Source organism: Vanessa cardui, chromosome 15 (genome assembly GCF_905220365.1).
Source record: "Vanessa cardui chromosome 15, ilVanCard2.1, whole genome shotgun sequence".
Classification (NCBI taxonomy): domain Eukaryota; kingdom Metazoa; phylum Arthropoda; class Insecta; order Lepidoptera; family Nymphalidae; genus Vanessa; species Vanessa cardui.
The window spans coordinates 11416953-11489041 of record NC_061137.1 but is presented as its reverse complement, the minus strand read 5'-3'; the positions used below and the strand labels follow the sequence as shown (position 1 = coordinate 11489041).

Below are 72089 nucleotides of genomic sequence, written 5' to 3'. Positions count from 1 at the left end.
TTTAAATGATTAACGATTTTGAATTCTACTCAATTATCGGTTTGTACGAAATTAGTATTTGTCAAATATTTTTTTTAAATGTGCTGGCTGAATACAAAAGCTGTCATCAGAATTGTCTCTAAAATCTTGTTTATCTAATTTTCATTCTCAACCAATGTGTGAACCAAGAATTAACTATGTATGTGTGCGTTATCAAGCACACACATTGCTAGATAAACGTGTAGTTAATTGTTTGTTAAACGTCATTTTGTATAAAGATTTACATTAATGATTAGGTTATCATTAGGCAGCATTCAAATCCGTCTTCACGTTGATTATTGCGTCTGCGCCGTGATTTACGAATTCGAAGTTTGTACCTCTTTGCAGTTTTAACACTTCACTTCTTACGAGGATCACAATATACATTTGGATAACTGAAACAAATAAAACAACTAATAAAAAGTTTGAATAAAAATAAGGTTTGAGATCCAATTAGATGTGGCAATGTTTTTGTGATGGGCTTATTGATAAATTAAAAATCATCAAATCTTGTTCAATTTTATTGAGTCCTTGAAACAATAAACATACCTACAAACATGCGACACCATATTTTAACAAGTTATCAACAAATCTTGTATATAAATTTTAAGATTCTACACATTTGATTGACCTGAAACGATGCCTCATGTTTTTGGTGCTGGTGACATAAATATTGTAAAAATATTCATTTTAATGAACTCTTGTCATTTTTATGAGGTTGTAGGGTTTGAAGGCTAAGGAGTCCTCTCTTCTGGAGAGTAATATTCCATGTTGGAATAGGATTATTTTCTATATAAACGTGCATTGGCTGCCAATATAAAGTAAGTAAGTTAACCCCCTTATTTTTATAAGCAAGCACATTTATATCTGCTATCAAGCAAATATGATTCTTACAATGCGCTACCGACCATGAGATTTAAAACGCAATTTTATCTGTAATAACACAACTATTATTATTTTTAATAATGGAAATTATGTAAACAATAAATGTCCGCCTTAAAATGGAAGTATTTCAATTGTTCTAACGATCGGCTGAACGGTATAGGATTTAATGTAGCGCCAACTCGTTTTGAAACTTTTTTGAATGAATGCAAATTTGTGATAATAGTTTCATGGTGATCGGTTAATCTTTGTGTGAAAATATTTATTTACGGAGTGTTTTCTTGTTTATAGAGTGTCAAAAATCTTCTACCCTTTCAGAAATAAATACCTCGGACCCAGTAAAAGAAACTTAGCGAAATTTTATTAAAATGTGAAATAGCCTCTAAGGGATCTTTAATTTTATAATATTCTTTAGCGCATAGACGTTTTCTAACATTTTTTTTTTAGTTTTACAATAAAATCTTTATGAACGTTTTCTGGGATCCTGTAATACAATTAGTTGGAACGGTAGTCAGTCATTACGAAGTTCAATTATAAGTAAATGACTTCTTACCGATACAGGAGAAGCATATCGTCGCGAGGGTGAATCCGATGTAAAACGAGATGAAATGACTCTCGAACGTCGCGTATACAACGGAGAGTATGAAACCGAGAACGTACAACGCCAACATGTACAAGCAGAACTTGGCAAACACGCCCATTATCTTGTAGTTTTTCTGAAACAAAAGAAAGGTAAACTTAATTAATATATTTAAAGTGCAAAAAAAAAATAATGTCATCCAAATTAAAAATAAAATATAAACAATAGTTAAGAACGATAGAGACCAGTCGACGAATACAAGCTCTAATATTGATGGAAGAGGTGTTTCAAAGTTATTCATTTAAGTCATTAGTCTTCATTTTCATTTATCGTCGTGTTAGAGTCCTTTATAGTTATTATAATATCAGTTAATACAATAAAGATATATTTTATTAATGAATAAAAAAATTAAAACAAAAAATCATCTGTAGTCATCATCCTCCTGCCCTTATGCCAATTTTATTTGGGGTCGGCGCAGCATGTCTTTTCCCATACTTCTCTGTCAGATGTCATCTCACAAGTACCAACTCATCTGTAGTATACCATATATTTAATTTATAATTTTAAACACATATTTAGATTAGGCAAAATACTGCATTTAAACCTACGATGACGTCATTCCAACCATACTTGACCATCCCACATATTTTAATATTGACGTTGTTGGTAAACATACCAACCAACCAAAACCCAGAAGAGCGAAACCGTTGTCGAGGAGGCATTAGGCAGGCACTGTACGCAAAGTTTAACTAATTCTTACAGTGTACACTTTAGACGCGTCGTAAACGTAAGGGCGACTAATCAGTAAGCAACTCGTGGCCTTTGGCCGTAACTGGGAATTGTAATATAAGAGTTTATTTACAACGTGACATGTAATGTCAGATATATTACTAGATGTGCCTGCGACATCGCGCGCGTTTAAATTCAACAATAAAGTTATTGATGTAGTCTGATTCACTTATTCATTATATTCATTCACCGTCCGTGTGTGGTCATCATTGCCCATTAACAGTAGGACTTTAAGCAATTTCAATCATACCTTACATTGCCAACGTTCAACAAAGTAATATGTTACGCTTCACTACGTAAATACGTTGACTGTACCTAATATTGATATTTCTAGGAAATAAACTAAACATATTAATTATTTAGTTCATTAGACAACATACATTTAATAATATTTATATTAACAATAGTGTGATATCACTGTTGTCTATGTAGTGTATTTTTTTATTTAATGCATATCTATATTTATATTATTTTGTTAATTTAATTTTGATAGATCACTCTCGATATTAATTAAACGTTATTTTTTATTAGTAACGTGAGGCAAAGAATGTAAAAAATACTGTAATGAAAGATAAAGTTGAAACAGTGTTCCCGGTTCTAATTTATTCAGCAAAGAGTCGTAAATTTCCCACCAATGTTTTCTTCTTTATTAATGTTGCCCGCTTCAAAAATCAAAGCGACAACAAATAATATAATTTGATTAGCATAGTATGTTAATTATATTATCATAGTCATCATTTATATTGTCGTATTCAAATCGATAATTACTCTACATAATTAACGGCAAATTATAAAAATCTCAAATTTTACTTCCTGTACGACCAAGCTTATTTCTATCTTTTATTGTGTGTGTCATTAATGTTGTGTGTTTGTGTTTAATTTGAACTAACCTTGTGTGCGCTAACAGCGAATAATATGAGGAATACGACATCCGCTGCCACTGATCCTATGAACGTTAAGTAAACAATCGCGAAGACCACATCAACTGTGCTCCAGAAGCGGTACCAATCGCTTATTAGATTAAACAGCATCAAAGTCAGCAGTACTACACTCGCTATCTGTAAATAAAAAAATACATTGTGATACCGAAACGGCCCAGTGGTTAGAAGCTAAACCAAAGATTGCGGTTCGAACCCGGAATAAAATCATTGAATTTTCATTTGTCAATGTGTGTTTATTATATACAGAGCAACATTGATCACTTTGATAAAATCTATGATCATTATTCTATGTACACAAGAAGTAAGGATAAACTTATAACGCCAAGTTTCCGACTTCGCAAAGTCAAAATAGTTGTTAAATGACGATTCAAAAGTGCTTGTAAAAGCCTACTAAATTGTAAAAGCCTGATGAAGTATATTTTTATTTTGAATTAATTTCATGCTCCATCCATAAATTTGATGGGTGAACATTTTCGCCAACCCGAAGCAGCGTGATAAGCTCATGGGCTTCTTCTCAAGAGGAGGCCTTTTCTCAAGCGTTGGGCGTTTACACATACACATAAAAGTAAAGTAACGACTTTCCTTTTAGTGGCAATTTTTACCAATAATGCCTTATGATTAGATATCAAGATCATATGGTCAATTATGTAGTTCCTGTATTAGTTTGTTCAATTTGTTATCAATTCGTCTTAGAAAACACTTAATAATTTGTTTTTAAAAAAGAGCTGAGATGGCTCAGACAAGCACCGCTAAATACATGTGCTTAATTTGTGTTTATAATACACCTCATGCTCAGCGATGAAGGAAAACATCGTGAGGAAACCTGCATGTGTCTAATTTTATCGAAATTCTGCCACATGTGCATTCCACCAACCCGCATTGGAACAGCGTGGTGGAATATGTTCCAAACCCTCTCCTTAATGGAAGAGGAGGCCTCATCCCAGCAGTGGGAAATTTACAGTCTGTTACTTTAGTTTTATTTAATTTTTTAACAAAAGTAAAAATACTATTCTTTTTAAAGTGTAAGTAAAGCAACATTACACTCGACACATATACATAGATGTTCTCGTAATATTTCCTGTAGCTGACCACTTGATTGATTAAACAAACAATGAATTAACATGATAAGAAAATTAAGCGATAAATGGTTAATATTCGCGTATTCTAACGATTGGAACAAAAAGATTCGGGGAAGAAAGGCGAAAGTGCCAAATTGATATATTTGGAAGTTAAATCTAAATCTATCTTAGTAAACCACTTTTTCCAATGTATGCAATATATTATGTACCTTTTCTCCAATGTTTATACCGTTACAATAATTACAGAAATATAATTTTCACTAACTGTGACTCCTGACTTCATGTGCAACATTTAACAAAAAAAATATTTTTGTAGCTTAAGTTACTCCTTATTACATGAACTAACTGCCAGTGAAAGTGTCGTCAAAATCGGTGCAGCTATTCCAGAGATTAGCCGGAACAAAAAGACACACAAAAATTGTTTTTTGTTATATGAACCGTGTACATGCACTTACTAAAAAGTTATTTCAATGTAACAAACATACACTCCAACATTATTATATGTATAGATTAAGAATATATACTTACTAGCTTTCCATAGCCCCAAACGAGAAGTCCAAGCCTTAAAGGAAAACAAAAACAACATCGTCCCAATTCCGGTATTTCACATTTCATTTTTATATTGTATTAAAAACTTTTTTCTAAAACACCACAATTTTTTTTTTAATTATTTCGAATATCACTCCTGTCTCTTACGTTCGGAAACCAGTTTTAATAAACAGTGCGATTCGCAGACGTACGACATCATCTGACCAGTTGATAATGTATACTGCGTTTTAAATAAACGTACAGTACAAGCGAACGGACCCGAGTTCGCGCGACTGAATTCACTATACTAAAATGATGAACCAGTATTCCATTAGATACAATGTTTATGAGAAATCATTTCTAGGAAAACGTAATCAACCAGTACCCAGCCAGCTGTAAGCCAGCTAGGAACATCTTTCCCATGGAAATAGTCCTTACAAAAGTCATATCATCGAAAAATTATGATTTTATTGTATTTTCATATGGTGTACAAAACAATATATTCTTGGTATAAATTTTATAATAAACTTTGACCTTTCCGTATCTTCAAATAATATACAAACATACTAGTATAATTTTAGTTTTATGAATATTGGCATTGTAGCTTTTTGAGTAAGGCATTAGAAAAAAAAATCTTTAGTATATATGTAAGGTTAGTTGCGCATTTGATTTAAAATTGGTAACATTATTATCTAATGTCAGTAAAGTTTCTATTTACGCTGCACTCAAATCAGACTTTGATGTTACTCTCATCGCACACAATGAAGTCTGCGTTTAAAATAAATTCACAAGATACCTAAACATCAAATAGTCAAATACAAAAATTTTTGTTCCAAAAGTGCTACAAACTTGTTTATTGATAGCCAAAAATCTACCACCGGTTTGGAATTTAACACCTCGGACCTGAAAAGAACCGGCGAAAGAAACTCAGCGGGATCTACATATATATATTTTTATAAAGTTTCCTGCTACATATACAATAGCAAACATATTTTTTGGTATTTGAAACAGCCTGAAGGATCATCATTCCCAAGGTGTGCAGTCAACTAGAAAGTCATTAGTACCTATTGTAAAATCCTTTAGCACACAAAGGTTTTTTAACGATTTTAATTGAATATTTTTTGCGTTTTCTGGAATCCTGTTGTAAGGAAAATTATTACTTATTTGTATTAGATTTGAACGTTTATACAATGTTATATACACAAATTCCCGTTCTTGTTATCTGTGTGTGAATGACAATGAAAAACTCCGTCAGGAAGTGAACATATACCGACTATAATAGCTATATTTGTCGAGTAATCATTTTTATTTTTATTATTATAACTGGTAATTTGCTCGCTAACAATTGACAAGCACTTGAATTACATTGAATGTACAGTTTAATGTGTAAATATAAAAAATGTTATGGAAATAAATTTTCTCACTGCTGGGTTATAGGTTTGGAGTTTAGTCCAATACGTTGGTACAATGTTAATAATAATATTATAATAGATTCCCCAAAAGATATGAACGGGAGCCGCTGAGAATGATCAAAATACTCATGTCTGATTCCTAATCCTGGTCTTGTTCTATTTCCTTTTGAATCATTAAGACCTGAGTAGCAGTGTATAACACCACGCCTTATTGGCTCGACTGGTGATGGGATAGCTGGTGCGTTTTTTCCCCAGAGGATCGGAATTGCGATTCAAGGGAGAAATGTAGCTAGCAATCTTTATTCCACGCGTTCATCATTTATATAGTATATATATATATATATATATATATATATATATATATATATATATATATATATATATATAATATCTTTATATATCACCGCTTTACATGGGTACGGCACTCTGAGATGCCGGATTCGATTCCCGGCCGAGTCGATATAGAAAATTCATTGGTTCATTGGGTCTGGGTGTTTGTAGTACTGTCGTTACTTCTGATTTTCCCTAACACAAGTGCTATAGCTACTTACATTGGGATCAGAGTACCTAATAACCTATACATGTAATGTTGTCCAATATTTATTAATTTATTATTATTTATATAGTTACTAGTTTTAACTCAAATTTGTGTATATTTTAAGTCTTTACTTAATGTTTAATAATTCAAATTTAAAAAATGCACTCTACTCGTTCATATAGCGTTAACAGGTATAACATACAACTCATTTTAATGGGTAAAAAAGTGGTAAAAAATATTTAAATACATGCATTTATAAACAATAATTTGTCAAAGTTTATTTCGGATTTTTTCAATTTGTTCTATAATAAGGAGTCTAAAATTAATAACTGTATTTTTCAAAAACCTTTTCAAAGAGACGATGGAATATTTTCATATTTTAGACAGCTTTAAATAATAATTAATTGTTTATTTACATTATCATTACTTTAATTGGCGGGTTAATTACGCTACGAGTTTGAATAGTAGATCTCTAAATTAACAATTAGATTGAAAACGATATCTCCTTCCTAAGTACACTTAAACAATGGCGTTAATTAGAAAAGTGTTTATCAATACTCACTGTTGTTTCGAAGACATTATTGTTTATAAACACCAACATTCAACACTGTGTTCTTCAAGCATGCATATACATATAGCTTGCTGAAAATACTAATATTTTTAATATCAATATATCTATAAATTACGCAATATTAAAATAGGTAATAGGTATTTAAAACGCAAATGTTAGCCGATGACCGCTGGTTAAAACCAGGCCAGCACTACTGAATTTTCAAATATTTAACTATGGGACATTATAGGTACAAATATCGTTTGAAAATATGCCTAATTTGTATACATGAAGCCTTATAGAGCAGCGTAGTAATATAAATTCTGAACCCGCTCTTTAAGAGGAGGCGAAACCCTAGTCCAGGAGAAGGATGTCTACAGGCTGTTACTTTTTAGTCATTTTAGACTAAGAATTATAGTCTAAGTCATAATATAGCATAGTCTTCCTTAACACAAGTAATTGTTTGGCGTTTGTATTATAAAACGGCATATGTACATTATGATAATTATGATGCGTAATATTAACTATAGCCATTTTATATTAATTATAGGCACAAATATATTATTATTTATATATTTTTTTGATATCTTTACTCTTAGTCGTCACGGCGTCGTCACGCACGCTAAAGTATATTTTTAGTACAAACAGGCTTGCGAACACTGATGTTAATTTAAAGTTAATTTAACATTGATATAGGAAAAACTATTGCATGCATGAAATCGTATCATAAATGTATTTACATAATACATAATTCATTTCAATTTTAATATGAATACATATAACAAAACAGGAAAAAGAAAATAGAAAAGACTGAGAAATCATTATTAATAAATCTATAACAAATGCATTTATTATTTCAACTGCGATATCACGTCCATTGACGTTGGTCCGCATACGAATACCGGTTATAAAACCGGCGTCCCGATTCACGGAAACATTCGGTTATTTTGTTATTCGGAAATACCAAAAACGGTATCACATTCAAAAGAGATTCAGAATGAGTCATTCTCATACGTAAAATCCACCTTAATTATTAATTAGTTCACCACATTTGACGTTTAATTTCTTTCAGTATAACGTTGCATTTATTTAAAATTGGTTCTCGAAACCTATGTTACCTCTTTGCGGTGTTTGTGGTAAAATATATCACATGTATTGAGTCAACTGACAACGTCTCCGAGTCTCCAACCGAAAGTCTGTTGGTTGTAAAAACGACCGATACGACATGGGAATCTTCAAGGAAAGAGCGTACTCCTTCCTTAAAGGCCGGCAACGCACCTGCAATCCCTCTGGTGTTGCAGATATCCATGGGCGGTGGTAGTCACTTTCCATCAAATGTTATTTTGCAACCAAAATAAGCTCACTTTACATTAATCAAAGTGTTAAAGTTACTGTCTGACAATAACCCACACGTAGGCAAAAACCAGACGCAGCTCCTTTTGGAGTTTTAGTTTTGAATATAAAGCGATTATACCGAGATAGATTCTACCGAGAAGTATCTGATACAAACAGTTTCCTATTGATTAATAAAGGCATTTTAAGTTTACGCCTACAAATAATAATAGCAATATTACAGTATATTTTATTTGCAATTTTAATCCACAAGGCGCTTTACAATTTTCTATCTTGTTTGGAACTAAGAGAAGGGTAGAGAGAGTTTTAGATGTTACAGAAGTAGAAAATTACGGTAGTACGTTTAGTATAACGAGCAGCAGATATTCTACCGGAAAACAGTAATACGTAATATTGTAGAGATTCGGTTGGGTCAGGTCGGGTGGAAGAGCCAGTGTAACTATCGATTCAAATAAGGCACAATATTTTAGCAACGATGTTTGATGGGTCTTTCATTAGTGATGTGAGAAATCGATAATATTTTTATTAGTGTCTGTGAGCAGTTTTGACGATTTACCATTAGGTGACCCCTTTTGTCAGACCGCCTACCCTACCTGCATTATCAAAAAGATAATATAAAAGTGATTTTCACTTTGACATATATTCAGTATTCATACATTTGATGATTTACATGCTCTAAAATATTTTAATTCTGTTAACATTACTATCTCTTTCAGTTTATCTGTAATAAGAACAAACAAGGCAAGGAATGTGAGGTAAGAAGTTAACGGCCTTTGACCGGTGACTATAAATAAAGTTATGTTCAGTGACACTGACTATAACTTTACTAATAGAGGACATTACTTTAGTACTCATCTATTTAACGTCTTTTTTATTTACAATACAGTAAATTTCTTGACTCTCCTATTAATAAATAAATGTGAATGTATTCCGTTACTTCCTTATTTGCAACCGCTAACACTTTATATTTCAACAACAACAACAGCCTGTAAATTCCTACTGCTGGGTTCAAGGCCTCCTATCTCTTTGAGGAGAAGGTTTGAAAAATATTTCACCACGCTGTTCCAATGCGGGTTGGTGGAATACACATGTGGCAGAATTTCTATGAAATTTTTCACATGCAGGTTTCCTCACGATGTTTTCCTCCACCGCTGAGCACGAGATGAATTATAAAGACAAATTAAGCACATGAATCAGCGGTGCTTGCCTGGGTTTGAACCCGCAATCATCGGTTAAGATGCACGCGTTCTAACCACTGGGCCATTTCAGCTCGTTTTCGCTTCATATTTCATTTATTGTAATTAAAAATCGAATTAATACAATTTGTAATTCCATTCAAAGTTGAATAAAAACATAAAAATATATAATTTACAATACATAAATATCTTAAAAAGGTAACTAAAAATATTGGGGTAAATAAAATGAAATTGAAATTGAATTGAATTGAACTTATTATGAGTATTATTAATTGCATTATTTTTTACACAAAATTTGAGAAATAAATAGAACACACGACGCTTTTTAGTTTTAACTGACTAGGTTATTCGTTGAGCGTCTTAATACGTAGGTATTTTGCGTACTCAACCGTTATTTAACAGCCACACAACAATGCCATGTATTGTTCGAAATTAAAGTCAGAATGAGCGAGTGTTATTACAGGCATAAAAGTCATAACGCCTTAAATTGTTACAAGTTAACGGTGCGTTCAATGTAAGATGTTAGTTGATCTTACAAAGTATTTAAGCATTTGGAACTACTCTATTAGCAAAAACGGCCTTCATTGTTACGATTAAATGTTTAGGTAGCTTTACTACCAACTAATCACATATTCTACCGCCAAACATCAAAACTTAGTATTGTGTTCCAGTTTGAAGGCTGAGTGAATCAATTACAGGGAATAGGGACATAACTTTTTAGTTCCAAAGGTTGGCAAAACATTGGCGATGTAACCACCAATAATTATTTCTGCCAACGTCTTTGGACGATGGTGATCACGTACTATCGGGTGGCCAAGTTGCAAGTTTGCTTAAGTAGAGCTAAACATAGTGCTCTGTTTGTTCTATATGAGGTTAATAGGCTGTTCGACTGGTTTTTAAAATCCATTTTATATTTAGTAGTAGTTAAGGAACCTAGTAAAAGTTGTGTTTTTTATTTCTAGTATATTTGCCGAAAATTATCCTGTTAAAAATTCCATTAATAAGATATTTTTCGCGCGCGAAAACGCTACTTGAACAATATGGCGCTTCAATGGGGTCGGTGGCATCACTTTCCTGTATTTTAATCTGTGGTACATATAGTAGAAAAGCAAAGTTTACAAGAAAGTAACTTCATCATGAGCTCGGCCAATCAGGAGCGTTTTGTGTCACATGACAAACGTTTGGCAATTTTTATATATGGATTTTTGAATAAATTAAGTATTATTTTCAACTTTCATTAGTAAATTACCATTTTTAAACTCATAATATACACTGATTACAATAATTCACAATTTATTTTTCGCATTGTCAAATAGCCTATTCAGTAATAATAACATTTAAAGTATCTAATACTCAGTAAAAATATAAAATACGAAAACGTATTAAATATAACGTAACAAGGCACAGCAATCGTGAGCCCGTGGATGTTGTTGAATTAAATAATTAAAAAATATTGAAAGGAATACGAATATTTAACGAGCCTGCTTAATAAGTTCATACAGTAAAACAATGAATTTCTCAACCGCAATGTATATATTGCAGTGTTTAAGTATTGTCATCATATTTAATATAAGATTATTCATTCATTCATTCATTAACAATACGTGACATGACATACGTCATACAGTACAAATAGCAGTTCTTAAAACATGAGGGGTAGTCCCCACTAGGCATCAGATTTTATTTGTCGCTTGATGTCAATACAAAAGAATAAAGAAGACCTTCACGGCGATTTTGGTTACGAGTGCAATTCTTGAGGGATTGGGTAGGGTATATGATACCTCGTCAGGGCGTCACGCCGTGGTGCCCGGACCGAGACCTGCAACAGACCCCCACCCCTATTTCCGCGTGGAGGGGGCGCGTAAGGCGTTTTTCCGGCGAGATAAAAAAGGGTATACCCGAAAGTGTATACAAATTATGTACGCATTTGGTAAGGCTAGATTAGTGGAGCAAACGGCCAAAAAGAGTTTTGCTACATTTAAATTTGACGTAAAAAGACAATTATATACAAAATATACTATACGCTTTGTAAAGTATAATCTCACAAAGACTACGACGACTGAATAGCTTGGAAATAAAACAATTGCCTCAAGGCTTCTTACTATTATATTAAAATTTGTAAACGGTCATGAACTATGGGAAAAAAAGCACTTTCATTTTCTTTCTTTAACTTTTCTCAGGCCCTTATGTTTTGTATTTCGAACAGATGGAAGACATAAGCTAATTAAATGAATTTGAAATACGCAGTGGAGTATCAATAGCACGCAGATTTTATTTAAAGATAAAGTTTAAATTTAACAATTCCAAATACAATAAAACCTCCTTTTCAAATTTTTCTGTCAGTTAAAAAGTAAACATGATAATTTCATTTTTTTTTTCGAGATTATCATTAATCGCTACATTGTTTCAAAAAATAATGTAACATCTGTTTGAATATAATAATACGATAACATCGAGAAGATCACGTAGTAGCCTTCTTTATTTTTTAACCATTTACATAATATTTTTCTAATAAAGTATTGACTTATAACATGACTTAAATTTTGTATTCTATTACAATCAAAAGTCAAGTCATGTTATTAATTTTAATATAATTGGTATGATTAATCCACCATACTATACACAATAACAAGCAGACAATTATACATTTAAGTTTTACTAACTGTTACCCGAGGTTTTGCTTGCGTAGAATATGAAATCACTCCTTAGTAGGTGTCATGATATGTCATTTTATAAGTGTAGATCAGTCTGAAACATATGTTTTATGCTTCTAATTCCACAAATTACAATACTTTCTACAACCTTCCATCACAATTTTCAACCCTTTACACCACTTTTTTCCAATTAAAAAGTGGCCTATGTCCTTCCTCAGGCTCTAGACTATTCGAAGACCAAATTTCATTTAAATCGGTCCAGTAGTTTGGACGTGAAAGTGAGACATGCAGACAGTGTTACTTTCGCATTTATTATATTAAGTATGGATTTACTAACTTAAGACTTTTTAAAGTGGTAGTGCCACGCTGTATACCTTCGGGTTACAGCCGAATGGGCCGGCACGCCCGGGGAAGTACCACTCTCTCACTTAAAATCGGCGTAAAGTGGTGGCTATGCTACCGCGTTTCGTCCGGTAAGTGAGAGTTCCGGAGGCCCAATCCCCCTCCCCCCCAAAACTTGATGGTTGTGCAGAATTTGGTTAAATTACCCCAGGAGGGTACCATCAGCGACAGCGGTGGAGAATCCCTCTCTGGGCATCCATGCTCAGGACGTACACCGCCTGAGCAGGGATGCCCAGGCTGCCCTCCGAATTCTGGGGGGGGCAATTTTGCGCTCGCCACTGTTCGGGGCAAGCGGAGCAGGCATCATAAGGCAACCCCTACCACCCTCGCTGTGGACTTCTGCAACATAAGGGGACTCAACTCCAACCTCAACGCCGTTCACTACCATCTGGAAACGGCGAAGCCGGCCTTGCTCTTTCTAACCGAGACCCAGATATCTTCTCCTGCCGATACGACTTTTCTCTCGTACCCTGGGTACAAATTGGAACATTCTTTTATACCACGAGCTGGGGTATGCGTTTACGTCAGAGATGATATCTGTTCTCGACGCCTCGGCAGCCTTGAAGGACAGGACCTATCGATTATCTGGCTACGTGTAGACTGCGATGATCATCCGCGAATCTATGCGTGCCTTTATAGGTCCCATAGCGGTAATGCCGAAACCGACCGACTGGTTGAGCACGTCCAAATGGCTACAGATTCCGTGCTTCAGCAGATTCCATCCGCAGAGATCATTATTCTGGGTGACTTTAATGCTCACCACGCAGAATGGCTCGGCTCACGCACCACCGATCATGCGGGTAGATCTGTTCTGGACTTCGCTCTAGCATATGATCTGACACAACTGGTCAACTCGCCAACGCGAATACCGGATGTGGAGGATCATACACCTTCCCTGTTGGACCTTCTGCTGACTTCGCATCCGGATGGCTATCAGGTTATCGTCGATCCCCCTCTGGGCTCGTCTGACCACTGTCTCGTCCGGAGTACAGTGCCGGTTGTGCGGTACTCACGGCCTCGCTTTGTTGGGTGCCGCCGAGTATGGCACTACAAGTCAGCAGATTGGGATGGGATGCGGTCTTTTTTTGCATCGTACCCATGGGGGCAGATTTGTTTCTCGCCGGATGATCCGAACGCTGCTGCTGACTCTGTTGCCGATGTGGTGCTGCAGGGTATGGAACTATTCATTCCTTACTCTGCAGTACCCATCGGTGGCAAGTCCCAGCCTTGGTTTGGTCGTTTCTGCAAAACGGCATCACGCCGAAAGTGGGAACGCTATCAAACCTGGGCTAATGCATCTGCGTCTCGTGATGTAAATACCAGCGCATTCAAAAAGGAATATAACTCTGCCTCTAGGTCCCTCAAAAACGTGATTGCTAGGGCGAAGACGGAGTACATTGGCAGAATTGGCGAGAGACTGGTGCGTCTCCCTTCAGGAACACGAGCGTTCTGGTCTCTCGCTAAGGCTGTCTTAGGGAATTTCTGTCAGCCCTCTTTTCCATCTCTGCACAGGGACGGTGAGTCATTGGCCCATACCGCGAAAGAGAAAGCTGATCTTTTAGGCTCTCTCTTCGCGTCGAACTCGACTCTGGATGACCAAGGAAAATCTCCACCAACAATTCCGCTGTGTGATACCACGATGCCGGAAGTTAAATTCCGGCAAAGTGCAGTTCGTAAAGCACTTCTTTCCTTGGACATTCATAAGTCGAGCGGACCCGATGGTATCCCTCCAATCGTGCTACGGACATGTGCTCCCGAGTTGGCACCGGTCTTAACGCGTCTTTTCCGGCAATCCTACACATTAGGCGTCGTCCCGAATTCCTGGAAGACAGCTTTGGTGCATCCGATCCCTAAAAAAGGCAACCGCTCAGACCCGTCCAATTATAGGCCTATAGCCATCACCTCCTTGCTCTCCAAGATAATGGAGTCCCTTATTAACTGCCAGCTCCTGCGGTACCTAGAGGAGAATCAGCTGATTAGTGACCGCCAGTACGGTTTCCGTCGGGGTCGCTCAGCCGGTGATCTTCTAGTTTACCTTACTCATAGGTGGGCTGAAGCAGTTGAGAGCAAGGGGGAGGCATTAGCAGCCAGCTTGGACATAGCGAAGGCCTTCGATCGCGTATGGCACAAAGCGCTTCTTTCGAAGCTTCCTTCCTATGGGCTTCCCGGGAAATTATGCAATTGGATTACCAGCTTTTTGGCAGATCGGAGCATCAAGGTCGTTGTCGACGGTGCATGCTCTGACTTAAAATTCGTCAATGCTGGTGTTCCACAAGGCTGCGTTCTATCACCCACTCTGTTTCTTCTGCATATCAATGATTTGTTGCAAATCGGGAACATTCATTGCTATGCAGACGACAGTACCGTTGACACCTTATACACCGGCCGCGCTAATATTTCTCGGGAAAACGTCGAAGAGAACCGGAACAAACTTGTGTCTGAAATCGAGTCTTCATTAAACGAAGTCTCGAATTGGGGCCGGCTAAATCTAGTCCATTTCAACCCCAAAAAGACGCAAGTTTGCGCGTTAACCGCTAAAAAAACACCATTTGTCGTATCTCCACGATTTGAGAACATTCCGATAGCCGCTACAGGTAGTATCGGAATACTTGGCGTTGATATTTCGAGCCTCGTTCAGTTCCGCGGTCAATTGGAAGGCAAAGCCAAATTGGCTTCAAAAAAGCTGGGCGTGCTCAGCAAGGCGAGACAGTATTTCACGTCGGCCCATCGCCTAAAACTTTACAAGGCGCAAATTCGGCCTCACATGGAGTACTGCTCTCACCTCTGGGCGGGTGCTCCCCAGTACCAGCTCCTTCCATTTGACCGCATCCAACGTAGAGCGGCTCGAGTTATCGACGATCAAGCCCTTTCCGATCTCCTTGATCCTTTGGCTTTGCGTAGAGATGTCGGATCACTCTGCATCTTCTACCGAATTTTTCACGGGGAATGTTCCGAGGAATTGTTCGGATTAATCCCGGCTGCTGAATTTCACCTTCGGACATCTCGTCAAAATTCTAAGTTTCACCCGCACCATCTTGATGTCCGAAAATCCACAACAGCGCGATTTCTTAGACATTTTCTGCCTCGCACAACCACTTTGTGGAACCAGCTTTCGCCGGCGGTTTTTCCGAACCGATACGACATGGGAACCTTCAAGAAAAGAGCCTACTCCTTTCTCAAAGGCCGGCAACGCACCTGCAAGCCCCCGGGTGTTGCAGATGTCCATGGGCGGTGGTAGTCACTTTCCATCAGGTGAGCCTCCTGCTCGTTTGCCACCTATGCCATAAAAAAAAAAAAAAAAAAAAAAATAAGAAAAGAAGAGATGTAGTGTTTGACGCTTGTACTTTTTGAATGTACCAACTTCCATGTTCCCGTATTCTTAAAAACTAATCGATTTAGATTATTGTGATTTAACATTTTGATTATTTAAATTGCATTTACTAAATACTCAAAGATAATAAAATATCATACCTTACTGCTCTATAAATCAAGAATTCATTACTTAAAGATTGCAGTCTAAGCTTCAGCCTAACTTATTAATCTGTATCGACTAATAGCACTTAATATAAATATTAGTTTAAATCTAACTCAATCAAAATATATGTATGACTTTCGTTTTCGTCTCATATTTCATTAACATTGTGATTTAACATTTTGATTATTTAAATTGCATTTACTAAATACTCAAAGATAATAAAATATCATACCTTACTGCTCTATAAATCAAGAATTCATTACTTAAAGATTGCAGTCTAAGCTTCAGCCTAACTTATTAATCTGTATCGACTAATAGCACGTCATATTTCTCTGAATAAAATCTCGCAATTTTTAATTTCGAGAATGAAAGATGAAAATGATTGGTTTAGAAAATTAATATAGATTTATTTAAAATAGATTGTTATAAAGTACACAATTGTTAAGCTAATGTTATGCTATAGTAAGGAAACAAAGCATCTAAACAATAAACATGGCGGTCTTCTCACGGTTGGCTTGTTGCAAACCGCCTCTTATATCAAGATACACTCTTATTAGACCTCATATTTATGAGAGCTCTGATAGTGTGTCACCGTACGAACCGGTGTGACAAACAATTAATTAATTATCTCACTATTCTTTAAGCTCTTTAGTTTTGTAGCTATCATATTTTGTCGTATTTGTTTTTATACATAGTATTAAAAAGAGGTACAATAAAAACAACTCTGTACAAATTACGATTTCTGAGTGTGAGTCCTAGATCTCTACTGTCAAAGATTAGGTGTCAAGCTTATTTCTATACACTGATTAAGTATGAGTTTGGAATAAAAATATTACATTAGTACATTTCAATTTTTATTTTCCTTCAAATTTTCGAGTCAAACAATTGTCATATAATCGGTATATCTTAAAAATTATGATTATTTATTATACTGCTTACAAAAAATTAAAAAATCTTAAAAAAGTTTTTTTAAAAAATAAATAAAGTTGAGAGAACACATCCGTGTACTTATTTATCTGTGAAAACATTAGGTAGCGGTTACTAAAACGGTTGTAGCAACTCTGTACAATGCTACTGTTTTAACCCGTTGTATAGACGCAGGCTCAGTGACCATAAAATCGCGTCGCGGTACAGACGCGTCAAAATGTCCGCCACAGTGGAGACTAGTTTGAAGTAAGTTAGCGAAAGTTTATGATGTCACTTGTTACCTTTCGTTTCGTCTTATTTCCCGATAATCGCGTGTTGTTTTAGTGTTGTTGAGGCTTTATGTGTTTTTTTATAAGGGAAGTTTCATGGTGTATTAGAATTTTATGGTTTAATCTTGAATATAGTATGAAAGAGCTCTTTTCAGTTATACTGTTCGTGAAAAATAATTCTTATTATATTTTTAGTGATTTTTTTTAATATATACATCATAGTTCTTAGTCGTGGTTTTGGTAAAACTATTTTGAATTGAAATAACTTTTAAAGGCAAAATTATTTTCTATTATCAAACTAGCAAAACAACTTTCTTTACTGAGACTTGAAAATAATAATTTAAATACATTTTGCGCGTTTCATATGTCGTTAAGAAAATTAATTAATAGAATAACTCAGCTTCTCATCAAGTGATATAGAAATTTTAAATATATAGGTATGTTACTTGTTTATGTATATAATGAACTATTTGAAAGGATATTTGCTAAATTAGAGAGTAAATTCTTTTTTTTATGTACTTCGTAACGCGGAAACTAATTCCATATAACGAATTCATGCATGTTTTTCTTTGATTAATATTTATTCTGTTTTTATTTCCACAAAACAATTGATTCAGTAAAATCATTCTTAGTTAATAAGAAAATTATTAATTGTAAAATAATTGAAATAAACATTAAAACTATAATAACAAAGCTTCATTAAAGATTATGCAAATTTCGTTTTGGCTTATTTAGCTGTCAGGTATTTGACCTTCAAAACTCGTTCGACGTTATAGTTTTTTATTCATACAGTGTCTCTTCATGGCCAAAGAAAGCGAGTTAAAAATCCTAACACGGATACTTTTGTTTTTATATTGACGGTGCGATATGCGTGCCTTCCTTTAGAAACATTTTTTTTATTGTGTGTTCAAGAACGAAACGATTATGCCAATAATTGTGATGTTTATATTTAAGCTATGTAATATCCTCTTTTGAAAACGTTTTAATTCCACAGATATTTTTCTGGTATATATTATAAAACATATACCTATTAGTTTAATGTTTATAATAGACGATTCCGTTAGAATAAGACTTTTCTAGACTAACATAATACGAAGTGTCACAGTATGTATAATATTTAGCCCAACAGTAGAACACACTTTCACAAGGTGCTTATATCTTATAAATAACACTATAATAAATACAAAAACGGAAATCGACCCCACTTTAATACAGAAACAGGTTACTATTACGCTTTATGGTATTGAAAGACATAAACTCACTAAGGTACTCATACAATCATAGCACTATTAACGTATATATTTAAGCAAATTCAGTAATATATTAAAAAAAACAAAACAGATATAAAAATAAATAACATATTATTTTGGCATTGAAATCTCACACCATTGTCATAAAATTTTTTTTAAAAAATGCAACCAAATGACTGAAGTATATTTATAATCTGTGATATTTTCGCGCCAAATTACGCAATTCCGTGTTCACCTGAACATTTAATGTTCTTATTGAAGGCGGAGGTCAAAGGTTTCGTTATAAAATATGTTTACGGATCTGTTTATAATCTACACGTTTATTTCCACTATGATGAAATAATAATCGTTCGCTTACTAAATATAGATACTCAACAAACAAAATTAATGTTATATTTTTACCAATTCGCGTTTTTTTTTACATAATATATGCGTGATGTTTTATTTTCAGAGACCTTTTATAAGTTAATTTTTTATTTATATCAATCATTCTCTAGTGTTATTATTGTTAGATATGTTTTTCTTAATATATTTTTTTTACTTTATATATATATTTATAAAATTTACATAGTGTATGTCATTAAATATGTCTTGTAATTTTATTTGAATAATCCTTTATCTTTGCTTTATAGTGTTATTAGAAAGTTATTATTTATGCTCACATTCGCGAATTTCGAAACAAATTTGAATGAATATGTTTATTTGGTGTAGGTAGAAAGTGCCCAGGTAGGTTTGGAAGGCAGAATTTGTAAATTATCACTGTTGGGCACGTAGAGAATATAACAAATTCTAAACTATCACTATTGATGTATTTGGAGAGTTAAAATAAGAAAGTCAATGAAGTAAAACCGTGTAAATATATTATACTAAGTGAAGTGAGCGCTATAAAATTTCACTAATAAAGGTACTCTGCGCATTCCACGCGTCAGTCATTTAACAAATAATGATTTTATTGAAATAGGTAGGTTAGGTATACGTCGCAGATATTCGTGGTAAATATTATATATACATACGAGTGCGGCCTCTGTGTGGCTTCGATGTGGCTTTCTCACAGAAAAGAGCCACCCTCGAATCGTGAGTATCTTAAGGTCGTAAGTGTCGTTAACCCGACTAAAAGTACATTTGTTGTTAATAGCGAACGATTAATAATCACTGCATAGTATAAAACAAAGTCACTTTCTCTGTCGCTATATCCCTATGCATGCTTAAACTACACAACGGATTTTGATCCGGTTTTTTTTTTATAGATAGAGTGATTCAAGAGGAAGCTTTTTGTATATAATACATGGACAATATAGGAAAGAAAATTTTAGATGTTTCTAATGTGATGTCGTAAACAAACAAATTCTGTATTATATTTAGTATCAGCATTACACCCGTGCGAAGCCGGGGCGGGTCGCTATTACAAGATCCAAAGGTTTCAAGTCCTAATAGTATTATTTTTAACTTATTTATCAAATATAATACGAAGAAAAGAAGCGTAAAATGTCAGAATGTGTTATGCGATAAATTATAATATGCATTAATAATATGGGCTACAAGTATCAAAATAGCGTATCACCGTACGTCAAAATACGAAATGATGTTTTATTGTAACGCTCTCCTAAACACTAGACTCTAAGCTCTAATAAGTATATTTGAATCATGATTTGACAAATACATCCTATAATAATTATAGGATGTGCTCATAGTTTGGTTAAATTTACGTACTAATATCCCTCTACTTATGGTTGAAGTGTATTTCTTTATCTAAAAAAATAAAGTAACAGCCTGTAAATTTCCCACTGCTGGGCTAAGGCCTCCTCTTCCATTATGAAGAGGGTTTGGAACATATTCCATTTTCTTTATCTGAATGATATTTATGTTATCATTGAAATGTTTTTAACTTCGTGTCTGAACTCGAATTGTGAGAAAAAATATTGTTTTGAGTAGCGAGTTGAATGATTTAAGAAAACAATTTACGTGAAGTAAGTTTCATATTCGGTGAAATATATTAGGTTTTAGGTTACTTACAAGGTTTGATTCTGGCTCTTGAATAAAAGGTTTATTAAGTAAATAGTATGTTTCTGTTTTGGTAAATGACATTGACATGAATTAATCTATTATGCTGATCTAAATTGAAGTTCTAAGTGAAGTGAGGAGAGAAAAGGCCGGTTGTGTTTTATAAGAACATTGCTCTCACTTAATTTTTGAGTGTTTAAAAACAACCCATAAAGTGTTATAACTTAATTTAATGTTATTAGTTATTTTTTTATTTGTACAAATATTATTCAGATAACCCGTACATATTTATGTCCCAATCAAACACGTATGCACAATTAACTCATAAGTTATTCTATAACTAAATAGCATTACTATGTATTGTGCCAGTTTGAAGGGTGAGTCTAGTGTAACAAGCTCTTAGCTCTCTATTTAGGTGCATTGGCGATTTGAAAAATCGTTAATATTTCTTAAAGAGCCAATATGAGCGTTGTTGCCTATATACGACCAAGTGTCCCTTGGTCATATCCCATTTGCTCATATAATAAAAAAAGAGTTGTTTATCACTATTCCAGTTTGGAGGATGAGTAAATTGAAGCTAATTTGGTTATATAGTTGGCATTTTTCATTGAATTTATGAGTTTGTCTTATTTCGCAAACGTTGTCTAAACGACAAACTCTCATTAAGTAATTTTTTTCTCTTCCTTTCCATTTGAAAAAAAAAACAACTAAATTGAAGAGCCGTTTGTTAATTTTTATTTTTACTATTTTTATTCACTCTTAATATATTTTTTGTGACACCGCATTGTCTAGTAAAAGGATTGTATTACTTCTAGTAAAGACAAAGTTATGGGTTATGATTACCTGACATCAGATGATTTCTTCAACATGTTAGTTATGTACCCTTTTATAATTTTAAATTAGATTACTGACTTATTGATATTACTTTAATATTAATAAAATTTTTTTTATTAATATTAGTGCCAAATGTTATTAAATATAAAAAGGCATTTTTATATTTAATAACATTTGGCATAATCATTTAGATCCAATATTTCTGTGCATTAAAATATATATATATATATCTTTCAATACCAACCTCCTTGCTGTAGATTGACGTTTAGCTACAATTCTAAATTTAAAAAAGTGATAATAAATTGAAATGGATGAAACCGCGGAACAGGCCAGTTAAAGGCCAGCGTTGTTACATCGTACATCGTATTGTTAAGAGTTGCCGTCATCTCATTATACTATTACACGATTCGTGTGTCGTTTCATTATAGTCTGACGTGCGGAACTAACAGTATAATTCTTATCTCTATACATGATATGTAACTATACATTTAACAAATGTTTATCTGCTTTATACCGGTTTGTTAGTGCATACAATTTCACTATCTATATATCTAATTATGTAATATATAAAACATTAGAAGTTATTTATTTTAGTAATAATTATTAATCTCAAACGTATAGAATCTTTAATCGAATTTAGTTTTGCGTATCCAAGTTTTCGAATTGAACACAAATTTAAATGCTCTCCAAGTGAACATTCATTGCTAAACAGATTTCCTTGAGTTTCTTTGTTTTACTTTTAGCTGTAAAATTTGTTATTATTGTTATGTATACTACATTCGTAGATTTTTTTTAAAATGAAAAATGGCCAATAAATTAAAATATTTTTTTGTTTACATCCTTTTAGTATATAAAATTTGTGTTTTTGTAAGGCTACGATTTTACTCAATGAATTATTACTATCAACACCCTAAAAATCCCTGAAATATACACACGGTTTCCACTCCATTCGTTATAACATTTATTAGTTAGGCTTTATATAACATTTATAATTGTTATTTAAATGAACACATATAATTATCCACAGTTTATTCATATTCATGGTCATCATTCAACTCACGACTTTCATTCAACACTTTTGATATTTCCAACGAGTTTCTATACATCTGCTTAGTGATAGAAACTCGTGTGTCATGTTAACTCGTACATATTCCACAGATATTTAATAATAAAATATGCGTTGATTTTTGAAAAAAAAAATTTATGCTGAAATTTTGTATAGAATATTTTATTTGGTATACAATGCGTGCTTTCAATGGAGCGATCAATTATTTCCTATCCTGCGACAGTAATGGAACGCGTCGATTTTTTACGAAACTTCCCCCGAATATAAGAAGAAATGGAAAGATGTATGTATTCATTTGTTACGCTTAAAGCGTTAAAATATTTCACTAGCGTAGTGAACATTTAAACTTTATTACACATCATGAATAAAATTACATTAACGTAACACAACGAACTTATAACGAAAATAATAACGAATTATTGCGATCTCATCCTGTAAAATAACGATAGACATTATTTTTATGAATAATTCAGCTGTAGATATTTTAATAACAATTTGATAACAATATTAACGAAAGTAAAAAGCATATTACTTTTTTTACATAAATAATTTTACATTATTAAAAATATATAAGAACACAACGTTTAGCTTGTTAAACGTTTAAAAAAAATAATAGGTGTTTATGGTTTTACCAGTATTTGAATTACATTTTGTTTTTCATACATATAAAAATCAATATTCTTTTTTTACATTACTTCAATATATTTTTTGTAATTTCGTATTCGTTGTCACGATGGTACAAATGTTGCTATCAGTATTAACTAAAGCTGAGGTCTACAAAAAATAGTTTTTATTTGTTTTGCGGTTTAAATCGTTTAAGCAATAAAAAGTGCTGATGTTTTGCGGTAAAATAGCTGACGTATACTTATTACGAATTCAGACGGGCTTGCAAAAAAAACGTTGTAATCAGGAAACAAAACAAAGTAACACAAAGGCTTTCTTTTGTGTTTTTATTTCAGTAGAGTAATGTTAAGTTTGACAAGCAAAGGAAATGCTTCATTAATGTGAGTCGAATACAAATTAATATAAGGATGTGGGTACAAGCTAGGGAGCCCGCAGAATTATTTAAATTTACAAAAACCTAACAATATTTATCAAATATAGAACTAGAGGGAATGAGAATAAGAGTAAAAAACTAAAAATTATTCTTTGCTTGCAAATAATTAATATTTGTAACGATTTTTAATGTCATTTATACTTTACTTTAAATACTACAATTTGTTTATTTAGGAATTTACATTAGATACTTCTAATATTATCAGGTCTTGTAATCAATATTGTTCATGCATCATATACAAAAATCTTCCTCTCGAATCACTCTATCTATTAAAAAAAACCGTATCAAAATCCGTTGCATAATTTGAAAGATCTAAGCATACATAGGGAGAGACAGCGGTAAGCGACTTATAATAACTAATAAGTTTATTATACAAAAAAAGTGTCATCTGTCGAACTCAAGGAGCCCGGATAAAATTTATGATTTTTGGTTAGCTGTCGTTCTGTTAAGGCTTAAAACTCGCCGAGGTCATTAACATATTTTAGTAAACATTGATAGTCTATGCGCGTAACATGCACGAAACAAAAGTCAATCGAATTATTTCTTCGGAACTCGGTTTACTTATTTATAGCTTACGAGCAGTGGCGGCCTTAGGGGGTGGCGAACAGGGCAATCGCCCGGGGCCTCGCGCTTGAAGGGGCCTCGCCTCGCGTCCAGCCAATAAAAAAATATTTTTTTACTATATTTTTATTTATTTAAGACTTTTGATCTTGTTCCTGATTTTGTGTATGAAGGAAACGACGACATTATCTCGGTGCTGAAATACATAATAGAAAACAAATAATAATGTAAACTGAAGTTTACCCCACTATCGAAATAGTTCTGAGAAATAGTTCTGTTTCTGAGTGGCTGTACCCGTATAGAGATACTGACTACGCTGGAAGAGAGGTCTATAAATTTGCAATATCTTATGGCCTCTCCCAGCTCGTCCACGAACCCACTCGTATTTCAGAGATGCGTCACTTTTTCGCTTCTTATCCTTGGAAACAGGTCTGTTTTTCTTCTAAAGATCCATCGTGCTGCGCAGATGCTGTATCCAGTGTGATTTATCAAGCTATGGAGTATTTTATTCCTTTTGCTGAAGTATCCCTTGAGACCAAAGCTCGCCCTTGGTATAGTGCTGAATGTCTCTCAGCTGAAAAGCGTAAGCATGAAGCCTATTTGTCTTGGGTTGATGTTCGTAAAAGCAAAACATTGGATTTTCAGTCTAAAAAGAAAACATACAACGCAGCTACTAAATATTGTAAAAAAGCGATAAGAAAAGCTCATTTTGACCACGGGAGGAGGAGGGAAAAGAAGCTAACTTTCAGGGGGAAAGTTAGCTTCTTTTCCCTCAGGGAGCAAAGCTTTCTGGAGCCTCGCCAAGTCGGTTGGGAAAAACTTCTGTCGCTCTTCGCTGCCTCCTCTCCGCAAACCTGACGAATCCCTGGCTCACACCGCTAAGGAGAAAGCAAATTTATTTGCCAATCTCTTCGCGGAGTATTCTCGCCTGGACAGCAATGGCAAGCGTCCACCTCAGTTACCTCCGTTTGGTCCTAAAATAAACGCCGTTAAAATACACCAAAAAGAGGTACTCAAATGTTTGCGAAACCTGGACGTTAATAAAGCCAGTGGTCCTGATGGCATTCCACCAGTGGTACTGAAGTGTTGTGCTCCTGAGTTGTCTCCTGTTTTGACCAACTTTCTCTGGAAACTGGCAAGGTTCCGAGATCCTGGAAGCTTGCTAATGTTCAGCCCATTCCCAAAAAAGGAAGCCGTGCTGACCCAGCCAATTACCGTCCCGTCGAGATCACCTCTATAATCTGTAAGATTATGGAGCGTATTTTAAATAATCGTCTTCTGTCATATCTTGAAGAAAACGAGCTCCTTAGTGATAACCAATATGGTTTTCGTAAAGGACGCTCGACCGGAGATATGCTAATTTATGCCACCCACCTTTGGAACGAGGCCTTGGAGGGTCCTGGTGAAGCAATAGCCGTCTCATTAGACATCTCAAATGCCTTTGACCGGGTCTGGCACGAGGCTCTACTTTGTAAGCTTCCAGCATACGGCATGCATTCTGAGCTCTGTGACTGGATATGTGTCTTCCTGAGGGAACGATCGATTCGAGTTGTCTTGGATGGCTGTTCTTCCGATCTAATGGCAATCAATGCTGGGGTACCTCAGGGATCTGTTCTCTCTGCTACCTTGTTTCTGCTGCACATAAACGATCTTCTAACACCCGGTATTATTAGCTACGCCGATGACAGTACTGTAGTTGAGAGGTACATGTCCAACCCACGGGCCAGGCCAGATGAAATACGGTCCTTGAGAGAGTCCATGATTCAACGGGTACACGTGACTTAGCAGTGGGTGTCCGATTGGGGTGACGCCAATCTTGTCCATTTCAACCCTTCCAAAACACAAGCGTGTCTTTTCTCCGCAAAAAAAAGTAACTTCGATTTAACGCCCACCTTCGAAGGGGTATCCTTACCGATCACAGACCATCTAGGGATTTTAGGTATTACCATCACCTCTAACCTCAACTGTGGCCCACAAATCGAGTCTATGGCACAAGCGGCATCCAAGAAAATTTCAATCCTTTCAAAAGTTCGGCGGTACTTCAGCTCTGAACAGCTGCTTAATCTTTACACTGCACAAGTTCGATCATGCATGGAGTACTGCAGTCATCTCTTTGACGGTGCAGCCAAATATCATCTGGAAGCTTTGGACTCAGTTGACCGAAGAGCCCGTAGGTTAATTAACGACGAAAAGTTCTCAAATAGCAGACTGCACACCCTTGAGCATCGTTGCCGAGTGGCCAACTTATCGGTTTTTTATAGGATGCACTTTGGAGAGTGCTCGAAGGCTCTTTTTGAACTGATAGAACCATCTCCATTCCTTTATCGGACAACTAGGCGCAGACAAAAGTTTCATCCATTCATTGTTGATATACCCAAAAGTCGAACCAAACGATTTGTCAGCTCGTTTTTGCTAAGAGTCCCTAAGATTTGGAACGACCTGCCTGCGTCTATTTTTCCTGATAAATTGAACTCCGGAGCCTTTAAGAGTAGAGTGAACAGGTTTCTTTTGGATCGGCGTGTACCACCTTCGTCTTCATCTGCACTTTCCATCAGGTGAGATGGAAGACAAACGCCTATTTCATATAAATATGTAAAAAAAAAATCATTGCCACTATACCTGTTACGTTTGCGTCTGCTGAAAGGAGTTTTTCGAGGCTCAAAATTTTTAAAACATATTTAAGAAATTCAATGACACAAGATCGATTTTCAGCTCTTGCTATTCTGTCTATCGAAAATGACATAGCTCATTAGTCAATAATCTATTGTGCCCTAATTGAAGATTTTAGTCTTAGTGAAAGCCGCAAACATTAATTTTAATATTTATCAGTGGCTAACATCTTTTTATTTGTTAATTTTGTAAATCTCTCAATGTAAGTAAAATATTTTAAAACTCAACATTTATTTATTTTTACAACTTTAGCATTTCTTACCAAACAAAACGATTAACTATCAAATAACCAGACCAACTTTCGCATCACATAGGTAGGTACTTTTTCGTAGGACAACGGGCCTCGCAAAAACCTATCGCCCTGAGCCTCGCAATGGGTAAGGCCGCCGCTGCTTACGAGTAAATATTACACTTTATAATAGTCAAAATTATAGGCCTATGACACAGAAGAACAGGCTTTTAGGAACATTAACAAAACGATCTGTTCATTTTGATATTAATTGTATGTAACGATATCGTTTCAGTAGTTCAGATATCGATTTAGTTAGCTGTCTAGAGCCCAGGTAACTAGCAGTGCTCTGTCGACCTCCTTTCTATTAGCATCCATTATTTTTTGCACCCTATCCAATAATTAGGACGGGTGATGTTTGCAAGCTAGGCAAATAGTTATTATTTGCAAACATCTCCTCATTTAACAAAATATATTATATATATCTTACGTATTCTATATGATATATCATCTTAGTCGTCAAAAGCCGTGATCTATAACTTTTTTTGTACTTTTCAACTTTACACCTATGACTCCAATAATGAAATTGACGTATTATCTTTTTAACGTATTAAATTGTATGTCCTTTTTATTTCAAGAGAAGAAAACATAAATTATATTCAACAATTATATTCAACTTTTCATTTCTATTCTCAATAAAAAAGTGTATATGCAAAAGTCACAGCAAGCACAAGGCGTAGAGAACAATATTAAGTAATTAGATATATGTACAAAAAAGACGTGTACCATTAAAGAAACCGTTTTATAACAATAGATAAATAAAAATCAATTCGTTAATTCATTAAACCAGTAGATATAAGGTTGACCCAGTTAATGAATAGGGCAGAAAATGACGGTCATGAGAAAGTAGGCGTACTACTCGCGTGTTGAATTTTAAATCAATTTTATTTGAGCAAATTAAACGTTTAGCGAAATACAACATCGAGCGTTAACTTTGGGTTTAATTGTTCATAACCTATTTCGAATTCTATTTAATTGGAGTGATATAATTGGTCAAAATGTTGGATATTCTATTTCAAAATCATCGCGATTGGTCAAAAATGTGGCACTTTGTTTTTGGAACATGAAAACTTTCGAAAGAAATGTTAAATAGTTAAGTTGATAAGTGTTCTATGATAAATAAATATATAGTAATCAAAATATGTTTGTAGTTAATAATATAGTAGAACTATTGACTTAATATAAGGTTTCTTTATATTTCTATCTTTGATTGGAAAAGACTATATAATGCGTGATAAATAAATATATAGTAATCAAAATATGTTTGTAGTTAATAATATAGTAGAACTATTGACTTAATATAAGGTTTCTTTATATTTCTATCTTTGATTGGAAAAGACTATATAATGCGTAGTCTCTGGATATTGGACTAGTACTTTCTTATAATATAAGTCTTAATAAGAGTATCTACTGTTAGTTTCTATGTCATTGGACAATAATATTATAAATGTGAAAGCGTGTTTGTTTGACGAGTCGCTTTCACGCTGACTCAGCTGATCATCCTCATCACTGCCACACCGATAGCATGAAACGTGAAGCATCAAACCAGATATACAACATACATTAATATTCATAACGATATTATAAAAATATCTAAATATTGCCTCATATAACAATTACAAAAAAGAAAAAAAAAATTAGTCTTTCAATTACGTTGGATAGAAATAGCAGAGCATTTGGTTCAAATATGCCTTCCAAGATTTGAACCAAATAAGCTAACAAATATAGCAATTTAAATAAAAGCTTCCAATCCACGCCCCCTTTTAAAGTAACAGTACCCAAATATGTTAGTCTCGCTCACAATTATTTAGAATAACCCGTTGAACTGTGATTGCGTTATAAAGTCAACACACATACAACTAACAAAAATATTTACATTTGTATTAATGGAAACGTCGTACATAAAATATATATACATGATAGACCATTAGTTAAGATCGTTAGATAACAATTTAGTCGACTATTATCGAAATGAATACCTACCTGAATAGATTTAAAATTATTTTAAAAAAGAAATATTATTTATGTTTCAAACGCGAAAAGGATTTTTTTTCTCTCAAATCCAAATATAATTACAATTAATGACTGCGGTTTAAATGAAGTTGAAAGTTATCAGCATCGAACGTTAGTCAGACGATTTCGATGCATCCTCGTTCTGATAACGATACTGTCCTGAAAATTAAAGAACTTATCGATGATTAATTTAATTGAACCCTATATGCTGGTTATGAATCGTGAATCTTTCCGAGTTATGATATGTAGTCGATACTAATAAAAAATACATATAATAAAAAACAATAAAAAAACAATAAATACATTGGATAACATCACATACATTACTCTGATCCCAATGTAAGTAGCCAAAGCACTTTGTTATGGAAAATCAGAAGTAACGACGGTACAAACACCCAGACCCAATATAGCATAGAAAACTAATGAATTTTCTTCATCGTCTCGGCCGGGAATCGAACCCGGGACCTCGGAGTGGCATACCCATGAAAACCGGTTTACACACTACTCGATCAGGGAGGTCGTCAATAAACGCCTTTGACCTTGATTTATCTTGATATGCAAAATAATCAACGGTTTTATTACAAATTCTATAGTTTTATTATAAATAGTATGTTATAAATAAAGAAATATTAAACAAAAATTTCTAAGAGCTGAGGTGGCCCAGTGGTTAGAACACATATGTACATCTTAACTGATGATTTCGGGTTCAAGCCTAGGCAAGCACCACCATATATATGTGCTCAATTTGTGTTTTTAATTCATCTTGTGCTCGGCGGTGTAGGAAAACATCGTGAGGAAACCTGCATGTGTCTAATTTCATCGAAATTCTGCCACATGTGCATTCCACCAACCCGCATTGGAACAGTGTGGCGGAATATGTTCCAAACCGTTTCCTTAATGGAACAGGAGGCCTGAGCCTAGCATTGGGAAAATTTACAGGCTGTCACTTTACTTTCCTTTTTTTAAATTTTTCTGTCATATAAATCGATAATAATATACATCATAAGGTTATAGATAATACTTACAATGTACGTATATTAATTCTTACATTTAATTTAAGTTACCAATTAAATAAACTTGAATAAGAGCACGAAAGCTTAGGCTGTAGTTAGTTCAACAAGGAACTAAAAAAAACACTGATTAATTAATTTAACAGTAAGTATGGCATACTATGTAAATGTCTCATTCTGCTAAAAGCTGCTCTTATGCGGATTTTAGGAAATCGCTGTGGCAAACCTTTGACACGATATGCACCCTCACGTCAATTTCCAGCGTCGAGCACTAGATGAATTCTAAACGATTTAATTAAATACAAATTCAGTATTGCTCGTCCATATTTGAAACAACAAAATTAAGATACATGTTTTCGAACCTCTCGTATCTCTCGGTACAATTAATCAGACTTATTAGTTAGGAAATAAATTGACGTAACATCCACCAAAGCATCAAGCAATAGTTCCAAGTGGGTTAAGTTATGTAAGACGTACGTAGTACCTCACTACCGGGAGGTTAGGTTTAATTTATGTTACTGCCTCGTTGCTCTAAAGGCTTGTATAGCTTAACTTGAGTCGAAATCTAGTAGAGCTGTATAAAGGTTATTGGGATTTTCTGGTTGAATATTCTCAATACCTCGGAGTTTAAGTTTAGATACTGCTATTTGTGACAGATTACTTATCCAATTGGCTTATGAGACCTCGTTTTGGGTCCTATAATATTTGTATATGTCTATAGATTACTAAAAATGTTAAGTAAAATTCAAATTTAGAACTGAAATTCGTTTTGATTTCAAGATAATTTTTCATATGAAGACCTTCATAGTTTTCAACGTCATCTAGATGTTTAGATCAAAGTGGTACTATTTTTAGCACAACAAGACTAATATGGTCATTTGTTTATGAGCGGAGATGGCTCAGGGCTCCGCAAAAACACGTGAGTCTTGACCTCTGTGTTGTCATGTACCTAATTTATGTTCACGGCTTATCTTATCGTTCTCAGTAAAGAAAAACATCGCGGGGATGCTTGCAATTGTCTGATGAATGTGTATAAATTAATAGTAAAAACTTACACTGGCTCACTCACCCTTCAAACACGAATACAACAATACTAAGTACTGTTGTTTGGCGGTGTTCTTTTAGATTTCCTATACTTCTGTTAACGGTAACAACTGATACAATTTTAAATCATTTAACATATGTAGTTTCGTAAAAGAATTACTAACCCTTTACATCAACCGTTACCTACGCTTGTTCCTTCTATTAATAATATTATATGTTACAATGTTTTTAAATATTAATCATAAACTCTTTTGTGTTATGACAAACGTACATGCCAGTTGCAAGAATTTAATAAATTAATTTTATTACCTAACAAAAAGTTACTTTTAATCTTTTGCAAATCTAATGCATTTATGCACTACCTGTATACAAATTTTGAGACTGACATTGAAAATTAACAAAACAACGTTAAATCTTCGATCGTTATAAAACATTTAAGTTGAAGGTTTTTGTATGTCTTCCGTGTGAAGAAAACATTTTGTTAAAATTCGACTTCGACAATGTGAAGTGAATTACCGAATATAATTATAATTATATATAATAATTATAATTTGCAAATTGTAATTAAGACAAACGACCATTAAATAAGTAATAAATATGAGACAACATCACATACATTACTCTGATCCCAATGCAAGTAGCTAAAGCACTTGTGTTATGGAAAATCAGAACTAACGACGGTACTACAAACACCCAGACCCAAGACAACATAGAAAACTAATGATAATCTACTTCGACTCGGCCGGGAATCGAACCCGGGACCTCGGAGTGATACCCATGAAAACCGGTGTACACCGGTTTTCATGGGTTTCACTACGGTTTTATTTTCATGAATACGTACTCGATGATGACATTTAAAAATTTAAATTATTCAGACCACAGACTATCAAAAAAAATTCTAATAAACATTTTTATAAGCAATACTTGGTATAAGCACTTAGTGAAAATCATCATTTTGGTTCTACATAATATTGACCGCAAATCATACGCTTGATTATAAAAAAGTTATTTACTCAACTTAGTTAGAGATTCGATGACGTCATAATTTAAAAAAAAGTTCTGTTTCTTTGAATCGCCACTTAATAAAATTAACACACATTAGTGGTTCTTCTGCGAAATTACAGATTATTTTATCTAAACGAATTTTTAGGAAATTCGAGACTTATGATGGTTTGGTTTGGATTTCATTTCATTGTATGTGCAAGTCCACTCATCTACATTTGGTGCCAAAATTATGAAACCTCCTTTAAATATACTTTTTAATATCGAATAGTATATTATATTCGTTCAGTTAGAATGTTTACGTTTTCCTTTTTTATACAGCCTTAGTACTGCTCTCTAACCGGTCAGTATCATTTATCCGCCCTCTAATATTAAATATTAATTAAATCTTAACAATTAAGTAAATTGCAATTAAGAATCCTCTTTATCCGTATTGTCTGCACATCTAAGGCTGAAGCTCTCCAAAAAGAGACTACAACGGATTTTTTATATGAAGCCGTAATCACTGGGACATAAATCGGCATGCGCTATTAATATATAAGAAGATTTAAATTTACTAGCTAGATCTGGATTTTACCGGAAATAACCAGTAAGAAATTCAGTACATATTATTATATAGTATGATATTTAACACAATTGAAGCGTGGATATTATTACACATGTGCTTTATCCATAATAATGACTGTCTCGTTGGTGGCTTGTTGTAAGACCGCAGACCCAGTTCTCAAACTTCTCAGTAGCGAACCGGAGTCAGACCTAGAAATGTGTATTTCCGTGACTTTGCAACCATAAAATGCGTTCGTCTGCCTGAATTATTTTCGGTCTTTTATTTGACGTTCCATTGGATTATGAGAGAAAAAGAATAAAAATTTGCATCTATGATTACACACACACACACACATGGACTCATACACACATAGACACGCGGACGCACACACACACGTAATATGTCCTGCGTTGTTAACTATTCTCGCCTTGACGGAAATCGTTCAGGAGGTCATCACAAGTTATTTGTTTGACGCTAACAACCGTAAATAAACTCAAAGACTGCAATTTGCTCATTATAGATTATTAATTAAGCAAAACGGTCGTGCAACAGTATATTGTGATCCGCAACAAACGGTCAAGATGTGTCGCAATATTTATTGTTTATGGCATTTTTTCACAGCACGCACTATGAGTCTATTGTTTTTTTAGTCACACGCCTCGCTTTATGCAACTATGCCATAGAAAATGTATCAAGGTTTTTTTATTTTTAAGACTAGTTATGCCCGCGACTTTGCGGGCGGTTGAATTTAATAAAAAGTTATTGCTATAGTCTATGTTACTCCTTATTACATCAGCTTTCTGCCACTGAAAGTCCCGTCAAAATCGGTCCAGCCGTTCCATAGATTAGCCGGTTCATGCAAACAGTCAGACAAAAAATGTAAAAAATGTTGTTTTGGTATAAGTACCGTACATATGTATAGTACGACACAACTCAGATGTAGCATCGGCAAAATTCGTAAAACCGATCACATTCGAATTAAGTACGGTAATTTTAAATTAACAATATTTATTTCTTACGTGAATATGATCTTTACACAAACGTAATACCTTGTAATATCATATGACTAACTGATATTCGTCAATTTAACAATTCGATAGGGTTGAACTGACGCGAGAATCTATGGCGACGAATAGCTTCGAATGGCGCGATAGCGAGCTGTTTCTATTGGTTGTATAAATTGGCAGTAATCAGTTTCTTTGTATTTTTCGATGCTACATCTAAATTGTGTCGTACTATATGCATTTAGTAAAAAGTGGTTATTTTAATATTACAAACACACACTCCAATTTTATTGTATGTATAGATAACGTTTGGGCGTCATACAACAACGACACCTTGTTAATTTCCCACTACTGGGCTAAGGCCTTCCCTTTGACGAGAAACTTTGGAACATATTCCACGACGCTGTTCCAATGCGGGTTGGTGGAATGCACACGTGGCGGAATTTCGATGAAATAAGATACATGCAGTTTTCCTCACGATGTTTTCCTTCACCACCTAGTACGAGATGAATTATAAACACAAATTAAGCACATGAATATTCAGTAGTGATTGTCTGGGTTTGAACCCGCAATCATCGGTTAAGATGCGCCGTTCTAACCACTGAGCCATCTCGGTTCATACGGGCGACAAACGAACTTGACTAAAGATTTACCACTAATAAATTCGATTATGAATTTTTAAATCAGTATATAGGTATATATAATTATGCTTGTAAGAATACGCTATTTGACAATGCGAAAAATAAATTGTAAACTATTGTATATTATGGGTTTAAAAATGGTTATTTACTAACGAAACTTGAAAATAATACTTAATTTATTCAAAAGTCAATAAATAAAAATGCACTTTTTCAAACGTTTGTCACGTGACACAAAACGCTCCTGATTGGCCGGGCTTATGACGAAGTCACTGTCTTTTAAACCTTGCTTTTCTACTATATGTACCACAGATTAAATTACAGCAAAGTGACGTCACCGACCCCTTTGCAGAGCCATATTGTCCGAGTAGCGTTTTCGTGCATTATTTAAATATGGAATTTTTATTTTTCGACACTCGAAATAAAAAAAACTCAATAAAAAAAACAACTTTTGCTGGGTTCCTTAACCTCTACTAAATAATATAAAATGGATTTTAAAAACCAGTCAAATAGCCTATTTCCATCGAATAAATTATCTTGTGAACTAATCATGATCGTACCAACTGATGAGTTTATTTAATACATAATGATCACAAGATTAAATCTTCATATTATTTCTAGTTTTATTTATATAAAAAACTGTATAATAAATAGATAACCGATTACATATAATTGTATTAATCAATCACTATCAGCATCATCGTTTCCTTATTTGTATTTAATTATAATCGTATCGATACTATGATCTTCTATAAGTAGCTCTCTGGTCGAATCTTGAAAAACGTCTTTACGCAATTTTGACGCTTGTATCCTTGTAATATTAAAATCATTATGGTATAGCATTATTTGACATTTCAAAGGATTTTTTGCGGAGTTCTATAGATATGTTAAAAGTTTAACTTAGCGATAGGACTTTATGCCAGCCATCTGTAGGTAGTATTGATACCATACCCTGATCAGATATTCCACCGCCAACGAGCAGGACTCACTATTGTTGTGTTCCGGTTTAGCGACCTCCGTGGTCGAGTGGTGTATAGGTACACCGGTTTTCATGGGTACGCCACTCCGAGATCCCGGGTTCGATTCCCGGCCGAGTCGATGTAGATTATCATTAGTTTTCTATGTTGTCTTGGGTCTGGATGTTTGTGGTACCGTCGTTACTTCTGATTATCCATAACACAAGTGCTTTAGCTACTTACATTGGGATCAGAATAATGTATGTGATGTTGTCTCATATATATATAAAAAAAAAGAGTGAGCCTGTGTAACTATAGACACAGGTCGACAGGTTATTGACGTATTGGCATAGCGCCATTATGGCATTGCATAATTGATTTCATTTAAGCGCCATTATTGCCATCTATGGATTGTAGTGTCCACTTACCACCAGGCCTGGCACCAAGCGGCCCATTTGCTCTTACCAACCATTAAATCTTCATAGAAGTAAATGTAATTACAAATTAGAATCGCGTTATGTGTTGTTCATACTGGTAAGAATGTCGGATGATGCAACTCTGGTATTGCATTCCGCTATTCGACTGTAATAAAAAGATTTATTACGAGATTAAGCATAGTATCTCGGTGACTGGTGGCTTTTACGGTAGCACGAGCGAGTTTCCATGATTACGCGTTTGTAATTCGATCATATTGCTGCTCTATGTTAAAAGTATGATGATACAACTTAGATGTAGCATCGGCAAATTCAATAAAATCCATTACTGCCGATTTGTCCAACCAATAGATACAGCTCCCTGTCGCGCTATTCGTCGCTACAGATTCTCGCGTCAGTTCAACTCGAGAAAGCAAGTGCATGTAATTCGACGTGTCAAATTGACGAATATATTTGATCATTTTTTTTATTTTTTATGGTATAGGTTGGCGGACGAGTATATGGGCCACCTGATGGTAAGTGGTCACCATCGCCCATAGACATTGACGTAAGCTGTAAGAATTATTAACTATTCCTTACATCGTCAATGTGCCACCAACCTTGGGAACTAAGATGTTATGTGCCTGTAGTTACACTGGCTCACTCACCCTTCAGACCGGAACACAACAATACTGAGTACTGTTGTTTGGCGGTAGAATAACTGATGAGTGGGTGGTAACTACCCAGATGGGCTTACACTAAGCCCTACTACCAAGATATAACAAGTTCTTACGCTTGTGTAAAGATCATATTCATATAATAAATAAGTATTGATAATTTGGGATAGCGTACTCAATTCGGATGTGATCGGTTTTACGAATGCCGATGCTACATCTAAGTTGTGTCGTACTATAGTATAATACGTTTAGTGAAATTGGCTACTCAGCATACACGAGTCATTTAGTTAATTTAATTGGAAACAATTTAAAAATGCTGCTTCACCAGCAGTGCAAAACATATCACCAAAACGTCAACGCGTGGACAACACAATAGTTGTTTTATTTCTTACTTGTAGTCACCCGACTATTAGTCGCTCATGTGTTAGCTGTCATGTGTTAGACAAAAACGTAGTCTGTATTCTTTCTTGAGGTTCAAATTTGCTTCATACGAAATTTCATCAAATTCGGTTCAGCGTTTTGGTAATGAAAGAGCGACAGACAGAGTTACCTTCACATTTATAATATTAATATAAATATAGAGTCATTTAAGCCCTTCTCAAATTAGCCAAAAAATTTTATTCATCAACTATAAAGTTGAATATTTAAAAAAAGAATGGAAATCTTAACGAAATAAAATATAAAAATTACGCTGTCTTTGAGGTGATAAGTTCTGATTGTAACAAGCATCGTAAGGTCACGTTCACACTTTGAATCGAGTAATAATATCAAATAGTGTGATAAGCCTTTAGTGGTTAACAAATCGTTCGTAACTTCCTAACAATGTTAGTCGGTGTGGTTATGTCGGTTACGTTATACGAGATTAGATAATTATTGTCAACAGACGTTAGACAATCGTGATGTAAATTACACGGTAAGAAAAGATAGGCGTAAGGAATACACCAGTAAATCTACTTTTGACTCATGATTTTCTATTGAGAAATTCTAAATAATTACGAATACAACTATCTATTTATGTATTTTATTTCATAACATTTATTTCAACTATTTATTTAATAGTTCTAATTGTACTTTATATCGTATTGTACTTTATAAAACATTTGCAGAATTAATTCGGCCTTCAAAATACTTGCTATTTTAAATTTATCATGAAGTTTCAATTGTCTTTTTAAAAAGAGCCGTAGTTGCAAACTCAGCGAGCATTTTTTCTTTTACATTATTATTATTAGATGAACCTGCAGCTAGAGGGATGACTCAAAAATAGTAAACTATGTCCATAACAATTTTTATCTTAATCGGTTCAGCGGTTAAAGCGTATAGAGATAACGGCCAGTGACATTTACATTTACAATATTAGATGCATACCAGATATAAGCCGTTGTCATGTTCAGTTTTTAAAAGTAAGATTTTTTTTTTCTTTTTTAGGAATTGTCATGTTTAAAAATAGAATGTTATGATGTAAGGGCAACACAAGTGCTTCAGCTACTTACATTTGGATCAGAGTAATGTATGTGATGTTGTCTCATATTTATATTTATTTATTTATTTATATTTATAACTCTATATTATATATTATCTCGAGGCGTTCGGTTATGTTCATATATACGATGTTAGCCGATACAATATGTATTCAGATGTTTTGTACTAAGTTTCATTGTGTTATTTTTCCACAATTCGAAATAAGAAATAAATTAATGAAATTATTATAAATAACCGAACAAAAAAAAAACGCCTTTTGGTCATGTTTTTTTATTTTCGTTTCGATTAACTTCGAAATTAATGAAAATACAAATGAGATCAGTTTGGAAATACAGTTCTGAACAAAAAAAACCTAAAAAACAAATCTTATTTAAGACGCATTTCTGACAAGCATAAGATAAAATTATGGAATTAATAAAGTCTTCCTTTATTTAAATTTGTATTTTAAAAATTGCCTGTGCAAAAGTGTCAGTTTCTTTGTTACAATGTGTATTTTATAACGAAACGGATATAGGCGTATTTATTTACATTTAAAAAATATGCATACATACAGACTAATCAAGCTTTCAATCCATTTTAATAACACGCATAAACACTACATATAATTATCGCTATATAGACTTATAGCAATTATAACCAATATTTATAATCTGTTCTCCTTAAACATATATATTTTTTTAAATAAAAATATGGAATTTTTCCTCTAACCAATAATAAAAATTTTGTTTACTGCAACAATTAATTATCTGTGACTAACAGATTTGACCTTAGGAACAGAAACGCACTTCTATTCGTCACTTGTTTTTTTTTTTTGATAACACGTGTTATTGGAATTTATTTAATTCCAAGCTTACTTTATATCATCAATATTGACCCAATTAATGATCATGATCAATGATCACATTTTAAAAACTCAATTAGTAGTCATTAAGTGTCTACATCATTTAGTATTATCGCTTCTGGAAATATTTGAACTTTTGAGATAGTCGTGATCTTTATTTTGAAGCATTGTTAATGTTGCCAGGAATGAAATTTGACAATGGTTTTTTTTTTATTAAATACGATATTATGAAAAAAATATTTGATCGAAATCTATTCGTCATTTAAACACAAATTAAGCACATATACAGGAAATTCAGTAGTGCTTGTCTGGGTTTGAAGTCGCAATCATCGGTTAAGATGCACGAGTTCTAACCACTGGGCTCGGTTCGTGAACTCCCATTCATCATATATTCTAACCCCCTCAACAATACTATGGGAACATTGAGTTCTTTAAACTGCAGGCATTTGTGGCGTAACATATGACTCCTGGTCTCCCATGGATGCGCAAAACTTATTCTATAAATTATTAAAAAAAACTAGCGTCTCGTACCGGCTTCGCACGGGTGGTCGTAAGGTTTTTTTGTCCAACATGTTTAACAATAGTCGTTCTATTTCAATTTATTTAAACAAAAACCATAATTATATACCTAAACCTTCCTTATAAATCTCTCTATCTTTTAGTGAAAATCGCATGAAAATCCGTTCAAGTAGTTTAGGAGTTTAGCGCAACATACAGACAGACAGACGTGGCTGGTGAACTTTGTTTTATAATACGTAGTTATATACACGTATTTAATTTGTATATTCGTTTATTTAACGTGACGGTCTCTGCTAAACATTAGACAATTTCTATAATTTCTATTGTATTGCTGATAAGGTTATCAAACGGAAGGATGCATCCTCATTCCTATGTCGTTGTTCTTGGAACGGTTGTCGATAACCTCGGTCCATATTGAAATTGTGGATGTTTAAATTATCTCGTCTTAACCGACTAAAAATAATTGTTTTTCATCATATTTATTTATGAACGAACACGATTTTTTTTCATTCTTACACTGAATGTAATAATTTATGCACACTACATACTATTAAAAAAAACTAATGCAAATAATGATATAAATAAATATTGGACAACATTACATTCCTTACTCTGATCCCACTGTAAGTAGCTAAAGCATTTGTGTTATGGAAAATCAGAAGTAACGACGGTACCACAAACACCCAGACCCAAGTCAACATAGAAAACTAATGAATTTCCTATATCGATTCGGCCGGGAATCGAACCCGGGACCTTGGAGTGACGTACCCATGAAAACCGGTGTACAAACTACTCGACCACAGAGGTGGTCCACCTTCGTCGTCAGTACACCTTGTAATTGTCCCCTCGCCACATAAAGACCATCTCTCCTTTTGAGGTTTGGAGTTCAATGCCCACAGCTTAATTAAGTGCAATAAAATTATTTAAGTAATATAATATTCTGTATAGATATAAACTAATATTTTAAGACCATTATATTGAATAATAATTTTGATTTATATATACAAATTTATACATATAGAAATATGATTCTTTCTACTAAATGTATTACATTTTAATAAGCATTTTATTTCGCAAAATATGCAATATTATCATGAAATTAATAACTGAATAAATAAGCATATAATAAATCAATGCAATTGTTATTATTTGCTATTTCACGGTAGCTTTTGTTAATTTATATTTGTATCGTCAGCAATAAAATTCTTTTAAAGAATGCAAATATAAAAGTATGCGACTTCATCAACAATGCTTAGTGTAATTAAAAAATTCAAATACTATGATTACAAAATAGTTGAGCGCGGCTAAACTTATGGTGAAGCAGAAAAAAAAACATATTCCCATTAATGCTAGTAAATGAAAAGATTTAATCAATAAATCTTATAATTCTTTTAAACAATAACTTTTTGAAAAAATAGGCCTGGGTTCAGGTTCTATCACAGAACTGATTGAACTCTTATTGTAACTAACAGCATTGTATATTTATTTAGTAGGTACTACTTTATTGCTTTCTCGACAAAGTGCTTTACGAAACGATAGTAGATTTTATTTATTGACAATTCAAAGTTCATTTGATATTAATGACTTGAGAGTGTTTATATGAGGGCTGAGATTTAATGATGAAGTTACTCATTACACCGCTTAAGTCAAGTAAAACGATAAGTAATTCGTGTAACACTATAAATAAATAAAATAAAATAAAAATAAAAAAGCCTTTAATTTCTTTACTTAAATACAATGTTAGTTTTACTGTTTACATTTTTACACTTAATTTTGTTTTTATTGGTCACAGTTGAGTCGAGATGGCCCAGTGGTTAGAACGCGTGCTACTTAACCGATGATTGCGGGTTCAAACCCAGGCAAGCACCGCTGTTTCATGTGCTTAATTTGTCTTTATAATTCATCTCGTGCTCAGCGGTGAAGGAAAACATCGCGAGGAAACCTGCACGTGACAAATTTCATAGAAATTCTGCCACATGTGTATTCCACCAACCCGCATTGGAACAGCGTGGTGGAATATGTTCCAAACCTTCTCCTCAAAGGGAGAGGAGGCCTTTAGCCCACCAGTGGCAATTTACAGGCTGTTGTTGTTGTTGTTGAAGTTATACTTGAAAATTTTAGAATGATTGTCTATGATGCGATTTCATGATGAAGTTGTTTATTAAGCCGCTTACGTCAAGTAAAACGATAAGTAATTCGTGTAACATTATAACAAGTATCAAATATGTTTGTAAGACGAAGACAACTTAAGAGATTCGCTGAAGCGGATAAGATTACTGGTTAGCTCGGAATGTACGATGCAAGCTGTCAATTTACTTTTACTCGCGTGGTCTGTTTATATGTAAGATAATGTTGTATGAGATATCATCGGATATTCGTTACTAAAGTTTATTGAAATATTCTCTATTTTACATTAATCTAACCCTGAATTAATTTTGTAACGTTACACTCTAGAAACAAATTTAATTCGGATAAATAGTCAACAATAAAGAAGGAGTTAGGTAACTTTTTATGTCTGACCCCTTACGACCTCTAAACGCAAAGCAGAAAACGACAACTAGTTCGAATATGAAAGACACTTGGTGTCAAAGTATTTTCATATTCATATTCTTGATTGAGAGATATCGAGAGGCCTTATAAAGAAATCATCCCTCATTTCTTTATTATATATTTTAGACGCGATTTTTAAATTTACACTTTACCATCTTTTCCTATATATGTATTCAAAAAAAAATTGGTGTATTCTCTCGGAATTCAAGAATTCTCTTTATTGAATATTAACAAAAATGGTAATGTTTGTTGCTCAACCAAATAATATTGCACAATAAAAGGGGCTAACGCTACTGCATTCTCTCTCTCAAAACGCACACGACGATTGTTGAAACTTACAAATGACTGTAAAATAAATAATACATTTATATATACTACACAACTTAGATGCAGCATCGGCAAATTCAATAAAACCGATTACTACCGATTTACACTACCAATAGAAATAGCTCCCTATCGCGCCATTCGTCGATATTCTTCGCTATAGATTCTCGCGTCAGTTCAACTAGAGAAAGCAAGTGCATGTAAATCATCGTGTCAAATTAACGAAACGGTCATGTATTACAAGTTATTACGTTTGCGTAAAGATCATATTCACTTATGAAATAAATATTGATAATTTGGGATAGCGTATGTAATACGTATGTGATCGGTTTTACGAATTTTGCCGATGCTACATCTGAGTTGTGTCGTAGTTTACGTTTATTCGTTAAACATGTATTTACATTTCTTATCTATATTTATATTTCAAAGTGCGACTTATGTTCGCCTTTAATTTAAACAGCCAATCAATAAACTGGAAAACGTAAATACCGATAAATAAATTTCCTTGAAATCGTTAGGATTACGCCAATTGTTTCTCAGAATACAGTTTATTTATTAAAGTAAATATTTTACTAATCTCTATTATATTATTAGCTGCCTGATAAGTATTACGACGGTGTTAGAAGTCAACTTCTAACTGCTTTAAGTCGGCTTATGTAATTAGAAATTGTGATATTATTTGTAGTAAAGTAACAGCCTGTAAATTTCCCACTGCTCGGCTAAGTCCTCCTCTTCCATTAAGGAGAGGGTTTGGAACATATTATACATATTTGGAATATATATTACACCACGCTGTTCCAATGCGGGTGTGTGGAATGCATATGTTGCAGAATGTCTTTGAAATTAGACACATGCAGGTTTCCTCACGATGTTTTCCTTCATCGCCGAGCACGTGATGAATTATAAAGACAAATTAAGCACAGATATATAGTGGTACTTGCCTGGGTTTGAACCCGAAATCATCGGTTAAGATGCACGCGTTCTAACCACTGGGCCACCTCGGCTATTAACTAGATAATAACGCGTTTTCGCTCAGAAAAAAATAAATTAAACTAAGCAAATATAAATTAATATATTAACGATATAAATTATAATTTGGAATAATATCTCGATAATACGATACATATATGTCGACTTAACAATCATAATATTTTTAATTTTCTATAATTATGGATAGGCATGTATATAACTGTCGTAGACTTAGACTTAGAGAGATACTTTAGGCACTGTCGTAACGTAATTTTCCGTACAAAGATCTTCCCACCTTTTAAGGGGGAGTTTTCGACCTTAATATATATCTTAATCCGCACGGCTTTAATGCAGTTTATTCTACATAATTACAAAACATGCAGACCACCTCACAATATTTTCCTTCATCAATGAGCGCGAGATTAATTATAAAAGGATCAAAATTTGAAAACTAATTTTGCTTACCCGCTTTAAGTGCTACGCAATTTTCAGTTGCAACTTCATTCATTACGGAATAGCTCATTTAAAGATATTATTAGCGTTAGTAAAACCTTTTTTATTTCTTTTCCAGAGACAAAATCTGCTCGCACGTCGAGATTCCTATACTGACAAGATGCTGCTTCTGTCTACCGTTGAGGAAAGGCCTGATCGCTTTTGCATATGTCAATTTGGTAAGAATATATTTTTACAGTTATTATAATAACTACTTGCATTTTCATATATTAAATAAATCTTAACAAGTCTAACTTAATTGTGTAATTAATTTTAGTTTTCATAAACAGTAAAATAAACGTAATTGCAAGAAGGAAGCATTTGAATAAAACAGTTTAAGGATTGATGGTTAACTTAGATATGACGACTTACAATACTAATTTAAACAAATGATAAAAATCGTAAGATTCGTTTGTGATTTTTTTGCTGATATTAAATTCAATTCTAAATATTATTACAATTGAATTTAATTTTTAATACTATAATAATAATAAAAATTTATTGGTTATACAATAATTTCTTTTACATCAGTAACTGATTAATTGGACGTTTTTTTTTTAAATATAATCTACATTTTGCACATCATCATTATGCATCACGCTATTTTTTTTAAAGTGTAAACGGACGTACAAATGTCACGTGCTGTTAAGTGGTCATCATAGTCCATATAAATTAACTGTAAGCGGTACTCTGGCGGGTTTGTGCAAAGCCCTATCACCAAGTTAATATTTTTGAAATATTGCAATTTTAAAGTACTCAAAAGAGATTACTTAAACAAAATAATAATTTTATATGATGCTTATTGGTTATATAAAAACATAAAAATGCTTCTTATGTAAAAACTTAATTAAAAATCGTTCCACTTCGAGTATTTTTAAATGCATTTTATCAGCATGAGAAACTCGGTAGTACATTATACATATTGTAAATTTAACGCGTAATATATACATTTAAACATTTCCTTAATTATTCCTGATTCTGTCGACAGTAATTTTTCAAACCTCTGCTTTGTTGGACTAACTAATTAAATGGCCTTCGTTCAAAATCGGCGAAAAACATATACTAGCGACCCGGCTTCACAATATTGATACTAAATATAATAGAGAATGTCTCAAGTAATTCTTTTCTATATTATCCTTATACTATATACAAAAATCTTCCTCTCGAATTACTCTATCTATTTAAAAAAATAGCATCCAAATCCGTTGCGTAATTTTACATACTGACAGACGAACAGACAGTGGTAAGCGACTTTGTTATATAATATGTAATTATTAAGATTTTTCCGGTTTTCCATCAAAAAAAAATCGCAAGAACAGTCTTGTTTTTCTTATAAAATACGTTGGTTCTTTCCTGGTATTTCCGGTATTCTCAAATTGCAGTTATGAAACTGTTGAAACAGAGATCTCATCGGTATTAGCTTACACATCTGTACGCTATAATCTCTTCTACAGATATGCTTACTCTTTAATTAACGACCAAGGTCAAATTACGAAATGTAAAGGCAAGGGGTTTTGTATATTAAGCTTCGTTGAAACAATAACACTGACACTTATGATTTCAGAGGAAGTCTTAATGGGTTCAAACTTAAGTGATGAAAGGTAATAAGAGTTACTTCATACAAGTACAGTCGTATTAAATTACGGTTTTTTTGTTCTAAATCTACAGTTAAATCACCTTGAAGTGATGGTGCAAAAAGGTTCATAAAAAGTATACCACCGTATTTATTACTTGCGCTGGTGACAGTATTGCTGGTTTGTTTTTTTGTCCAAAGCATCGAAAATGCAATTCAACGAGGCAATGCTGATAGCATTCTTGCCACCATTCATCGCGTTCATGGTTTATATTGTAACTATTTTTAATTCATATTTGTATATAGCTAAGGACTTAATGTTAATAATTCTTATGTAAATTAATATTTTAACTGTAATAGAGGTCTGGGATTATAAAAAATATATAATCTTTAAAAACCGTCACGGTATGCAATTTGCAAACGTGAAATTCCAAAATTTAATTTTAATATTTACAACATTTTATAGAGTTTATTATTTTTAATTAAATCTTATTACTCATTTAAAATTAATTAAAAAAAAAGACCTAGCTTTAGGCTCGGATTCTATACCTGAGCTTATTCCACTGGGCTGATTGAATACTAAGTGAAAAACAGCATTGTAAATCTGTTTATTTGAAAAGAGCAAGTATGCGAGTTCCTTACCGTTTCATCTCGCTGTTGACTGCTTTCCGAAACAGTGTCGGTTTAAATATTGAGGATTCCAAAACGCTACATTTTAAAAATAATTTGATTAATAATTTAAGTTCATATCAATTTCTTATCATCCGCGCAATTACTATTTTTTTGCTCAAATATGTCACAGATTACTCATTATACGTGTGTCAGTGTGAATTGATAACGTTTGTGCCCTGTAGAAGTTTAATATCACACTGGCAATGTGATATTAATTGGGGGTAAAAATAATGACCTGATAGGACCTGAAGGAATATGACCTGACGAGGTAATCCGCCTTATTACGGATATTAAAATAATGTAATATGTTTTTATGTACTATATAAAATGTTTTATGTACTAAATAATATGTATTACATAATAATAACACAAAAATAACATAAACACGATGACTACATAACGATTAAATAAATGAAGCAATTATTCATCATTATTTGGTTGTTAAAAAATCGGACTAAATTTATATTATTATTACATGTACGATTGTATAAGTAATCATAAAAATGAATTACTATAGAACTTATTTTCGGTTCTCATAGATTGCGTCCAATGTTAAGTCTACATTTATTTAATCTGTTTGATTGACGAAGCAGTCTCTACACCACTTGAATAATTACTAACTTAATTAAACTTCTTGTCTTAATTCAAACAACTTGAAATTAAGCATGTGAGAAAGACTATAAATGTGAAGTGTGTTGTCACTGTTCAGTCAATCACTTGGCTAAGACTTCCTCCTCTTTTGAGTATTGTTTTGCAAGATTCTAATGCTATTTAAACTCTTAATAAATCGTTAACAAATGGTGATGGTTGTGGATGGTAGTATTGGACATTGCCGATATTACACACTTACTTCAGAAAGACAAATTTAACACAACATTGTTGATTTCTTAATTTTTTAATATATTTACGTATCAATTTATTTATCTGAATCTGTCTATCATGCCATACAATATATATTTTATGAAATGCCTATTGCTGAAATCAATTCTCTAATCTTAGAAAATTAAGCAAAAGAACGTTTGCATGTGGTTAAAAATACTAAATATATTTAATAATGAATTATTAAATTTATTTATTCAACTGTCGTTTATGCTGACTGTCTATTAATTGATACAAAGACTACGTTTACAAAGCTAATAGGAAAACATTTCTATGGGTGAAGCGGTTTAGTAACAATAAGCAAATTAAGAAATATCCGGAAAAGCTCTCAGCCTTTCTTTGGTTTTATAAAGAATATTTGTCAAAAAATCCCTTTATTATATTTTTGCAATACACTGAAATACAAATAGACCGATGAGCGATGTTATTTCCATAAGCATTTTTTGACGCGTCATTACATTCATAGTAGCAACATTAACAAATAATACATTTTAATCGATCATCAATTGTGCAAATGTTTACAGAGTTGATGATGCGTTTTTGTTTCGAATTTCATTGTAGTCTCTATCGCTATAAGCTTTAGTATAAAAATGCTCTGGCGGATAAACCTTGTTGATTAAATTGTAAAGTGCAAGGTCATGTTTTTGTGACGATACTATCTGGATCAACGGATTTTATAGCGGATATATTTTGTGTTCTGAATTCAAAATAATTAAATAGATTTAATGTAGCATTGCAAATAAAACTACATTAATAATAAATGCATATTGTACGTTACTTATAATTCATATTCAGAATCTGATTCCTGAAATTTTAACGGAAATCTGTCATACTTTATGTTAACCTCTAAAATTAATATAAAACATTAAAATAATAATTATTAAACATAATTAACTATCATTACATTCTAATGTTGTTTTCAATAACTATATTCTATATATATTTCTATACTCAGCAAAATATTTTATTTGTTATATTTATAATAGATTACTGATTTGATTTAACATACTGCAATTTATTAACTGGAACATTTCATAGTAACTGTGTTTCAATAAAATTTAATCAATAATTATTAACAATGAAATTGTACAAAGACTATCTTTACCGCCTCTTTGCTAATAATAAATTCGTTTTCCAATAAATTTTGACGATATACTAAATCCCATTTATGGAGATTATGTTACTTGGGTATATATTTTATCACACATGTTTTTGTCTCTATTTCCGTATCACACATCACGTTTTAAGATAGTATTATTTTCAATATCATCTCATAAAATTACAATGCACATAAGAGGTAACTTTTTTTATTAATAAGTATTATTAATATTATTAATAATACTTATTATTTACATTAAGCCATTAAATACAAAAATAATATTATAGTTAATGCACAAACTAGGTATGACTGTACTAAAAAGGCCGAATTATGGCATATAAATTCTATCAGGATCTTTTATATATTTCTATGTTTGGTATCCAAAACGATAATAGATGTATCGCAGATTTATGAACATTTGTTCTGAATACGATGCGAGTGTCTTGGTTTTTGGTACACGCCTGACGATCTATGGAAGCATTAACCTTGGAAATGTGATCTTTACGCATTTGACCATTTTTTTAAATTATTATATCAAATATTTGACGGTATTTCTTTATTACTTATTGGTAGGGCTTTGTACAAGCCTGTCAGGGTAGGTACCACCCACTCATCAGTTATTCTACCTCCAAATAACAGTACTCAGTATTGTTGTGTTCGGTTTGAAGGGTGAGTCAGCCAGTGTAACTACAGGCACAAGGGACATAACATCTTAATTCCCAAGGTTGGGGGCACATTGACAGTGTAAGGAATAGTTAATATTTCTTACAGCGTCATTGTCTATGGGTGATGGTGACCACGTAACATCAGGTGGCCCAAATGCTCGTCTGCCAACTTAAACCATAAAAAAAATCTTTTCTAATATTAACAGTATTGATTATAAGTTACTATTGGGGTAGGATCACACTATTGGGGTAGGACGAAATTATTTCTAAAATTGATGATATGTTCAATCTACTAAAATAAATTAATGGGTGGATTTTAAAAGAATCGAGAGAATTTTAATTATAAATTATGTAACAGTAAATGTTTTTAGATCCTAATTTTCATGAATTAAGATTAAGCGAAGTTTAATTCACGACCAATCAAAGGCCAGGGAGTTCCCTGGACCTAACCGATAATGTTGAGGGACGTGAGCAATATTCTGGGACATTCCCGGTTCGTAACGGCCATGTTATGATGACACTACGGAAGTTGACAACAAAACGTGTTATCTAGATGTACAAATAAATCGGATGTGGGATGAAAGCAATGCCAAACTTCGTTTAATTTTCGATTTTCTCGGATGTGTGCTATTTTATATACTAATACATAGTCACAATCATTAAACATAGTAATACTTTGACTTACGAATCCGCAAAATTTTGAAAATAGAATAATAGAATCATAATTGTCACAAAAAGAATATTATTATTTTTTTTATTGAAAAAATACGCTTGTTTTAAATGGATCATTTATCAATTCAGTTCTAGACTTAGATGGTCTAGATTTAATACATCGATCATCAAGCGCAAGAAAAGTTTTGTTTTATTTATAATATGCCTTCATAACGGTGTTTATTGAAATCATCATTTATATACAATATGGAAACATTTGATATGAGTCGAGATGGCCCAGTGGAACGCGTGTATCTTAACCGATAATTGTGAGTTCAAATCCAGACAAGCACCACTGAATATTCATGTGCTTATGATTCATCTCGTGCTCGGCGGTGAAGGAAAATATACACACGGCGTGAGGAAATCTGCATGTGTCAATTTCATAGAAATTCTGCCACATGTGTATTCCACCAACCACATTGGAACAGTTCATCGTGGAGGAATATGTTCCACACCTTCTCCTCAAAAGGGAGAGGAGGCCTTAGCCCAGCAGTGGGAAATTTACTGGCTGCTGATGTTGTTGATGATATAATTGATACCAATAAAATCTGTAATCAAACTCTAAATTACATTTTTCAATTCCAGATGCTAACGCTGGCTGTGACGTCACTTCTGTCCATATACATCTCTGCGGTCCGAAACACGAACATTGAGACGCAAGATGGCTCGGAGTACCCGCGCCTGATCGCCGACACCACCGCCCTCGTGCTGGAGGTCGGAATGACCGTCGTCTTCATAGTTGCATTGCATATGGTGAGTGTTACTTAAAACTGGAGTCAATTTCAATTGCAGCAGTTATATAACTAAATAAACAACTTTGACCTTGAATTTTCATTGAAATTGGTCGAGCGAGAGAAGAAACTTATAAAAATATAATATTGGACAACATCACATATATTACTCTGATCCCAATGTAAGTAGCTTAAGCACTTGTGTTATGAAACGATGATACCACAAACGACCAGGCCAAAATAACATAGAAAACTAATAAAGTTTCTACATCGACTCGACTGGGAATCGCACCCGGGACCTCGTAGTGCCGTACACATGAAAAACCGGTGTACAACTCGACCACGAAGGTCTACTAATGAGTTTCCATAGGTCTGCCGTGATATAACAAAAATGCCGTTTAATTGACATCGGATCGATTTTCAACTTTTGATGATATATTAATGAGATAAAAAATCTCTATCTATACATATACGTGGTTTTTTGATGTCTTGATTAGTTTTGGAAATCATTTTATTGTCTCATCATAGATAAGTTACATAGGTTTACATTTTTACCGCGTCTTTTGTGCTAAATAATTGAGCTTAGGAAGATATCGGCGTAATAGATATACCACGGCAGAGGTTCTTTATTTATTGGTTTACTGAAACATGTTTTTGATTGTTTACAAATAGTAAAGTGTATCTTCTTAAGACCGCGACGACGATCTTGTTAATCGCGTATTCGCTCGTCCAATTTACTTAGCTTTCCTTCCATGAAAGTGCACATTTAATCCAATTTTCTCAGACCATCAAGAACTCATTATATGTGTTATAAAAATTAGCAATACCTGACAACACGTTTATTTTTATGTGAGCGGTAACAAAAATCTCAAACAAACATAATAATATAAAGATTTTTTAACCAGAAATGTGATTTAAAAAATCAAAGATGTCTACCGTTTTATAAATAAAACTATGTTATATTTTATGTTCCTATTAAAATGTAAAAGACACAAAAGAAGGAAGGTTTATATTTTATTTTATAATTACGAATTAAAAGTGACTTAAAATGGAACGGATTTCAAAGGACTTATTAGCGTTCAGTGACATCACTCCTGTTACGACTACTTATTTGAGATTATAGTTGTAATCCCAGGACATATCAATTCTATTTAAAATATGTGATTGCCATTAATATTACATTAATATAAAAATAATGATAGTGAAATTATTGATGAATTGACAATTACGCGCATAAATATCATATTGATAGGTTGATTGCGCTCATATTGGCATATTACACGATTAAGTTATCTGCAAGTGATAAGTGTCAAGTCTCTCAAAATAGACAACTTCACGCTGTATCTTACTTCACATCAATTAATTTATTATAAATATAAATTCTGAACGATTACATTGTGAGTGACTGTTATAGTAGTAATACTAAAGTAAAAAGTAAAGTAACAGCCTGTACATTTCCCACTGCTGAGATAACGCCTCCTCTTCCAATAAAGAGAGGGTTTGGAACATAGTCCACCACGCTGTTCCGATGCGGGTTGGTGGAATGTACATGTGGTAGAATGTCGATGAAATTAGACACATGCAGGTTTCCTCACGATGTTTTCCTTCACCGTCGAGCATGAGATGAATTATAAACACAAATTAAGCACATATGTATATATAGTGATGCTTGCCTGGGCTTGAACCCGCAATCATCGTTTCTCGCCATCTCAGCTCTTTAGTGGTCTTATATTGTGGGCAAACAGTATTACTACTGAGCTGAGATGACCCAGTGGTTAGAACGCGTGCATCTTAACCTCATCGAAATTCTGTCACATGTGCATTCCACCAACCCGCATTGGAACAGCGTGGTGGAATATGTTCCAATCACTCTCCTTAATGGAAGAGGAGGCCTTATCTCAGCAGTGGGAAATTTACAGGCTGTTACTTTACTTTACTTTACTTTTGCCTATACTATATAAAAGAAAATCGTCATAAATCATAAAAAGTCAACGGCAAAGTCAACTTCAAAGTCAAATCAAAAATCTTTATTCAAAATAGAAGTGATTACACTTTCTTAGTGATAGCCAAAAAATCTAACACCGGTTCGGAATTTAACATCTCAGACCTGAGAAGAACCGGCGAAAGGAACTCAGCGGGATCAATTTTTTATTTTTCATATCATGTTACATATACAATATATATTTTTAATAACAATAATAAATAAGACTCTATGAAGAGTCGAGATGGCCCAGTGGTTAGAACGCTTGCATCTTAACCGATGATTGCGTGTTCAAACCCAGGCAAGCACCGCTGAATCATGTGCTTAATTTGTCTTTATAATTCATCTCGTACTCGGCGGTGAAGGAAAACATCGTAAGGAAACTTGCATGTGACAAATTTCATAGAAATTCTGCCACATGTGTATTCCAAAAACCCGCATTGGAACAGCGTGGTGGAATATGTTTCAAACCTTCTCCTCTAAGGGAGAGGAGGCCTTTAGCCCAGCAGTGGGAATGTACAGGCTGTTGTTGTTGTAATAAATAAGATACTATCTTTTACATAAAAAACACATAGTTTAAAACTATAGAGGAATTAAAAAATAAACTACACTTATTCCTGTGGATTTTCACTAACTAGTCGTATTTTATTTCCAGAAACATGTGCTACTGATGAAGATTTACTTGTACTTCGAGATCGTGTTTTCAATGATTGGCTTCGTGTACAGCCTCGCCTTCCTCACTCGAGAGACCGCCAGTGAATTATTCCTGATATTGTTCCAACTGAGTAAGTTAAATACTACCTGTAATATCATTCTTAATACCTAAGTTTTTCTAATTTCTTTCGTTTCTTCCTTAAGCAGCTAATTAAAGGCTTTATGTCAATTTAATCTAAGATAGAAGATCTTCTTCTAGTGTTAGTAAAAAGTAAATTACATCCGAACTAGATATACTACAATACAATTGTAAATTCATATGTACTATATCTAAATAATTATGTTGTTAGAATTCAATATTTTCGCCAAAATTAAAAGGAAAAAAATGGAAAACGCAACTGAAAAATATGTTTATATTTTTATTAAAAATAATTAAGGGCACTTAACTTTCAAACCAATTAAAAGCAATTACCAAACCATATAATAAATATCTTATCACCTCTATATTTCAGTGGTGCAGATTTATCTCGTGATCCTGATCTGGAGTACGATAGTGAAAATGCAACGCGATGGAGTCGTGAAATATACACGGGAACAGGGCACGGTTTAGTAACATGTTGATCTCGGATTAAAACAAAGGTAGCAACAAAAGCGAATGTAATTTCCCGGTTGTGTGTGCTTAACAATTTGTTAATACGTCATTATTTGTTTAGCGTAAGCCGATTTTTGTCCCACTGATTATGGGATATAGCTGCACTTAAAAATCGATTATGATCTTTATTTAACAAGAACAAAGTTACAGGCCTGTATAAAAAAAACTTTAGCTTTGAAATGAGGTTTCATCATTTTGGCGCCAAATATAGATGAGTGACAATTTAAAATGAAATGAAAAAAAAAATATTTTGAATAAATGCGAAATTTTGCGGGTGACGCACCAGTTAATTAATAACTTAAGTCACTGCAATTTTAACGTATTACCAAAAATGCTTTGGCAATAAACGGGAATCCCTAATCAGTAAATTCTTATTTTAGACTTCATCCATCAGGATTCTGTATTTGTTTTTGTTGCTTCATTTTAAAGTTCTGAACGTTCCATCAGCTTTTTGTTTTTTTTTTTAACAATCTGAGATGTTAATTACAAAAATGTTTTTACATAGATTATAAGCAAAAGCATTAAAACAAATGGATTTGAATTTCATATGTAATTCACGTAGACTTCTGATCGAATGTTCAATTTTTATTTTTGTAAATGTTATATTTTAGATACTTAAGATTTGTCATTTATTTATTTGATATCAATTTTAGTATGATTGGTGAGTTAATAATGAAATTGAAATAAGTTTTGTTTGGTAGATTAAAAAAAAAATTTGCACAATTTTGGTGCTTAAGACAATTCAGCTTAGAACATCTTATACAAATTTTATAATTCGAAACGATCACCAAAGAGGTTCTTTACAAAAAGTTTTTCAATCAAATATCTGACGGTAAATTATTTCGATATAATATTTTCCATTCGTATCTTATCAAAAAGTAAAGTAAACATATACATATATATAAATCCGAATTATTAAATTATTAAAGGGAGTCCTTTAATGCATGTAAATATTGTGCCTTATTATATTAATAGTTTTGATAGTAACTTTATTTAGTTGATAATTTACTAAAATTAATATAAAGATATCCAAATTAAAGTGCTTTATTTTTATAGTATTTTAACGGAATGAACTATATTCTTTAAATTTTAATAGAACCTATAACGCAGGAGATAGAAATAATAAATATATATTAGAATAGAGGAGATACTTGTAAGAAATACAAAAGAATTGAAGATCGTGGTTTCAGTTCGAGCAAGCATCATTGAATTACCACATATGTATAATTGTGTAAAATTCATGTGTAAATAAAAATATCTTAAGGACACATGTGTCGTATACAATTCTGCCACGCTTATATCCACATATTAAAGTAGGGTGGTGGAGTAAGATGAAAAATTATCTCCTTATATAAGAAAATATACATTTGATCAATATTAAAAAAAGTTCTGTCCTTACGAGGAATTAATTACGTAAATGAATGTATGGCACTTTATAGTCTGACTGAGTTATGACTCAAAAAGGATGTAATGTCTTTGGTCTTTGTATGTAATTTATTCCATCATAGCTTTTAAATGCCCTAACAGGTTTGTATGTTCAGGCAGAATCCTTAAACCCGAGCGATATCTTAAGTTAATGCACACATCGGAATTCTTTTTTTTTTTTAAAGATAAAAATGTCATTTAGTCTAGAGTACTCCAATACGTATAGTATTATACAGACTAAATATACTGGTCTATTTATTAAAAAAATCTATTTAAAAACTGTATTGTTCATATTTCAGTTACCTTGCAAGCTTGTACTATGATATATAAATAATTATAAAATGAAGTAAAATGATTTTTTCGTACGATATATTTTGTAAATATACGTTATTGTTTTATATTCTAGAGACTATTAATGTTATGCAGTATACGCCAAATAAATATATTTTTAATTAATAAACTTTTATTTTTAATAATCCCTTATAATTTTCATGAGATCTTTTATAAAAAGTATAAATGTTATCTATAGTAAATCATTATTTAAAAAATCAAATACTTAAAACAAAGTTTATTAAGCTACACAGTGATTAATAGGCATAGGGCGATTTTTAAATACCCTTTAAAAGTAATAAATAACTGGTAATAAATATCGTTCAACTATCATAAATTACCAGTATATACGAGCATTTTATTTATCGTCTTTATTAATATTTAAATATAAATTTATACTTTATAGTGTTCAGTAAATTTATCTACGACAAGTAAAATAAATACATTTATATTGTCATTATACCTGTAACGTGTCATTAACGCGCAAAATGTGAAGACTAGAAAACGTCCTAATTGGGACCTTTAGTCGTTTTACGTAGTAATACGTTATAATACATCATAATTACGTAGTAATACGTTTTGCGTAATTAAAACATCTAGTTATCCCTCTTACTTATTGTTTTTATCAAAGTATCCTTTTTACTTTTAACGAAATGTAAAAATAAACTAAAATAAACGGTCCCCGGCGCGGAACACTTTTTTCTGTTGTTTAGTATGGATATAACATATCTGTTTATTAGAATATCATTGCCTGTAACTTTTCTCATTATCTATCCACAGACAAACTTCACAGTCTGGTCATCCACAGATGACTAAAAAATTTTTTTTCAAATTTAATTGACGGATTATAAAATAAGTGAATTTAAAGAACTTTACTAAAAATATCACATAGTTAACACATACAACAAAAACCAAGCTGAGCTTCTTTCGCCGATTCGTTTCCGTGTGTACTTTCGAAGCGACGGCAGAAATTTGACAAACAATAAAGTGTGTTTGACGACCTCCGTGGTCGAGTAGTGTGTACACTGGTTTTCATGGGTACGGCACTGCGAGGTCCCGGGCTCGATTCCCGGCCCAGTCGATGTAGAAATTTCATTAGTTTTCCATAACACCATTGCCTTAGCTACTTATATTGGGATCAGAGTAATGTATGTTGTTCACAAACAAATAAAAGTGTAATACTTGCTATATATATAGATTTCTGACTTCGTTGTAAATATGTAAATGTATATAAATAAAATTAAACATCTTAGTTTTTTTACAAAAAAAGTTTATTTACATAAAATTTTATAAAAATCTAAAAAACAAATCATGCTGTGCTGTACCAGTTTTCATTATTCACTAAATCTCTTAGATGTTTGGTTTCTTCGATAGTCCTTTCCTCCAATTGCCTGTAGAAGCTCGCCACTATCATTAGCATATAGAATCGAACCACTGAAAAATATCAAAATAATAATTATTAAATAATAATTTCAATTTTATAAATGATTGATGAAGTAAACTTCATAAGAGTTCGACGTTGACATTACTTTTTTCTAAGAAATTGATAAACTCACGCTAATCATTACGAATAATATAAATGGTTAAGTTAAAGATAACAATATCATACATTTTTAATACATTTACCTCAAGCGCCTGATTAAAAATTAAACGCAAAGATTCTCATTTTGAAGTCATTGTACACAATTTTGATAAGGGATCGTCTTGATAAATATAAGAGATATTTAATTTGTTGACAGATATTTTACACTACATAATAAGAAACTATAAATTATTTGAAATAAATAATTACTTACAAAATATTATTCTTTGATAAGTTACAACGTCGTTCGGATACTTTAGTCGCATTTGAAATTTGAAAAGAAAACATAACCAATATAGTTATAAATATAATATACATACCATATAGTTTCTACTTTCATTTAATTTCATTTTGGTTTTACATCTTGTAAGTACATACGGGCATACTTAAAACTATGTATAAAAAAATAATTCTTACTCAATCCTAAAAATTCGACCACGTAGATCAAGAGTGAATTATCGTTATATTTCATCATAGCCAAGGCGGTCCAGAATATAAACGCCATCACCGATACCAAAACTTGGAGAGAAGTCCAGATAACCCAGGGCTTCATGAGACTCGCTTTTTCCTGATCATATCAAAAACATAAATAACATTAACAATTAGTCTTAGTTTAACATTTAACTTCATATAAATGATTTATTTGTTGTATTCCTGTACGAGAGTCGATATAGCCCAGTGGTTAGAACGCATTCATCTTAAACGATGATTGCGTGTTCAAACCCAGGCAAGAATGAATATTCATGTGCTTAATGTTTTTTTTTTTTTATGTTATTTGTTGGCGGACGAGCATATGGGCCACCTGATGGTAAGTGGTCACCATCACCCATAGACAATGACGCTGTGAGAAATATTAACTATTCCTTACATCGTCACTGCGCCACTAACCTTGGGAACTAAGATGTTATGTCCCTTGTGCCTGTAGTTACACTGGCTCACTCACCCTTCAAACCGGAACACAACAATACTGACTACTGTTATTTAACGGTAGAATAACTGATGAGTGGATGGTACCTACCCAGACGGGCTCGCACAAAGCCCTACCACCAAATTTGTGTTTATGTTTCATCTCGTGCTCATCGGAGAAGGAAAAAGTAGTGAGGAAACCTGCTTGTCTAATTTTAAAGAAATACTGTCACAAGTGAATTCCACCACACAAACCGCATTGGAACAGCGTGGTAAAATATGTTCCAAAACCTTCTCCTCAAAGGTAGAAGAGGCCTTAGCTCAGCAGTGAGAAATTTACAGGCTGTTGTTGTTGTATTGTTTAATATGGTTTAAAAGATAGCCGATCTTTTGGTCAAAATTATTTTATTTCTCAACTGAACGTCAAATGATCAGTGTCACACGATTGAACAGAGCTGGTGTGTTGTTAGCACCAGTCATACTATACCACTTTATATTTTTGTTAATTATATTCGTTTAGCAAGGCATACACATTAGTAGGCAAGTCGCCCTATGGTATCAGTTCAACCACCGCCCACCACAGATTTAAAATATTTATAGTCTAAGAAGACATGTCATCACATTATCGAGTTAATACAAAGCTATCATTGGAAAAACTGCACGGTCTGCATGCTGAAACTTGAATACAATTGTAACTACTTACCTTTTTTATGGAATAGGTTGGCCCACGAGCATATGGGCCACCTGATGGTAAGTCACCATCACCCATAGACAATGACGCTGTAAGAAATATTAACTATTTCTTACATCGTCAATGCTTCACCAACCTTGGGAACTAAGATGCTATATCCCTTGTGTCTGTAGTTACACTGGCTCACTCACCCTTCAAACCGGAACACAACAATATTGCGTACTGTTTAGCGGTAGAATATCTGATGAGTGGGTGGTACCTACCCAGGCGAGCTTGCACAAAGCCTTACCGCCAAGTAAACCTGTTTTTGATAAGATAATTGAGAATTACCACTAAGCTTAAAGAAACTTGTTTACTTACCCTTAAAACACCAATAAGCATTAATGTGCTAAGGAAAAGTGTGACGGTGTGCGCAATGGTCACCACCACGACAAAGCCAGTGGACACCATGCTCTCTATGTCGTCTGGGGTCCAGTCCACCGGCAGTACGTTCAGCGCAGCGAGACATTGTGCGAGAGCGAATATTGAATACAGCTGAAATAATAAATAAAAATGTTACTAGTGGCCCTAGTGGTGTTAATAGTTAGGCTGATGGTTGTCATGTGTCAGGCAAGTAGCCTATGTTCCTTTTTGGAGTTCAAGTTTGCTTCATACCAAATGTCTTCAAAATCGGTTCAGCGGTTTGGTCGTGAAAGAGTGACAGACAGACAGACAGGCAGAGTTACTTTAACCATTACCATTTTAAAGAATAAAAAAGTACGAAGTAAAATCTGTAAATTATTTTTAATAAATTAAAAGTTTTTTCTCTCATCATCAGCAGTCCATATTATTCCACTGGTGGACACAGGCCTCTCAAAATGCACGCCACTGATATCTTTCTTCGGCTTTTTCTCTTAATTTACATAAACTTAGATAATCGATACATATAATAAAATTAAAGTGTCTGTTTGTAATATTAAAATAGACCTTATTTACTGAATGCATATATATGTATGTATGGTACGTATACCAAAATAACCTTTTTTACAATTTTTGTCTGTCTATTTGTTCCGGCTAATCTCTGCAATGGCCGGACCGATTTTGACGGGATTTTCACTGGCAGATAACTGATATAATAAGGAGAAACTTATTTATAATATTTATAATAATATTTTTTTGTTAAATTCAAAATCGTACAAGGTCACGTTCATCTATTATATATATATAATAGATAGAATGTCCTATTACAAAAGAACGAAAGGAAACGAGCTATCTTTATTATCTAGCGATCTAGCAAAATAATAAATCAAGCATATAACGTAATGAATATAAATTATGTTTCAAAATTAATTAAAATTACTGTATTAAACTTATTATTATTGTTCTAATCATTAGTAATTCTGTTATTGAATTCCGGTACAAAGTGTGATCAATATTATCAATGTAAGAAGCAAATATTTTAATCTACAACTACCCGGTAGAACATAGAACAGTTAGTGAAATCCCGCTGTAAATAAAGAGTTGATTGCTGCTTGGATAGTTATTATGACATTTTAAAATCTTTAACATATTTTTTTGTAATAGTCGTTGTATTTACTGAGCAAAAGTAAATTTTACGGTTTATTAATAAAAAAAAATATAAAGCATAAGTTAAAAACAATTAAAATGTTTATAATCGTTACATAGAAAAAAAACAAAGTCGCTTATCACTGTCTATCCCTATGTATGCTTAGATTTTCAAAGTGATACAATGGATTTTGATGCGTTTTTTTTTAATAAATGATTGATCCAAGAGTTTCAGTAAGAGAAACAACAGTATAGTATTACTCCTTACATCCTTTGTACCTTTTGTAGATGATAAAAAAGCATGGAATTTATACCTGTTGACTTCCAGGCAGGATACATTACATACATATACGTATATAACTAATATGATTAGTATTTTTTAAATGTTGAAAAAGAGTAACTACGGAGTTTCTTGCCGGTTCTACTCGGTAGAATCTACTTTCCGAACCGGTGGTAGCTTCACTTAATTATTTTGAATTCACTAAATCACTAAATTGACAAAAGTACTTGTAGAAGCCCACTTGGAGGAAACCTGCGTATGTCTAATTTCATCGAAATTCTGTTACATGTGCATTCCATCAACCCACATTGGAACAGCGTGGTGGAATATGTTCCAAACCCTCTCCTTAATGGAAGAGGAGGCCTTATCTCAGCAGTGGGAAATTTACAGGCTGTTACTTTACTTTACTTTGCAATTAAATATCTTAAATACATTGTGCATTAAATATAGATCAATAGGTCCTTAGTGCATGTAATTTAAATGAATATTTCGAATATATTACAAATTTAAAACGCAGGGACTTAGCGGGTTGTATTGTCTACCAACTAAAAGCTGTGAGCGTTGTAAGACATTCTGTAGTATGTTTAGTATCAGCTATACACGCGTGCAAAGCTGGGGCGGATTGCTAGTATGTAAAATGTAGTATGTAATTGCTATTAAACAATCCGATATTAGCAATTAAGTGCTAAGCTACGTTAACATAAATTGAATGAATGATAGAAATGACTGACATCGATCTCTTATCAGTAAAACGTTATGATTGTGATAACCTTTTCAATGTCAGAATATTATCAATCACCCTTGACGATTGCATTTAATATGCAGTATTTATCATCACTACATAGTATAAAACAAAGTCGCATTCTCAGTCCCTATATCCCTTTGTATCTTTAAAACTACGCAACGGATTTTTATGCGGTTTTTATTAATAGATAGAGTGATTGAAAAGTAACGTTTTTGTATATAATATATGTACAATATAGTAAAAATACACTGATAATTTTAGAAGTTTCTAATGTGATGTCGTAAATGAACAAATACTGTTGTACATTTAGTATCAGTATTGCACCCGTGCGAAGCCGGGATGGGTCGCTAGTACAGTATATAAATAAATAGTATAAAAATAAGAGATTTGCTCCAATCGCTATAAAATGAAGCACTAAGCTCTTATGCTTAACTGTGATAGACAACAACAAAAACAACAGCCTGTAAATTTTCCACTGCTGGGCTAATGCCTCCGCTTCTTTTAAGGAGAAGGTTTGGAACATATTCCACCACACTGTTCCAATACGGGTTGGTGGAATACACATGTGGCAGAATATCTATGAAATAATAGAAATCACAGACACATGTAGCTTCCTCACCATGTTTTTCCTTCACCGCCGAGCACAAAATTAATTATAAACACAAATTAAGCACATGAACATTCAGTGATTTTGAACCCGCAATCATCGGTTAAGATGCCGGCGTTCTAACCACTAGACCATCTCTGCTCTTGATAGAGGTTTGTGCTTATTAATTTCTCCTAACAAATTGTCACTTTATAATGATCATAAAACCAATCGTAGTCATTAGCCGTTCTTCTCTACTCCTAACACGATTAATTTGCATTTCGTTCTTATTGGAATCGGAATATAATCATGATCGGACCTTTACTAGTTAGATCCTTGTGTTGTTATGTCCCTGTGTGAAGGGTGGGTAAGCCTGTGTAACAAGCTCATGGGATTTCATAAGTTCGAGACTGGTGATCAAATACTTGAACCATGTAAACTCAGTCTACAAATATACGTGTATATCTATAGACTGGGTTATATAGATATGCTCTAATTCAATTATTTTTGATGCTGCAATACATTAACGTAAAAGAAATGTCTTGGAAAGTATACGAAATAGACATACTATCATAAGTTGTTGCGTTTGCGAATATAGATTGAGTTTACTGTCATGCCTGTAACCGCAGAGATGCATCAGACTATCTTAAAAAAACAGATTTTTCAATGGACAACTGCCGTTGCTTTCTTAATATAATTTCTTAAATAACAGATACAATAAGATCAATTATTGATAACTTAGTTTGACAATAATTTTGACAAGTAACAAAACTGTTATTAAAAGTACAGTGGGAATTAAAAGAATAACAATTCTAAATTTTAATATTATAAAACCGTGTTGTTGGAATTAACAAGCAACATCTGCGTCAAGTCACACAACTTCCCTAAGAAAAAAAAAAGTTAGCCTATTTCCTACGTCTGGTTCTAAAAGTATATAATAGAATGAGACAGCAAAAAAGAAATATAAGGAATGATCGCCTAAAAGATAACGTTTTTTCCATATGTGGCGATCTGCCTTTTCACTGTGTACAACTGTAAGCCGCGTAATAGAGTACGACGAACAAGATACATTTTTTTAAATTACGAACGCCATGAAATGCACGGCGTCTTTTCTGTCTACTTGGATTGCTGTTACTAACGTTATTACTAACACACACCCACTACTAACATAAGCATCATACACGAATTTTATTTCGGGCATAAATATCCTTAAAATCGCTAGTCATCATTATCCTCCTGCCCTTATCCCAATTTACTTGGGGTCGGTGCAGCTTGTCTTCTTCCATACTTCCCTATCTGACGTCATCTCACAATTAACATTCTTTCCAGCCATATCATCTTTCACACAATGCATCCATCGTTTCTTTTATCGTCCCCTTCCTCTATATCCACGTTCATGCTCAAGACCTTCTTCACAATATGTTCCTCATTCCTCCGCATATAATGCCCATACCATGATAGCCGGGTTCAACATAATTTCTCAGCTAACCGTGCCACTTTCTTAGAATTACTAGTATTCTTAAAAATGTAACCAAATGGCTTATGTCTGATAATTTGTCAGACGTTTCAAAAGCGCTTGCTTGCAATCAAACAAATGAATGTGACACTTTACATTTTTGTAGTCAAGGAAATTAATAAATTTATTATAAGTAATAATAATGACATATATGACAAAAGAGCGTGAATATAGGATAACAAATGAATATGGTTAAATAATTTCTACTTACAATTAGAATAAGAGCTGATAAAATGCTGCCAAATTTAAGAGACAGGCACGCAAAACTGGTCTGCCTCGGGATGTTTTCTAGTGAAAATGGAAATCCTGAAAATTCAATTTAATTAATAATTTAAAAAGAGTCTTACTACACCTAGTTTTCTAACTAAATAAATTATAGGTACATATAATTGTAACCAAATGTAACAAATACATTAGCATAAGTTATTGTGATATCTGTATCACATTTTTATATAAATAAAATAATTAAGTATTTCAATATTTCATGAAAACGAAAGTCGATAAATTCTTTTTAAATTTCAGTTCAATTAAGGCATTTTTTTGTAATATAATACAGGTTCTTTTTAATTTATCAACTAGAATTTTGTCGTATTACATAATATTAATATAATTAACAATATTTATTTTATCTTTACATATGATTTATAACTACCAGAAAAAACATAATCTTTGATAAAAAGCTCTAAAGTATTAACCGATCTTTATAAATGTAAAAAAAATAATAATTCATAAATTGATAATAAATAAAATATATTAAGTAGTTTTTTTACATCAATGGAATCTATTCGAATGCGTCGAAAATATTTGGATTGGATCCATGTGTGATGTCATACACTTCTTAATATTGCAAACGTTATAACACTTGTGGACCAGATTTTACTATCTATTTCAAAGATAAGACATTATCATAAATAAATAACGAACAAGATGCACTTAATGGAACGCAATAGACACTATTCTCAATCGCTAAGGTTTTATAAAACGTTCTTACTCACTCGATTTCATTTTTCACTTTTCACAACACGAGCGCGTCCCGTAATTAGTCTTGGCACTTTCCCAAGGTAATTTTCAACTATTACTGGTTCAAACGATCCCCGTCAGTGCAAACAATGGACACTGATAACTTATCAAAACAAATTCTAATCACATATAAGATAATGGTTATTATCGTGAACGGAACCGAATTTCGTAGACCATACCATTTATAAATAAGTAATGATATGTTTGTTTTATTTTATTTGTTCAACGGATCAATTAGCTATCTGACTTTAGATGAATAATTAATAAGTCTAGCTGACAAGTTTCATAAGTAAATTATATATTTGTGATAATCGGTTTGAAGTAAAACGATTCTACATCGATTTCTACAGATATTATATTATTTAAATTTATAGTTTAGTGATATCTAATTACGTTGTAAGTCTGTACTAAAAATAGGTGCTCCACGAGGATCAATTTTAGGCTCTTTTTTATTTTTCATATTCACTCGTACAAATATTACTGTTTATGCTCAAGGTATTTGTTGTAGTGCGTTGTTTTTTAATATTACTTTATAACTGTTTGAAGATGTAAAAAATTAACTCACTATGAATACGTAAACAATTCACTTATTGATACATAATTAGTTGTAACAAATAATTGTCGCTTTTAAAACAAAAACTTGTGTGTATCACTTACGACTCACCACAATAATCACAATATTTTCCGTTTTATTGGTCCAAAATAAATAAGCTGTCTGCTTTTGAAGAATTGACTTAACATTGGGTTACTTTTCAGTCAAAACAATAAATGAAATACATGTAAAGGTGGGTAATATCATATAATTATTTTTATGTACAAAATAATCAATATCGTAAAAAGTCTAACACAAATTAATATTAACTTACTTCTAATAAAGCGTAGATTTGTAAACAATATGAGAAATAAAGGTAAATTAATGTCCTTGCCATACAATCATTATTTTTGGAGCAATCACTAATACAATTTAAATATTTAATTATTCAATACAAATTAATTATTTACTTAAAATATACACCATAGATGATAATGGGCGTTGGACTAGACATAAAAAATAAGGGACCTTTAACCGGACATACCCCATAGGACTACAATATAAAGTTAAAACATTCGAAAACATACAAAGGGCCTCTTTATTTGGCAGACATTTTGAATATATTTTGGTATCAATGTCCGTGGCCATATAATCCATGACCTCCTGACAGATATCCACCGCCATAACCAGACCCATGAATCGATCCAGATGAAATATATGGATGAGCTACTGAAACTGATGAAATTATTTTCGAAGATACAGGCACACCTATGGATCCGTATCCACCAGCATACACGCCGGAGCCATACACTCCAGAGCCGATTCCACTGATTGACAAACCAGAGCCGATACCACCGATTGATACACCGGAACCAATACCTCCATATCCACCAATTGCTTGAACGGTCACCGGTATTGGAATTGGCTGTGGCACTCTGACTGGAACAGCAGCAGGTACACTGACTGCATAAGGTTGGGGGACTGGAATACCAACTCCCTGTGTAACAGTGACAGGAACAGCCTGGGCTACTGGCAATGGCACTGGACGGTTGATCGGTACTGCGACCGGTCTAGGAATAATTTGAGCCACCGGTTGAGGCACCGCCACTGGGACGGGACGTGGGTTGTCTACTGGTACTGCAACTGGTACACTTACTGGTACAGGTCTAGGAACACTTACTGGGACGGGATGGGGTATTGGAATCGCAACTCTATTGTGATACTCGGAGTAGGTGTGCCGCGTTGGAATAGGGTAGGACGCAGATGCTTCTCTTTTCTTAGTCTCTGTTTTTGCTTGTGCAAGCACGAAGCACAAACATATTAGGACCTGAAATTGTATAAAATATATTAAATAATAAATCAAATCATTCTATTATAAACTTAATACTCAATTAATTTTTAATATTTTTCATAATGATTACGATGTTGTATTTAATAAACTTACTATTAAACGCGACATTTTACAAATATATTTTAAGTCCGATGTAATTGAAGCTTCGAATGTAAGTGACGTGAGTCATAAGTGTAAAGGTATTTATACATGTGAGCGTCGGTCGGAGTCTAGTTCAGGAACTCTTTTGAGATTCATTTACACCCTACTGACCAAAGAAAGCAGGAAAATCAGATATCTATATTAGCTGATACGACTAAAGGAGACATAAAAATTGTGAAATATATAATAAATTGTAGTTTCATAATTCCTTAAGTAGAGTTTAAAGTAAAGAAGTATTGCACTCTTGTATGATATCATATAATCAGTTCGACGTCCAAAGAGACTATGACGGGAAGAAGAGAGATTGTATCTGAATAGGTGCACACACATATGCATATGAAATACTAGAAGTCGCCCGGGGCTTCGCGCGTGTTTTTGGGTATTGGTTGTCATGTATTATACAAAAAAGTATATGTCCTTTCTAGAAGTTCAAGCTTGCTTCATACCAAATTTCTTCAAATTCTGTTCACCAGTGAAAGAGTGATAGACAGACAGAGAGACATAGTTACTTTCACATCTATAATATTAATATAAATTAAAGACAAACACGCTTAATTGTTGACATTAATTTCTGTCGCTATAATTTGATCCGGACATTTCATAGTTAAATCACGTAAAGTAAAATAATAATTAAAGATATCAAGTATGATGATAAAAAATAAATAAGTGTATACCATCCAATAAACGTGATCAATCTTAAATAAACGAATACAAATACCTATAATCAAAAACAATTATAGCAAAATTACATATTTCTCGGAGGTGCTAACAGCTCGATATAATCTTATACCGCTTATCAACTTATGCTCGTATCAAGGAGTACTTCCAGAGGCAAAACAGGTCTAGATCCAGACCAGATGTAAACGTAATAGCTCGTAATCGGCGTTATGTAACATTCTATTATTAAGTTGTTTTCGGTCTACCTAGATCTCCTTTTAAGATACAAGTACAAAATAGTACACTCATGGAACTTTTTCAACTTTAAATTTATCGTTTTAAGTCGGTTTCTTAGTTTGAAAATGGCGTAATCTCTTCAAAGCTATTCATTTATTTTAGGCAGTGAAGTTATAAAGTATTACCAAAAAAGCAAATGAATTAATTGTAACTCCAAAACAATTTAAATAAATCATTCCGTTTAAAGATTCGAAACATATATAAAGAAAATATGCCTAAAACTCAGAAGTACCTATACCTTTCTGATGAACAATTATATGACTATGTATGAAATTATTCTGCATGGAAAAAAAACAATTGTTATCTTCACGCTGGCGCACTTGAGGGCTTTTTTCATTTGTAATAGAGAAGTTAGAATTCGAAAACATATATTTTTTTTTTTATTTCGAATCCATCTAACTTTTAATGAAAAATTAAAATTTTCTGTAATCCGTACATTTTAGTAAATAATTTGTAACATCCGTTACATATCATATTCATTGATATGTATATGTTAATTGTATATGTATATATGATATATATATTCTTAAAAAATTGGTACAAGGATCAACAACAAATGCATAAACAAAACCTGACATCTAGTCAATACTTTTAAGTTCCAAAAAACTGTAGCATTTTCGAGCATATCTACATAGAGAGCCTAGTATAGGAATAAGTAATTCTAAATGTTACTTAAAATTTAAAACTTTCCTCTCAACGTAACACATTTGAACAGTTGCCAAACGAAGGATTCCCTACAAGGCGGGCGGTGATATTTCAATTCATCCGTAGCATGATTGACGCCGGAATTTCAAATATCTCTCAATGACTTGCGTAGTACGAGGCTTCATCGTGCAATGTGTTAACTTATCTGTTAGAAATATACTAGTTGTTGCTTGCGGCTTAGCTCGTGTTTTTGGGGTTGATTGTCACGTGTTAGACAAAGAAGTAGCTTTTATCTTTTCTTGGAGCTCAAGTTTTATCGAATTCGTTTCATTGTTTTACAGACAGACAGATTTTTTCACATATATAAAAATGTGAAAGTAACTCTGTCCAATCCAATCCAATCTAAACTAATATTTTAAAGTTTAGATTGGTTTAATAAAAACTAGTAAAATATATGTCAAAATTCGAGTATACATAATATTTGTTAATATTGTACATGTTAGAGTTAGACTATCTATGCCGAGGGACTAGTAATAATGAATCCGAATATATTATTGGTAACAAAACAAAAACTTCGTAGTGAAACTCTATAGTGAAATAAGTAAGGGCGCTCTCACACGGACGTTGAATATTGCTCAACAACAACAGTCTTTAAATTTCTACTCTACCTTTGAGTGGACACGAGCTAAGATCGCCCAGTGGTTAGAACGCGTGCATCTTAACCGATGTTTGCGAATTCAAACCTAGGCAAGCACCACTATATATATGTGCTTAATTTGTGTTTATAATTCATTTCGAATATGCATGTGTCTAATTCCATCGAAATTCGGCCACATGTGCATTCCACCAACCCGCATTGGAACAGCGTGGTGGATATGTTCCAAACCCTCTCCTTAATGGAAGAGGAAGCCTTATCCCAGCAGTGAGAAATTTACGGGCTGTTTATTTTACTACTACTTTGAGGAAAAAGTTTGGAACATGCTCCACATTATTTTATTGGAATATTGCTCAGTTATGGATAACTAAAACGATAACAGTAAATGAACGAAATAATAATATACCATTAATTTGAACAAATATTCTGTAACAACAATATAAAGCAAATATAAAGTATGAAGGAATTCAAATAAACAATCAAAATTTATATAAAGTATGAGTACATAAGGTAACACAATATTAAGATAAATATATGATTAAAATTAATTTTATCATCAATAACTGTATAATATACATATGTAACGAACAGGAAAATCAAATTATATTCCATTTACCACAACCAGAGCTTAGACTATCAAGAAAGCTCTCATAAATATGCATCGAGCCACCGACGTCCACACGAATGCCTTAAATTTGCGTAAACTCTGTCGAAATTAAATGCAACGTGAATCAAAGCCACTTCAGATTGACGTTTCAATAATTGTATTGTAAATGTACAATACTAAACTAACAAGTAAAATAAGTAAATATGTTTAACCGCAAACATATTATGTATACAATTATGAATCAAAATATAATAAAGATATTCTTTTGTTATCCGATAGTTATATCATCTTCATTGAATAAAACAAAGTTGTATCCCGGTCTATACGTTTTGATTTTTCAAACGATGCAATTCTCATTAATAAACAGAGGAATTCAAGAGGAAGGCTTACTAGTATATTACACAGGGCTGGCCATCATCGAGCCACCCCAGGTTGCTGCCAGCTTTTATATTTGACCAGTGTCAGGATTCTTGGTCAGAAAACAAGCATGTCCTTTCATTAGTAACTTTTTGTAGCGAGCGGTTAGGGCATTGAGGATCGACCCTAATGATATATGTGTGGTATTAAAACAGCACGGGAGGCAGGAGATTCCAGAAATCGTTCGCAATCACAGCCGCGCCTCCCCTCATGTCGACACTGTTAATACATATCATAGATAACCATATTTTAAATGTTAAAAAAATGGTACCTACTGAATTTCTTGACGGTTCTTCTCGGTAGAATCTACTTTCTGAACCGGTGGTAGCTTCCCTTAATTGTAAAATGACAATTCAAAAGTGCTTGTAAAAGCTAACTTAAATAAAGTTAATTTTGATTTGATTTGATATAAATTCAACTTTAGTAAACAGCAAAGAAAATACTTTTTCTTTCTGTGTTAATTCTTCTACCTAAAAGTTGCCTTTATTGTACCCATATGAAGCCGGGATGAGTTGCTAGTAATTAATATATTTTATTATATGATTAATTCTTAAGGCAACTTCAATTGGTCAACTGTTCTCATAAATATTGGATTAGCCATTTATTATCACTGGTAACTGGTGATCCAGTTTATTTTGTTCTATTTCGGTATTCATTTAATTTAATATATAATTATGAAAGTATAAATTGTTTTAATGCTTGTAAGTCATAATTTAAATAAACGCTCGCCATCGCTTCGCAATGCAGATCATTCCGAGAAAAACTTGCAAGATACTCAGTATATATTCCAAGTGAACTGTATTAGCAAAGTGGCATCGATCTGTATTACTGATCACTAATTTCTCATCGATAAAAATAATACATTATTTAAAGTAGATAACATACATGAATCTTAACCAATAATTCGGAGTCAAATTCGGGCAAAACTTAATTTTAAGTGCTTTTTTTATTGCATCTCGTGCTTGACGGTGGAAGAAAAATACAAAATAAATGTGCAGGTTTCAGATGAAAATCTGCCCCTCGCACGTGGATATAATTCAGAAGTGGAGTATTGTGCTAGTAAAGGCTGTTACTGGCTGTTAAAAGTAATATTAAACGACTCTACACTCTATGCCTTTAAATTTATCACGAAACTTCGAATATAGAACACTGACTATATACACTTACCTTTTTGTTACGTTAAATTTATTAATTCTATATTTAAATGTTTATTTTCTTTAAATGTAGCAATTTTTTTTTTTAAAATCCTTACATTACAGTATATCATTCTGTACATTCGAATTGATATGGTGTAATGTATAGTTTTGCTTTAAAAATCAGTCGCGTATATGCGCGCGTCTTTGAATTTCTATTATTTAACAAAACGAGATCACTCGGTCGACAGCCTACTTTTTTTTTTAAATTACATCAACTCGCAATGTCAAAGGATTGATGCGTAAATTATTGCATGTCGCAAAAATCTTGACAGAATAAAAAAAGCCAAATGTTGAAGTATGAGAAATATTGTTATGGCAACATTGGCCCAGATTATTAACATTTTTTTTATGGTATAGGTTTGTGAACGACCATATAGGGCCACCTGATGGTAAGTGGTCACCATCACCCATAGACAATGACGCTGTAAGAAATATTAACTATTCCTTACATCGTCAATGTGCCACCAACCTTGGGCACTAAGATTTTATGTCCCTGGTGCCTGTAGTTACACTGGCTCACTCACCCTTCAAACCGGATCACAACAATACTGAGTACTGTTACTTGGCGGTAGAATAACTGATGAGTGGGTGGTACCTACCCAGACGGGCTTGCACAAAGTCCTACCACCAACTATATCATATGGGAGAGGAGATATTTTATTTTTTATTACATTGTACAATAAGGTTTATCTGTTGCCACTAAGAGAAATGTTCACGAGTATATTATGTAGTTTTATTTACAGTTATGATACATAGTATGATATAAATCACATATTAATTTCAGTAAAAATGGTGCAAGTAGGTTTTATTTTTCTAGAACCAATCAGCATTTGTACCGAGTAGTCGAAGTACCGTTTTAGCTTCCAAATTTCGTTGTAAAACGAAAATTTGCCCATCCCTAATAAACATACATTTCTGACTTTATAACGCACTGGAAACATACTTCCAGAGACATATACTTATGTAACCAAGCTCGAATAACCAAACCGTTTTATAAATTAAAATGTAACCTACATTATAATGTAATGGAATTACATGGAAGCGACTTCTAGGAATCACAAGCTTGTAGAAAAAAGCGAGCGGGAAATCTCTTAACCTTATTAGCGAACAGACAGACCGACATTCCAGCTACGTAACCTGCAGTTAGCCGCCGGAAAAGGTTGGGTTTTGTTAAGTGACGCCACTGACATTTTAATGTGTATTTATTGAATCAACTGCGCTTGGATTTAGGATAGAACAATATTAGTTATGTCGTATTATACATATATGAATGTAATAAACATACGCTACTAAAGTGTAATAAACATATTTTTCCTAAATAACATACGTAATTCTTAATATGTCTCTGATTTTTTTTTTATGGTATAGGTTGGCGGACGTGCATATGGGCCACCTGATGGTAAGTGGTCGCCATCACCCATAGACAATGACGCTGTAAGAAATAATAACTATTTCTTACATCGTCAATGTGCCACCAACCTTGGGAACTAAGATCTTATGTCCCTTGTGCCTGTAGTTACACTGGCTCACTCACCCTTCAAACTGG

At 33.2% G+C, this 72089-nt stretch overlaps 4 protein-coding genes across 4 annotated transcripts in view; 1 reads left to right on the top strand and 3 right to left on the bottom strand.

Moving 5' to 3' along the window:
* LOC124535831 overlaps nucleotides 1–5114 on the bottom strand; it is a 5401-nt gene extending 287 nt beyond the window's left edge. Inside the window, exons 1-4 of the mRNA XM_047112208.1 lie at nucleotides 4818–5114; nucleotides 3160–3327; nucleotides 1454–1616; nucleotides 1–413 (exon numbers count right to left, since the gene is read on the bottom strand). The exon at nucleotides 1–413 is cut by the window's left edge and continues 287 nt beyond it. Of these exons, the coding sequence (XP_046968164.1) occupies nucleotides 283–413; nucleotides 1454–1616; nucleotides 3160–3327; nucleotides 4818–4904 (549 nt within the window). The 5' untranslated portion in view covers nucleotides 4905–5114 and the 3' untranslated portion in view covers nucleotides 1–282. The remainder of the gene's footprint in view (nucleotides 414–1453; nucleotides 1617–3159; nucleotides 3328–4817) is intronic.
* A 12326-nt stretch (nucleotides 5115–17440) lies between these two features.
* On the top strand, nucleotides 17441–55300 carry LOC124535714. Its single transcript, XM_047112025.1, has 5 exons — nucleotides 17441–17570; nucleotides 43879–43978; nucleotides 49987–50154; nucleotides 52769–52898; nucleotides 53280–55300. Exons 1-5 carry the CDS (start codon nucleotides 17542–17544, stop codon nucleotides 53375–53377), a joined length of 525 nt encoding a protein of 174 aa, XP_046967981.1. The 5' UTR covers nucleotides 17441–17541; the 3' UTR covers nucleotides 53378–55300.
* Nucleotides 55301–56425: 1125 nt separating this feature from the next.
* Nucleotides 56426–64168, bottom strand: LOC124535677. The gene is made up of 5 exons (XM_047111979.1): nucleotides 64021–64168; nucleotides 63237–63331; nucleotides 58714–58887; nucleotides 57174–57324; nucleotides 56426–56608 (listed from the first exon to the last, which is right to left on the bottom strand). Exons 1-5 carry the CDS (start codon nucleotides 64028–64030, stop codon nucleotides 56484–56486), a joined length of 555 nt encoding a protein of 184 aa, XP_046967935.1. The 5' UTR covers nucleotides 64031–64168; the 3' UTR covers nucleotides 56426–56483.
* Nucleotides 64169–65200: 1032 nt separating this feature from the next.
* LOC124535697 (larval cuticle protein F1-like) lies at nucleotides 65201–66183 on the bottom strand. The gene is made up of 2 exons (XM_047112006.1): nucleotides 66022–66183; nucleotides 65201–65904 (listed from the first exon to the last, which is right to left on the bottom strand). The coding sequence occupies exons 1-2, from the start codon at nucleotides 66034–66036 to the stop codon at nucleotides 65209–65211; spliced, it is 711 nt and encodes a 236-aa protein (XP_046967962.1). The 5' UTR covers nucleotides 66037–66183; the 3' UTR covers nucleotides 65201–65208.
* Between the last annotated feature and the right edge of the window lie 5906 nt (nucleotides 66184–72089).

Coding starts and splice junctions, on each gene's coding strand:
- LOC124535714 (XM_047112025.1), top strand. CDS start 17,542: ATGTCCGCCACAGTGGAGACTAGTTTGAA. Junction 43,979..49,986: donor CTTTTGCATATGTCAATTTG/GTAAGAATATAT, acceptor TTTCAATTCCAG/ATGCTAACGCTGGCTGTGAC. Junction 50,155..52,768: donor TCATAGTTGCATTGCATATG/GTGAGTGTTACT, acceptor TTTTATTTCCAG/AAACATGTGCTACTGATGAA.
- LOC124535677 (XM_047111979.1), bottom strand. Junction 58,888..63,236: donor TATCAGCTCTTATTCTAATT/GTAAGTAGAAAT, acceptor TTATTATTTCAG/CTGTATTCAATATTCGCTCT. Junction 57,325..58,713: donor TGCTTATTGGTGTTTTAAGG/GTAAGTAAACAA, acceptor TGATATGATCAG/GAAAAAGCGAGTCTCATGAA.